The 71,006-nt window shown below is 46.7% G+C and overlaps 3 protein-coding genes across 4 annotated transcripts in view; 1 reads left to right on the top strand and 2 right to left on the bottom strand.

Annotated features, from left to right (window-relative positions):
• Positions 1–313, top strand: part of NOBOX (NOBOX oogenesis homeobox) — a 4,370-nt gene extending 4,057 nt beyond the window's left edge. The window contains exon 8 of the mRNA XM_032866201.1: positions 12–313. Within this exon, the coding sequence (XP_032722092.1) occupies positions 12–313 (302 nt within the window). The remainder of the gene's footprint in view (positions 1–11) is intronic.
• A 12,775-nt stretch (positions 314–13,088) lies between these two features.
• Positions 13,089–36,665, bottom strand: ARHGEF5 (Rho guanine nucleotide exchange factor 5). Of its 2 annotated transcripts, none has more exons than XM_032866833.1 (15): positions 36,537–36,665; positions 26,653–29,812; positions 26,026–26,083; positions 25,302–25,366; positions 24,845–25,098; positions 21,759–21,919; positions 21,087–21,239; positions 20,711–20,840; positions 20,366–20,440; positions 19,833–19,922; positions 18,520–18,677; positions 17,761–17,922; positions 16,227–16,297; positions 14,514–14,618; positions 13,089–13,820 (listed from the first exon to the last, which is right to left on the bottom strand). In XM_032866833.1, exons 2-15 carry the CDS (start codon positions 29,798–29,800, stop codon positions 13,663–13,665), a joined length of 4,788 nt encoding a protein of 1,595 aa, XP_032722724.1. In that variant the 5' UTR covers positions 29,801–29,812; positions 36,537–36,665; the 3' UTR covers positions 13,089–13,662. The 2 variants fall into 2 exon arrangements, with proteins under 2 accessions (XP_032722724.1, XP_032722733.1); XM_032866842.1 differs by having other exon boundaries at positions 36,474–36,538.
• Positions 36,666–54,768: 18,103 nt separating this feature from the next.
• LOC116872734 (olfactory receptor 2A1/2A42) lies at positions 54,769–55,710 on the bottom strand. The gene has a single exon (XM_032866214.1). It carries the CDS (start codon positions 55,708–55,710, stop codon positions 54,769–54,771), a length of 942 nt encoding a protein of 313 aa, XP_032722105.1.
• Positions 55,711–71,006: the final 15,296 nt, after the last annotated feature.

Raw genomic sequence — 71,006 nt, forward strand, 5'->3', positions numbered from 1 at the left:
CGACCCCGCAGGTACAGTCCCTTGGAATGACCCTTGCTTGCCAGACCTGCCTTTCCCTGGTCCCTTCTGTCCGCAAGCCTTGGGGCACCCGCCGGGAGGCGAGGGCTTCCTCCCGGATCTGCCCCCGGCGCCCTGCGCTCCGGCCGGGAGCCGGCGGCCTTCTCCAGGTGGCGCCCCGCTGCCGGAGGCGGCCGGACCAGGACCGGCGTCCTTCCTTGACAAGACCCGAGAGGAGCCGCCTGCCACCTCCGGGGAGGAGCCCCTAGCACTGCAGGAGGTCGGAGATGAAGACAAGGACAGCTGCGGCCCCTAGTCGTGGGGCCAAGGAGGGGGAGTGGGAGGGGGGTAGGGTGCCACGGAGGAGCCGGCCGCGTCGGGAAGGACTGTGGACTCTGTCGACGGTGGAAGTCGGACATCCCCCCTCTCTGGGCCCACCTAGCTGGCCCTGACTTGAGAAGGGTGAAGGCTGGCCCCACCCTCTCTTCCACACCCCTGTGCGGCAGCCTCGAGCCCAAGGAGGGTGCGCGTGACTTCCGAACACTGTGTACGTTGACGTGCCTTTCCTTGCCGGACGAATGAGCCGGTGTCTGTTGTGGCCAGTAAACTGGTTTACTCTTGGGTTCCCCTCAGTGATTATGTGTCTCCCCGCTCACTGATTAAAAGCTGCATTTCTTTCACCGCCTTCCCCTCAGCTGACCGGTTGGTTGCTGGATGCCATCCGAGCTGTCCAGGCCAGGTCTCCTTTGGGCATGATCCCGTGGAACCTGCCATCTTCCCTGGGCCCATCTCTCCTGCTGGAGGAGAAATTGGGCGTCTTGGGCCTTGTTTTCAGTCCTGACATTAAATCATGCTCTAGTCCCAAACTCGGGACTGAACCTGAGCAAATCTGAGCCCGGACTTCTCTCCAAAATTTGGGCTTTACAGGAATAGGATTACAGGAGACAGTCAAGGATATTTTAGGTCAAGTCTCTAGCATTGCGAATCGTAACTTATTTTTCCAAAGCTCTTTTTTAGGGAGAGACCTAGGAATGAGGGGTGGGAGCACCAAGGAGAGGATGTTCCTACCTGTTTGTGTAGCACCCACATCTAATGGCCCTGCAGTGCCCAAATCACTAGGTACTGAGGGCTTTCGATTCAAGCCATATCGCTGTGTTTGGTGAGGGTGAGTATGTGTACCCTTCTGGACCTCCAAACACTATGATTATTGGAAAATACACTTTTTCCCCCCAAAACGTGTATTAAGTACTTAACTTATATTTGTCATACTAGTTCTAGAGTCATGACTCCTAAGAACTAAAATTTTCGGCAAAATATTTGGAAATGGAGAAGAAAGTTCTTGGTTGCACAAAAACACATGTGTGTCTCTGTAGGGTTTCCTGAACCGATGGTACTGCGTAGCTCAGCTCTGCCGTTCTAGCCGATGACTCCCCCTGCCTCTCAAGGGTTGGAACAGCCCGGCTTCAACAACCTTAATTTCGGGATTAGAATGTGTATGTTGAAATCTGAAAGGACTTAGGTTATGATTCATATCTGGGTCCTTTAAAGTATATGTTTCACAAATCTTTTGTTTTTGCGCTCTGTCCCATGAGGCCCACGGCATGAGCAGCCTAAGAGTAGACGTAAGGGGGAGCGATGGAAGGCTCTCCCTGTTCCATCCCATGCTACTGCCCCACTCTTTCCAGCAGCCACCACAATGCTTTCAGAGCCCCGTGAGCCCCCTGGGGAGGCTGGGTATTTTCCCCGCCAGCTCTTAATTGGTTCAGGCTCCTGCCCCTCAGAATCGTAGCAACTGAGTATGGAGCAAATGCAACAGTGTAGCCATCTAAAGCCAGGAACTGGAGGGAAAGGGACTTCAAGGTCTATGCCTGGGGCACCTGCGTGGCTCAGTTGGTTAAGCGACTGCCTTCAGCTCAGGCCATGATTCCAGGACCCTAGGACTGAGCCCTGTGTCAGGCTCTTCTCCCTCTCCCTCTGCCCATCCCCTCCACTAGTTCCCCCCACCTCTCTCAAATAAATAAAATCTTGGGAAAAAAATGCTATGCCTACATGCAACACAGCTAAAAAGCGTTACACGTTCTAATGGTGGACTAAAAAGAAATGAGATAATAACTAAGAAATAATGGTAGACCAAACAGAAAATGGTGAAAAGTTATTAGAAGCATAGAATCCTAGAGGTAGAAGAAAACTGACAAGCTGACAAGTCCAACCTCCTGACAAACCCCGGAGTCTCCTCTATGCCCCCACAGATGGAGGACTGCTGAGTCTTGATTTTCCAGTCACAGGCCACAAAGGTGGCTGACTAAGTCGCCTAGGCAAGGGGCCACGGAAGTTTTGAAAGCTTTAATTATCATTGAGTTCTTTCTTCTGCTAGGGAGAAATCACTATTTTTTTAAAGATTTTATTTATTTGACAGAGATCACAAGTAGGCAGAGAGGCAGGCAGAGAGAGAGGGAAGCAGGCTCCCTGCTGAGGAGAGAGCGCGATGCGATGCGGGGCTCGATCCCAGGACCCCAAGACCATGACCTGAGCTGAAGGCAGAGGCTTTAACCCACTGAGCCACCCAGGTGCCCCAGGAGACATCACTATTGTTTAATTGATCTGAGTGTTGCTTTCCATGTGCTGCAAAAAATAGATCCAGTGTTACAAAATCTGAGGTCCATGGGTCATTCCTCTGTCTTGCCCTCCCGTGGCTTGCTCCCTAGGCTCCTTACCATTCTGCACGCCTCCCTCCAAATGGAGAGGAGTTTATGGTTGCTCCTTTTAGGACGGTGCCAGAACGGGACCTGCCTTTAGTATAGTCTGGCCCATTGCACTGCACAGTGGGACTGTCCCCTCCATCAGAAAGGACACTCTCTTCTATTGTCTGGAGAGGAATTGGATCCCCCCGCCCCAGTCACTTCATATTCTTGGTCCCATACAAACTTGACTGTCAGTTACCCCTAGTCCCTTTTCATAGAAACTGTCTTAAAATCACTCTCTTACTTTGTATTTAGAGAATTGATATTTTTTCATCTAAATAGACAAAAATATACATTGTTTAGTCTCATGTGGTTGACTGTAGCCCATTCCCAAGTTTGTCAGGGTGGTTTGGAGTTCTGCTCTAGCACGACCATTGTTTGGTCTCCGCAAATTGGATCAGTACGCTTTCTACATTTTATGATCATCATTAGTAAGCAAGTAATTACAGAGCATTTTGACATCCCTCCTTGAAAATACTCCCTTAATAAGCACTATTTTTGGGCTGAAAGTTAAACTGGCTAAAAATCTTCAACTATACTATCATCCAAGGACCATCCTTTGTAATCTCCAAGATTTTGAAAATACATTTTGGGAAAAAACTTTGCTGTATGGCTTACTAAAATAAATACATATTCTCTTTATAGCACTCTAATGATTTAATATTCTCATAAACGTAACAACATAGTAAATGAGATCAGTTTGGCATGGCTTATCTTAGGAGACACCGATTCTCTTTCACGATTTTTATCTAACATCTTTCAATCATCTCTTCTAGAAATTTATGACAATTACACATTAAATTTATTCTTCCTTGGCTTCTACAAATCATGCCTTTAAAAATTAGGATAATTGCTTCTATTAAATCTTTGAGATCCTTTCCTGTTCTACTCTGGAAAACAAAACAAAACAAAACAAAAACTAGAATTATTTAAATCAGCCAGAAGATTGTGTTTGGGTTTCAAGATCATCTTATGGTTTTGGTCCAAGCTTTTAAATTTTAGAGTATCATCCTTTCTGGAGAAGAGCGGCTGAAATAAGAACCAAGTGCTTCTGCTTTCTCTGGATATTACATGTTGACATAGTAACATCTGCCTCAAGGCGTATGTTTGTCCTCTCCCCAGTCTTCTCTTCCTGTTCCCAGCTTGGTTTTAGTATCGCCATGGCCCGTATGGTTGTTAGTAGTGGACTTTAGCATGTTTTGCAGCACAGAACTGCTTCTGGGCTTCACACTTAAGAGAGAGGATCCTTGGAATTCCAGAATATACTGCCTTTTAACATTTACATCTGTTCAGTCCTTTTAAAATCTGACCTTGTAGCCCCTCCGTTACCTTTTGCAGGACTTCTTTAGTTCATTATCATTGTGATTACATCTGTAGACATAGATTTTTGATAGTTCCACACCCATCTGAGCCGTCCGCATCTGTGCCTCTTGACAGTTAGCTCCAGCTTTGGTTTGGGTTTTTGCTGGCATGCCAGAGGAAGTGTGCAAGCTGGAGAGCCACGGTCAGGCCACTCCTCTCCTTAGATCGTGGGGGGCCAGCTGCATCTCAGTATTCCTCCTACCTCGACTCCCCCCACGGCATGCTCATCCTCTTGACCTCATCACCCGCACCACCGCAACCTCAAGACTTTGCACTGGGCCAGAGCAGAATCCTTTCTTGCAGACTAGGAAAATGCCAATCCCTCAGAAGTAAGCTGTCACTATCACCAAACTTCCACTAGATGGCAATCTACCACCAGTTTCATTGCGGCCTTAAACTCTTCTGGTAGTTTACAGCCAGAAAGCCAGTGCTAACTTTTTCTCCAAAATACCCTACAGACACTAATATCAGGTTCAAAGATATTCATGTCATTTGAGTTGCAGCTTGGTTTGCCAGATAAAATATTAGATGTCCAATTAATTTAAATTGCGGACAAACAGCAAATGATTGTTTAGTGCCAGTACGCTTCCTGCAATATTTGGGTGTTTTGTGTTTTTATTTGCTAAATCTGGCAGGAGTAGCACTCTGCTAGGAACATCTATGGCCATGAATAGCTTCACAACTGAACGTCTGTCCAGAAGGCTTCCAGGTCTCGACTCCGCTCTCCGGCTCTGCAGGCTCCTTCCAGTTGGGTCTCGAGCTCATTGTAGGAACCCGGTTCATTCAGTGCCCCACGCCTGCCCGCCTTCACATCTCTCCATACAGGCTCCGCCCATGTCTAAAAACACTCTAAAATCTCTTGCGAGTCCCATTCTATGTTCTCTTCCTGTTAGCTAAATTCTTTCTACTGTGTGTATTTCTGAGACAGTCCATTAGAATTTTTGACTGCATATTTTAACATCATTTGCATGAGAATGTGTAAACATTGGCTGCAGAAGACAATCTGGCTTTTGGTGATTCCTCACCAAGTCTTAATGCTCTTGATGAATCAAGAATAAGTCTGATTTCCTGGAAATGAAACACTTCACCCCCCTCAAAGGGGTGTTCTTTTAGAACAGAGGGACGGTCTGGGAGATTTGGGATTCTTACACTTGTGTTTAGTTTATACTGCTCTTTCAAAAATACCCACTTATTTGAGTTTTATAACAAAGTCCTGAGAAATAAAGGCAGAGACATCCATTCGGTCCTTCAGTGGGGTTTTATAAGCACCTACAGTACTGGTAGACAAGAAGACAAATGAAGTGTCTTCCTGGCTTTCAGAAACAGCCGCTCCCACTGGGGAGGACAGGACGATGCTGGAGGGCAGTGCTGTGCCAGCGCCCATGAGGACAAAGAGCCATGTAAGTCCACAAGAGGGAGCGGCCATGCCTCCGGGGGCTGAGAAAGCTTCAGAGTCCTGAAGGAAGAGTGGACTGTGGGTAAGCAGAGAAGGCAGGAAAGCGGATGTCCGGCTTCTAGAAGGTGCAGTGAGTGTAGGGCCCCTGAGCTGGGGAGTCAGAGAGGGTGGTGCCCCTGCTGGAGCGGCCAACAGAGGGGTGGTGGTGGAGGAGGCGGCTGGGGAGGAAGAGTGGGAAAAGCCCTGAGTAAATGCTAAGACCTTCGAACTGTATTTTCCGGTCCGTTAGAGGCGTCCACAGTTGTACCTCCTCGGCATGACTTGCTCAGATTTGTGTTTTAGAAAGACAAATGGAGAACAAGATCGGAGAGCTCAGAGAGGAGATGCGGGGAAACCAGACCAGACTACGGAATTGGTCCAAGTGAGAGACAAGGGCTGAGAGCAGGTGGTCTGAAGGTCGGAGAAGGTTAGCTTTACTGAGAGATATCAAAGGTCGGAGAGATACTTAAGAGCCAGAATCAGTGTGATAGGATAGATGATTCTCTGAATCAAAGTAAAAAGGAAGAGGACAAAGACCTTTTAACTAAGAAATGTTTTCAGGGGAGAGAGGAAATACGGGCATGGAACAACGTTGGGGACAGGGAGACTGTTGTGTTTGGGGATGACAACCTTGAAATGCCCGTGCTTAGCTGGGTGGATGAGTCTGAGGAGAAAAATACGGACCTCGGGTCTGTGACAGAGACAAGAACTCAAGGGCCTGTGGCAACTACAGGGCCTTTTCAGCACAGAAGATGCTAGCTGAGGTCAAGACACCACACGAAAGTGCACAGCACGAAGCATGGAGAAAAGTGGTCTTAGGGTGGCCTCACAGAAACACTAGGGAAGGGAAGGAGAACGGGGCAGAAGAAAAGGTGGCATTGAGGTAGACAAGAAATGGCCCAAGAGTAGGGGTGGGAAGATGGGGAAGAGGTGTTGAATGGGCAAAGATCAAAGGCCCAATTGGGCTCATAGGGCTAGAAAGGAGGTTGGACAAATGACTGAGCACAACATATGTAATTATCCCAACTCACAGAGGAGGACACTGAGGTTTAAATGATTTTCTAATCATACCTTAACCAAATCTAGAGAGAACTCTTAGGCATTTATTTTCCACTTAACTAAATGCAGATAAAAGAATCTTGCTTCCAGAATACAACTATATCATTTTAAAAAAAGGCAAGAGCCTTCATAGGTAAAAGGCTATCAATGGTAGATAACTCACGTGTTTGTACAGTTTACACGATCACATGAGGAACTGAAAAAGCTTACTTACTTTGCCCAGAAATTGGTCCTCAGACAAAATACTAATGATGAAGGTAACCATTTATTGAGCACTTACTGTGTACCTAGCTCTCCAATAGGGAATTTCATTTCACAATGATTCTGGAAGATATTACTCATTCGACAGTTGAAGATCCAAGGCTTAGAGAGGTTTAAATATTTGCCCAAAGTTGTGAAAGAAATACATTTTGGACAGGATGTAAACTTATGCCAGGGGGCGCCAGCTTCAAGAAGCCATGTTTTTGCTCATTTTAGAGGGAGACAATAAAGGAAGTCAGAAGGTGGGGAGAGCACAATCCAACAATGGGCGTACCCTGGATTAGATTTAGAATCAGATCCTTCCATAGATCCTAGCTCTGCATTTAAATGACACAAAGACTCAGGAGTGTCTAGCTTTATTTGAAAGAGAGACCTGCTGGGAGAGGAGGGAACGGAGGCAGCAGTGAAAGCGAACATGGAGCCCGATCTTCCCAAGCTGGAAAGGGCTCTGGAATGGGTGGACAGAGCAGGCGGAGGGTGAAGTGAAGGGGGTTTAAGGGGCAGTGAGAGGAGGTGCCGTGGGAGCTGGATGCCAGGTAAGACCTGGCTCTGACAAGCATAATTATGCGGTAGATACCACCATATCGAAGACTGTTACAGCCCATTCCTCCAGAAAGATCACAGTCAAAAGTTTGGGAGCACAAAGACCAACGGGAACGTCATTCCAGCGTCAGGAATTGGGCGTTGAGAGTAAAAGAGTGGTAGTGGAACAGGAGGGAAACAGTGAGTGTGAGAGAGGCTATGACTCAATTAACGGAATTTGACTGTGTGGGCAGGGAGGAGGGAATGGCAAGCTGACCCCCGGATTTAGCGCCCAGGCATCACAAGATACAGAACTGCAAAGGAGCTGGTTCCTCCCTCTACATTGTAGCCTCTGTGCCTTCATTTGCAGCTTTCACATTTTATTTGTCTCTCAGTCTCATTACTCTGGTCAAGTTGCCTCAAGTACATTCCTCTGCCACAGTTTTATGATCTGAGAATGGAATTCCCACCCACAGAAATCCCATGGTCCTTTCTGGTGCATTTTCGCCCGATTGTAGTTTATGTCATCTCTTTCATTAAATTCTGTCCGATGCATCCTTCTCTCCAGCGTGGCACCCTTGTCCCAATCCATATTCTCATAGCCTGCCAGGGAGCAATCTGTTTTTAGCGACCCACTTAGCACTAATGTATCCAAGCATTCTGATTTGTCCGCCTGTGTATTTCACCTTCTTGCTCATTATTCATTTTTTTAAAGATTTTATTTATTTGATAGAGATCACAAGTAGGCAGAGAGGCAAGCAGAGAGAAGAGAGAGAGAGGGGGAGGAGGAAGCAGGCTCCCTGCCTAGCAGAGAGCCCGATGCAGGACTCGATCCCAGGACCCTGAGATCATGACCTGAGCTGAAGGCAGAGGCTTAACCCACTGAGCCACCCAGGCAGCCCCTCATTATTCATTTTGATGTGACTTTTCTGTCACATCCTTTAACTCCTAATTATCTGAACTGGTGAAATCGGGCACTTTCAAACCCAGTGAATAAAAAATGTCCCCGATTTAAAGGACCAATTTTTTTTTTAATTTAGATATTCATCTTTCTTGATTTTTAACTGGAAAATTCCATCTTTTTCCCCCGTGTTAATGCCAGTTTTATTTTATTTCAAGAAGAAAGCCCAGTCTCTCTGCATAAAACCATTTTCCAGTAAAGACCCTCTTGCGTCCTCTCCTACCCTAAGCAGTCACCTCTTTGCGCGCGCGCACACACACACACACACACACACACACACACACAGGCATGTCCACACCTGAGACCCTCCAGTTCTTCAAGGCCTTGCTATGCTAGGATGATAAAGTTATGAAAACCGCACCTTATCTCTGTTCCAGTCTGTTGCCTGGCCAGGCTCGGTTCTATCACCAAATCTGGCTACCAACAATTCCACAAGTCTGACTACCACCTCCTCCCCCTGTCCCCAAAATAATCTGCCCACACATATTCTGTTTACTCAATCCTTGCATTTTTTATGGCAAGTCACCTTCAACCTTTTGTAACGAGTACAAGCTCAACAGATACTTGCTTAAATCCTAGAGGTGAACACTGGGCTGTGCTAGCCCGTGCTCTGGAACTAACCGGCTGTGTGATGGCGGCAAACCGTCTCCCCCCTGCAGGCTCCCCTGTGACAAGGGCGGGCCTTAGATGCAAAGATCTTTTGGGTTCTTTTGGCTCCAACAGTGGATAATTCTCTTCCTCACCACAAATCGGCTCAATAAGAAAATCTTTTAGAAGATGCTGGAAGAGTCCCATCTCAGGGGCCCTCCTTTCTCTGCATTCTGCATTTTCCTTTTTCTCCCTCGACCGTCTACTTCTCAGATGGCAAAGTCTCTTGCTGAATTTGTGGACTCTACCGCAGTAACTCATGGTCTGTGGCTCACGGCCACCCTTTCCCGAGGAGGATGAACTTTCTCCCAGGGGGTTTGGGAGCCCCCTGGTCCATGATCAGGTTTAGAACCTCCATCTTGCACAGTGCAATAAAGTGACTCGTCTCCCACTCTCCTGAATTTCCATCTGCATTGTGCGGAGATAATTGCCCTCTGAGAGGCCTGGGTCAGCTGCCAGGAAATATTTATCTGCCCATTGGTGCTCCTGGGGAGCTCTGTGGGCCAGACTGGGGCCCCTCCCTGTAGCAGGCTCTGCCCTCAGGCCCATTACTCATCCTCCAAGCAGCAGGGATCGGTAGTCACTCCCTTGGAGCTCCTTTACCAGCTTGGAAAAAGTTTACAGCACACACCGACCAGCCCAGCCCCTTCCCTCTGCACATTCCCTGTTCACAGGCCACCCAGAAAGAATAAACACCCTCATCCACTCACCTGCATTCCCCAGTCTTCTCCGTGCCTGGAGCCTCGTTTCTGCAAAGCTCCCTGGGAATTCAGCAGAAGGAAGGGCTGCTTTGCTTCACCCTCTTCTGGGGAAGAGACTAGAGAAATGCCCAGTCCGTAACTGCCAGGACGGCTGGAGGAAGTGGGTCAGAAACTTTCAAGTACAGAGAACGTTCTCAGTGCCTTTGAATCATGACCGAGTTTGGCATCTGGTCCTCTGTAGCTCATTTGCCTGTAACCTTTGGCCTCTCTGCACACCTGATTTCAGAGCTAGAAGATTATGTTAAAACAACAGCCTTGGAGTTGCCGTAATCACGCAGCTCCTGAGTCATGTTACAGCAAATGCAGCTCTACGGTCACTGAACCTGTTAGTGATAGAAACAAACCACCACCACCACGAGACATTAATACAGAGGTTTGGAAAACCATGTGCAAACATGAACAAGTCCTAACGGCACGCCTTAGGGTGGGTGGGTGAGACACAGTGGTGTCTGGAAAGGGCAACTCCACCGAAATACCGGATTCCTAATTTAACTTCATTAACCAGAAGAGGCTATGATAAGGGGAGTATCACTTAACACTTAAGCATACAGTCTGCTCTGGGTAGAGCAACACGGGAGACAAAAGGAAATCGGGCTCATTTCAAGGGGATAAATATATGTGTGAAAGAAGGGGAGCCAGTGAGTATAATTTTCTTTAGATTTTTCAAAGACTTTTAAACAACTTCTAGCCCAAAGACTAAAAAGAAAAAAAAAATTAAAAAAAAAATCAGTCATCACGGGACCAAAACCTATTTTGCTTTGACTCATGGATATAGAAGTTATTTAAGAGACAGAAGGAAAATAAAATTAGGGGAAATAAATACATCTCAAACTATGAGTCTTCCAAATATTAACATGTAGCCTGATGTTACTGTCATCATTATAAATGACCATGACAGAGCAAATAGTACACAATAAAAATCTTCAGATCATAGTTAAGTGGAAGTGAAAAGTCGATGGTGAAAATAAACTTTAAAGAAGGGCTAAGGTGTGTAACTGGCAAAAGTGACAGATGGAAATTCAATGAGGTCAAGGGCACAAAGAAAATAGAAATCTGCATGATACTAAGCTCCAAGCATGTTCTAATCCAGAAAAGGGCTATAAAGAATTCCTGTTGATGTCTCCTGAAGACACCACCCTCGTGCATGGTTTTGCTTAAAACAAACCAAACCAAACCAAACCAAACCAAAAAAACAAACAAAAAAACCACCCTAGAGGCACGTGGTGGGTCAGTGGCTTGAGTATCTGCCTTCAGCTCGGGTCATGATCCCAGAGTCTCAGAATTGAGCCCCAAGTCCATAGGGCTCCCCACTCAGCGGGGGGCCTGCTTCTCCCTCTCCCCTTGCCGCTCCTCCTGCTTGTGCTCCCTCTCTGTCAGATACATAAACAAAACCTTAAAAGAAAAAAAAAAAAACCCAAAACCAAAACACTGTGTATTTATACATGCTTCAAATGGAATTCTGTCCATAAAGTATTGGTTAACAGTTGTTTTCACAAACTCATTTAAGAAATTGCTGTTTCTAGGGACGCCTGGGTGGCTCAGTTGGTTAAGCAGCTGCCTTCGGCTCAGGTCATGATCCCAGCGTCCGGGGATCGAGTCCCACATCGGGCTCCTTGCTTGGCGGGGAGCCTGCTTCTCCCTCTGCCTCTGCCTGCCATTCTGCCTGCCTGTGCTCGCTCTCTCTCTCTCTCTCTCTCTGACAAATAAATAAATAAAATCTTAAAAAAAAAAAAAAAGAAATTGCTGTTTCTAAGACAAGGATGCCAATCAGAATTAAAGAATAAGTTGAGTTAAATTCTGAAAATCCAAAGATAGAAGAAAGAAGTAGACCCGTACCTAGTTCTCCAAAACCAAAAGTATAGGAACTTTAGTAATTCAACTGAGTAGAGATGACTCATGTCTAAGTTTTTGTTTGTTTCACTTTTGTTTTTAAAACCAAGGATCTAAATACAGGGAGCAGCCAACTGACTTTTAATCTCCCAGATTAGGGTAACCCAATTAAATGAATACATATTAAATATCTAAAGACAGTTTTAGTGTTACAGATGTCAGCTTCAAAGACACACAGAAAGCCTTAGCGACTTCACACAAAGCAGCAGTCATTCAACCAAAAAAAATGATTTGCCTGTGTATCATTCAGAAGTTGACATTTTACCTCTTTGGGAAAATAAAGGAGAATTTGCCTATAAAATATAAGGTTGGATACAGCTCTGTTTGAGCCATATGGCCAGTATTCAAATACTGGTTTGAACAAATAATTTGGATTATATTAATTGTTATTGTTATTAATACAATATGTACGTTATTCTATCAATTATTAATAATAAAAAGCTGGCTTTATGAAAATAGTGAAAACTTCAACTGAACTTCTCTAAAACCATCCCTATTTTAGATTTTTTGGTAGGTCAACCTGTTTAGGATAAATGAATATTAGTCCCATCCCAGTTACATAGTGCTAACTTTCCTAAGAATTAAGCAAGCTAATTTACATTTTAGGATGGATAAAAAACAGAACGTGTTATCAAATGTGATACTATTGTGTGGTATCATCATTAATTGGGTAGAGGACAAAGTTTATCATATTATTTTACCTCTGCACAAAGCTGCAATGCAATTCTACTTCTGAGCTTCCTAAAAATGAGACAGAGCAGTAGAATGTCCAGGGAAGGACTACAATGATCCAGCTTAAAAAGATGACTACACTATGGCTGTATGAGGTCTCTACGTGAGAAATAACTTAGAGTGACATTCTTCAACTGAGAAAGATAATCCAATAGGATATAATAAGATTCTCATCTTATTTGGCAAAGTTGGATAAAATTTGTGGTTACTTGGTCCAACCCTGTCTTCTGCATTTAAGGAAACGGAGACATGGATGGACAGGCTGAGTCATGGCAGTGCAGTAACTGGAGGTGGCCTCCTGACTTGGGTTCTAGGACTTCCATTATACACGCTGCTTTTCACAAAGAGGATGAAACAGCTAGGAAGATACCTTCACCATAATTCAAGCCAAAATATAAAACCGTGAATATCTGAGTAGGATTTCCAAATCCACTCCAACTAAGCTATGCCTTAACTTATGGGTTCAATAAAAAAGGAGGTTTGAATGGGATTTTCATCACTCATCAGTTCCTTCTAAGTCCTTATACAACATCTGAGGCCAAAACAAACAGAAAAGCCGCCCAAACTCTTGGAAGTCATAAAGCAAGAGTCGGCATCTGCTATGACCTAGGTAGGCCCCATCTTGGTCTTTCATGGCACCTAAATCAAGTGGCCTGGAATCCTCACGGGATGCCATGTTCTGTACCTTGTTCAGGGTTCAGGAGTCTGAGAAGAAAACACTCAGAGAAGTGCCAAGTTTATTAGAGTGAGAGAGTACTACCCTCACGTTGCCACCAACAGACACAGATCCCAGAGATGCATGCTCTGACCTCACACCGATAATTATGGAAAATCTCTTGAGTTGGAAGATACCTTAGAGGTGACAAGGATGACCCTCTCATCTGATGTGCGAATCCCCCTTAAACATCTCCGTCCAGTGGACTGAGGTCACATTCTGTTTAACTTGTAGCCACGATGGAAACTTTCGTCAGTCCTGAATCTGCACTCTGGAAACAGAGAATGTTTAAGTACTATATGGTAGTAGAGGTAAAGTTCCTTGGCTTAGGCCCCATTTGTCCCTTTTCTGATGAGAAAAGTTCTCAGAGTCCAGTGCAAAGTCCCTCAAAATCCCTCCACCAAGCACAAAGCACAGAAAGGAGGTTTGGGACTAGTGACTGGTAGCTGCATTTTGTCCTCGAGTTTTCAGAAGGTCTGCTTCTTGGTCCTCAGAAGGCCTCTGTTGCAGGGTTCTAGGGCCAGCCCCTTCCAGGAACATCTTGTCCTTACGTTCAGGGAATTCCTCCCAGAAAATAGCTAGGTCCGCTGTTCTACCAGCTGCAGTTTGGCAGTCTTGACCCGGTGGGCTTCCTTCAGGTTCCGTGCACGGACGTCTGGGTTGGAAATGAACTCCACTTGCTGCACAGGGAACCAGCCTCGCTCTCCATCTGAGAGTCGCATGCCCTCCAGCCAGCCTAGGGGCACAGGGTAGGTGGGAAGAAGAATTACCCAGGACATAATAACTATAATAACCTCCCCCTGATCTCCTTCCCTAAAGCTCTTCTGAATGGTAGAGCTGAAAGGACTGGAAAGCCCCGGGGCATGGGAAATCCAGCCTCACTGTGTGTTAACACTGGCTGTTCTAGGTCTGACAAGGTCTACGGCTGCCTACTCTTAGGCCTTCTCCGCTCTTGTGGGTTGAACTGTGTTCCCACAAAATATGTATTTATGTTTTAACCGCAAGTGCCTCAGAATGTGGCCTGATTTGGGAATAGGGTTGTTGCAGGTATAATTAGTAAAGTTAAGGTGAAGTCACACTTGAGTAAAGTGGGCCTTAATCCCATATAACTGGCATCCTTATAAAAAGAGGGAAATTTGGGAAGAAAGGGAAGAAAGAGGTAGTGACTGGAGTTAGGCTACCACAAGCCAAGAACACCTGGGGCCACCAGAAGCTAGAAGAGACATCTCCTCTCCCGAAGGGATGTCAGACAGAGCATGGCCCTGGCAACAATCTGATTTCAGATTTCTGGCTTCTAGAACCATGAGAAAATATATTCTATTGTTTTAAGGCACCCCATTTGTGGTACTTTGTTATGTAGGAAACAAATAACTCCACCTAGAGTATCCTGCCTCCAACACCCAGCTTACTCACGGATTCTCCCTCTTACCATCGCTGCTCTGCTGAGTCACCATCACCACGTCTGCCTTCTCTAGCGCCAACTCGTCATTTTCTCGGGGTTTGTAGGCTCGAAGGCACTGTACTTGGGGGGAGTCTTTGGACGAGAAGAGTGTGAAGAGAAGTTAGGAAAGGCAAGTGACCGGAGCCCTGAGGGGGATTACAAGGGGTTGGGAGGACTAAGGAGACAGTGTTCAGGCTTTTAGAAAGTTACAGACAAATGAGGCAATTGCAAAAATCTTCATCCTCTACCAGGAAACAAAATAGTCAAAAAGGAAATGGAAACACCGAAACAGAAATGAATCCAAAATTCTATCTCTCTAAGGAAGATGAATTGAGAAATACGCTTGTGACCACCTTCAGTGACTCATTATTCACGCATACTCAAATTCTACAGAAGACCCATCTTCCTTCTGTAACTTTCCCTGACTCTAGTCCTCAATGGATTCTGAATTCCTTTAAAAGTAATTGTCCAGGCCAAACCCATTTGCCACTTATCCAGCTGCTTTGTGTATGTGTTCCGTTTCCCCAAATAGATTGCAAAATCTGATTCTGTGACTCAGTCTTCATTTCCTTCCCAGTACCAGCTGCAGGACTGAAGAGAGGCAACCATGGGCTCCAGGTATGGCCTCCAGATATGACCTTAATCCCCTCTAGCTTCTGTTTCCTCCCTTGTAAGTGACGGGGTTGACCAAGATGATTCCTCAGGAAATTCTGGATTTTCTCTTTCTCAATATTTTTGTGAACCAGAGGAAATTTCCACAGTTTTCAAGCTCAAGATAACACGCCTCAGAGGACTCCTGACCCACAAGCATTCCAGCTTCCATGGGTTTATCACTCTTTCTACATTAACACACTTCGCTGGTTCCCTCAGAAAACAAACAGAGCGCTACATTATTATCTGTACTTCTTTTCCTAAAGCTTATCTGCTGCCATTTACAAGACAACAGCGAAGGAGGAAGCATCATCTTGCCTTCCTTCCAACTGGGGAGCTGAAGGCCCGCAGACAGGTCGCGGAACGCACAAGTTACTAAGACTCGCTTTACAGCCTCGTTCTCCTACTTCCTTTTCCGAGGTTCCTTGTATTTGCTGGTTCTTTTGAGTTACCCGTGTTCCTTTGAGTTCAGTTCCTCTCTGGATAGCAATTAGGAAATTCTTAATGGAGGACAACTGTGGGGCTTAGATGAGAGCCAGAAATCCAGGCTTCACATGAATGTAAGACACATTCATAATATGTGTGTGTGTGTATGGCTACCTGGGGCTACCTGGGAGCCTGGGCTGCAGGCAGTGGTCTCAGATTATTCTGTACAGGAGAGGGCGTGGTTAAGACAAACCTAGGTTAAGACAAACCTTGCTATTCTCCCACAGCTCCCACTCCAGCCCTACTTTCTCCCCGTATTTCCCCAAGACCTTCAAGCAGGTGAAATCTAGGCAGGATAGACATAAGGGGACAAATGTTGAAAAAAGAGCAAATTATTGCCCAAGAGAGGAAGTACATTGAGGAGGAGGCAGTACCATTGTGGTGAGTAGTTTTAAGTGGATCATCTCAGGGGCTTAAGCTCCAGTGGCCAGACTTCCACTCTCAACCTCTGGACAGATGCAGTAAGTGGGAGTCTCAGAGTTAGCATCCGGCCACCTGAACTCCTACATCCGAAGGTGACTTCCAGCCCTGCCTTTTTTCTCTCCCTTTTCTCCCTTCACTCACCATAACACTCCAGAAGGTCCAACTCCTCTCTGGGCATGGCCAAGGCTGAGATCCATCGAAGCTTTTCACTTCTGAGGAAACAAAGCGGGGTCAATGCCTCAACGGCAGCTCTGGGGTGTAGGGTGAGAGCCAGACGGGGAAGGGAAATGACCATGGGAAAGAATGTCTGGTTCAAAACGCCTAGTTCAATGACATCTAGGACAAAAGCCAATGGGACTTTGCCTGCTTGGGAACACGAGATCTTGAATTGTATGTTACTGTGTTTATCACCCTTTGCTTTTCTCCTTCTCTTTCTAAGCTTATCCTCTTAAAGGCGTATCTTTCAAGTGGAAGCATGTCAACTGTCAATTTATGCACATGAGATTTTCCATTTTGTACGAGCAAAATGCTCATCTCAGTTTAGAGTCCCTCTATCCCTTTGCCTAATTCTCGATACTCTATTGCCCACCTCCCTCCATCAAACATCTCAGAGATAAAAATTATTTTGTAATCATAATTAGGTCAGGGAAATATATCTATTTTTTTCATCATGCAATATAACCCAAACTGATTTTGTAATTATCTGAAGGATTTTGTATTATGTGAGGCTCTGCTTCCAAAAACACTGGAATAATTGAGAGCTGACACTATTTCTATTCCAGGAAGATGCTGCCTGAAATACTAAATAAAGAACACAAGTCTGTATCTGATTGCTTGATTTCAGTGACATTTTGTATACAAACCCTTAATGTCAGCCTCTATGTTCCATAAGTGAAGACAGGTATGGTTGATCCTACCCTGAGGGGTCTTCCAAGAGACAAAACTGAAAAGTGTCCACAACACAATGATCCTTGGACCATTTGGTGTCATGTCAAACTTTTAAAGAAGAGGCTTCTTGTTTGTATCTCTTACAACAGCAATAGTAGTTATAGTGCTGTAGTTGTTCATTATTTTAGGTACTGTATACTAGGGTTTATAGGTATTATTCTTTAATACTCTCCAAAATGTATGTATCAGTGTGTGAATATATTTATTATTATTATTATTATTAAAAAGATGAGCATATCAAATTTCTCAACACTACAGATTTCCACTCAACAGGACTGGGTTGGAAGGTAGGAGGAAAGCGAGCTAAAGACATCCCAGTGCTTGTCTTGTTCACATGTACGTCCACCAGCCTTTGGGACTGAAGAGTTTCTGGCTTATACACGTGGCCAATCACTCGGGGACATCAGTAATTCAGTCCTTTAGTCACTCCATACCAGCCCATCTCCTTTCTGTTGTCTTGCAGACTTTGTCTCTCTTGACTGAAGAGCATAAAACAGATATTAAACTTTGGTAGTAACTTTGCACCCTTTCCTACCCCATCTCTTGCAAGTTGTCTCTTAGCTCTAAGAGTTTGGATTTGGGGTGCCCTATGGATGCCCTCCAGTCCAGAATAGGATAAACAGGGCTGTGGCTGTTTTCTGGGCACATTTTCTGCCCCGGCCCCACTTCCTTCCCAGGATATCCTCCCGCCCTCCCTCCCCAGACCCTCTGTCCAGCCCCATCTCACTGGGTCTCAGTGCTGAAGAGGAACTCGGCCTGGGTGCCCTGTGCGTTGTGCAGCAGGAAGAGTCGGAAGAGGTTTTTGTGAGGTCCGTGGAGCTTCATTTCACACTTTTCCCCTCGGATGGAGGAGAAGGGAGCGTGGTCAAACACCAGGAACCGGCCACCCCTGCAAAACACAAGGCTCGTCAACCCAGTTCTGTAACTGTTAAACTTCATCTACCCTCCCGTCTCTGGATTCAAAATCCCCATCCTTTGCAGCTTGCAAATTCTCCCAAACACCGGGAGATGGTGCTACCTCGCTCCCAAGATGGTAGCTCCAGGGTCCCGGGGGATTTGCCACCAATCTAGCAAACCACAGGTCTACTGCAACGACTACTTCACCATTTTTAAGGAGTTGGTGAGACAGAACCAACATACATTTTCCAAGGCCCTTAGAACCAAAGGGTTAGGATCTGGAACTGGCTAAGAACGTGTACGCTAAGGCTGAGTCTAGCCCAAATAAACTGATTTGAGAATGTGGTAAGCTCATTCGCTACATTTGGCTGTGTCCGTAACACAGTTCAAGCCCTGCCATGTGATCTCGGGACAGAATCTGGCGGGATCCCTTTCTTCCTCTTCTCTAGGCCATGACCTGCACTCCACGGGCTGAGCCACTGAGAAGGGCTCCTCTAGGAACACGAGCCTTCTCTGCCCCTGTGAGTCCTGCCCTCCCGCTTCATCCCATTCCCCGCTTGTGCTCTGGCCTCCCGTTCCCGCCACTGACTCTCGGGGCCGAGACAGCAACAGACAGTCGTTGAAGAGATGCAGGTGGACCGGACGTGTGTTCAGCTTCCTTCGCAGCCCTGGGGAGAGGCTGAACTCCAGGGCGGTCAGCTCTCCACTCTTCACCAGCCAGCGTGACTGTGAAATGAGCGGGAATATCTGTAGCGTAGGGAAGACACAAAGGCCGTGTCACGGACAGGGCAAGCCCCAGTGAGCCTTCCTCAGTCCTGCCCTCCCCACCAGGCCTCTTGTTCGTGAGTCCCACCACTGACACCGCTTCCGGGTCCTCCTTCCCGCTCATAACCCAACGCTGTTTCTCTCAGAGCCCTCCGCCTACCACTGTCTACTGCTGTGCAGCTCCCGCAACCGCAGCATAGGCAAATGGCAGGTGCCTGTGGTTCAACCCGAGACAGTGACTTCATGAGAGAGTCAGCCCAGGAGGCCTGAACTGAAGGGGGGCTGGGAGACCCCCATCAGGGCATGTGAGGGTGTAAGGCAGGGAATTGGAGCTGAGTGTCTTAGAAGTTAAAAGACTTGGTCGGTTCTGACATCTGTTCTTTCTCTGATTATGACCGGACACTGGAGGGGAGCAGGTGGAGTCATGTGTGGGATTGAGACTAAGGAGAACTAGGTGGGGTCTGCTGGGCACCGGAAGCTGGTGAAGACAAGGGTCCTGGACGACAAGAACATGCGCATCAGGATCTTCCCTACTCTTCGAGGGAAGCAAGGACAGTTCTCTGCTCTGAGGAGGAATCTGAGTGTGGAATGTTTAGTTACATTTGTATTTTGATGGGAGCTTTTGGCCCTGTATTTGGAATTAATTTCGTATTGCTTTGGTTAGACTAGGCGAAGACTTGGTAAAATACTCAATGGTTTAAGCACTAAATGTATCCTCACAAAGGTTGACACTGGTCAGTTCTCCCTCACCGGCCCACTTCCCAAAGGCACTTTCTTCCCCTCAGGTAACCCCCCCTTCAGGTGACCACTGTCCTTTATTTCCATGTATCCTTCCAGAGTTTCTCTATTAAACACAAGCAAACACAAACACAGATCTGTACCCTCCTACTCTGTCACCAAAGATAATACGCCATAATACACGCAGTTCCTTGTTTATCCTTTTTCACTTAATACTGTACTCTGGAGACTGAAGCAGACACTTGGGTGTCCCAGAGCCAGGATAGAAGAGGAGGGATGCAGGAGTGAGGGCAGACACCGGTCACTGTGAGAACGACGGTTCGGCGTTAGAGGGTGCCCTGTAGGGGATGCTGAAGTGAACCTTTGCAGGAGAGGTTGGGGTGCAAGGGACCCACTCACTTTGCACTCAAACTCAATCTTCTGGCTCAGGTAGATGAGCTCCTCTGTCCGTCGCATCCTCTGAACGTTGTTATTGCAGTCCCGGATCAGCTGAGGGTCGAGCAGGGTGAGGAAAGAGAGAAGAGCACTGTGTTAGAGGCTGTGACCTTGGAGTCCCCTCCAAGAAATCTGGAGGTTGGTTGTGACTGCCTCCGTTTTTCTCCAGCAGGCTGGGACGGCATGAAGGCAGCATCAGACTGAAGTTCTAGGCCTCTAGTCTACCTTGTATGACCTGAGGGGACATTCCTGGGTGGAGTGAATGTAAGATTTAATCTGGGGTTGGTGGTAGTGAGAGCACAGTCCCTTGGTGTGGAGTGTCCTCAGCGTGGGAAGGAGAGGGGGAGGGGGCCGGGGGAGAGGGTGTTTGGAGGTTCCTGAGGTGGCTGAGCAATCCCACTGGCATGGTCCTGTGCTCTCTGGAGTAATGGGACTGCGCAGAAGAAGAAATCTCTGAGGAGGCCAGTCAAGGGGTCTGAGTGGGGGTGGCTGCTTACCTCCTCCAGGGCATGATGTGCCTTGGTGGCCTCTGCTTCCTCGGAAGAGCCCGGCTGTGTTCTCTTCAGAATGTTCTATAGAACAAACAGTAGGCAGGAACCAGAGGGAAAGAAGGGAGGGGAGAACAGGAAGAGAAAATTGAGGGTTGGCTAACGAAGTCTGGGAACAAATTTTTTGCAGCAAATTCACCCCGAGGAAGAAGGGTGTGGGCCGTGGGGAGAGGGCACACATCGTCCACAGGGTGTGGGAGAGGGGCAGAAGAATGGCCAGGGCCATGCCTTGGGACTCCCTGAGATTATCCCTTTCGGGTGGAGGGGAGAGGCCCAGAGGGGGACCCGTTGTACCTGGAGCAGCAGTTTGAGACGTGTGATCCGCTGGAAGGGCAGGATCAGGAAGGACTTGAGGGAAAGGCGTTGGCAGACGGGGTCGCTCTCCAGCTTCTCCAGGACCTCTCGGAAACTGCTGTTGCTGGTCCTGTGTGGGCAGCGAGCCTCGAGTGAGGAGGGACATGGAGAGGACTGGAGGCACAGCGGAGGCACGGGGAACGGACACGCAGGGTTATGTCTGTGGCGGGGGCGTCTTAAAGGGTCGGGGCTGGGATCCCGGAGCAGGCACGAGAACATGTGCTTTGGGGACATGACTCAGGGTTGGGGCTGGGGGGTTTTGCAGCAAGGTCACCGCAGAGCCCACAGCGGGGACCGGACGGGGATGAGATCTTACAGCAGGCCTTGGAAGGTACGTTCCTGGTAGGTCTGGTTGGTGACGTAAGGCAGGTAGACCCGGCGGAAACTGGGAGCGTGGTTCAGGACGACATCACACACTTGGAAGGTGAAGATGTTGTTCTCGAAGTTCTCCTCCAGGTCTGAAAGGAACCTGCGCCGCATTGACACAAGTTGCCTGAGGCTCGTGGGCCTCACGTGAGCAGTCGGCTGAGCCCTGCTACTCCTTGAGTGGGTGAGTCCTTCCTTCTACTTGTCCGTAACTTCTACTGAGTGTTCTTAGCTCTGTGCCCCTGCTGTCCGGGGCAATCCCTAGTTTGCCCCGATATAACCCTCTGATCCTTACAGTCCATTTCCCATTCTTTTTTTGATTTTTCTGGCTTTCTGATCTTTACCTGTTTCCCACAGCCCATCTCCGTGCAGTGCCTGCCCACAGGACACCCCGGCCGCAACCTCAGAAGCACTTCCCGTGTGTCTGCTCATCGATGAATGGATCTGTCCGCCCCACCCCCTCTCCTCGTCCTTGCTCTCCCCACCCCACAGCACTAGCAATCCTGAAGGGAGCTGTGAGAGGGCCGCCGAGAGAGGAGAACCACCACCACCAACGGAGATGGTTTACAGGCTAAAGATACGGAGGCCGAGGGAGCAGCGTCTGGGAGAAGAGGACTCTCACGTGGTGCTGACGTCACGCACGTCCTGTAGCCGAGAGAAGAGCCACTGGTACTCCTGGTTGGAAAGGGTGGCCCGCAGTGGGGCGGACAGCTGGAAATGATCCACGGCCACGTGCAGGCTGCGTAGGTACGAGGCTTCTGACACGATCAGCTCGAATTTGACCTGGGAAGTCGCAGAGGAGATTAATTTAAAATAAGTATCGAGGGGCGCCTGGGTGGCTCAGTGGGCTAAAGCCTCTGCCTTCGGCTCGGGTCATGATCCCAGGGTCCTGGGATCGAGCCCCACATCGGGCTCTCTGCTCAGCGGGGAGCCTGCTTCCTCCTCTCTCTCTGCCTGCCTCTCTGCCTACTTGTGATCTCTGTCTGTCAAATCTGTCAAATAAATAAATAAAATCTTGTAATAAATAAATAAATAAAATAAAATAGGTATCGAGTCCCCGGTGTACGTAGGCCACCGCATAACCTTCTGGGGTCAGAGGAGGGAACACGGCTCCTCCTCCCACCGCTCACGGCCACATCGGAGCCCAACGCGGTATCGGGAGGATAAGGAAAGAGCACTGGAGCCCGAGGGAAGAATGAGTACAAGCCCCTACAGGTGTAAGAGAAAAGGATACTTTCCAGAAGCTCAAATAAATGGAGTGTTTTTGGAACCAAGTATTTATGCTGCAGTAGTTGCAGGAGACGAAGCTGGGAAGGTGAACAGAGGTCTGGAGGACTGCGTAAACAAAGCAAATGGCTTGGACTTGAGGCAATGAGAAGATTAAAAGAAGCTTCGTGTAGGGAAATAACTTGATCAGATCTGGTTTTTATAAAGGTTATTTCTGTGCACTTTGTGGAGAGCAATAGAGGGGGGCAAGGGAGACACGTTAGGAAACTGCCACAATCATTCCAGGTGACGGACGGGGGTCTGAATGGCTATGGGGGTGGGGAGAGGCAGGTCAGCTTCCTAATTACTTAGGAGGCAGATCTGGAAGAACTTGGTTCTTTGCTGGAAATGGGGCCTGAACGAGCTGCCAGAGTCACAATTTAGTGTCTTGGTTTGGAGTTTGGAGTTTGTTAACTCACTGAGCCAAGGAACTTTGAAAGAGAAAGAGAGACAGATTTATGGGGTGAAGGTCATTTGGAGCGTGAGGAGAAACGGGAGGAAGCAGGAGATTTGAGAACGGGATGTGCTGTTGTGGCTTCATGGAGATGGTCCAGCACTTGTGAACTTAGGAGGAGGTTCCAGCAGGCGGCGAAAAGACAGAGACGACACACACACACCTGGCTGATGACCATCACATAAAACACTGAACGGGGACACAAGCTATGTTTGAATACTGGTTCCAACATTCACTGACTGTGGCTCAGTTAACCTCACTGAACCTCAGTTTTTTTATCTTTTTGTGTAGGTACAGTGACCCCCCCCATGTCACAAAGATGTGGTGGCAGTCAAAAGAAATGGAGCTGGTGCAAGCACCTTGTGCTTGTGCACCCACGATGCTGCTTTATGGAAGGACTATGTGCACACTAAAGGCCTCTCTTCTCAGAACAGCGGACCAGGGCTGGCCCGGGAGGCCTGCGGGACTTCCAGGTGTGCTGGAGCTACGGACAGAGAGCGAGGGTTCATATTGTGTCCTGCCATTTGGTCCGTAAGTACTGGGCAGGTCACTGATTTTCTACGTAACCCTCACGTACTTGAAAGCTGAGGTCATTAAAAGGCTCCCAAGTCTGAGCTTCCAAAAAACCTAAACATTTATAGTGGCCTCTGTTTGCTTTGTTCATCCGTAAGTCCTTCTGGCCAACGTCTGACTCCTTCCCACCTCTGAAAGGGGGAGAACACGGCATTAAGACGCACCAAACAAGCACAGCACGCTAAGAGCTAGGGGCGGGTACTTCACCCAAACCACACAGCAATCCTGAAAGACAGACATTATCTTCGAGCTTTAGACCAGAAAACTGAGGTTTGGTGGTTCTATAACTTGCCTGAAGGTACACGGCCTGCAAATGCTGAAGCCAGGATTCAAACCCAGGGGGGCCTGACTTGAAATTACAGTACAGCAGAGAACATTCTCGGAGTGACTGCTACGCACGACGCACTCACCCTTTTTTGTGACCCAGTTTTACAGATGAGAAAGCAGAAGGTTAGAAAGATCAAGTGATGTGGCCAAAGTTAAACAGCCAGCAAACGGCAAAGTGGGCCTCACGACCGGGTCGTTTATTCCAGAGCCCAGTATGTACGCATGATTCCATGATGCCTGTCCGTGGTGCCTTGTCGTCTTCCTGGGAAGAGGGTTCTGACCCACATCAGGTGGATTATTAAGAGAAGCCCTCCAGGGGCACCTGGGTGGCTCAGTGGGTTAAAGCCTCTGCCTTCGGCTCAGGTCATGATCCCAGGGTCCTGGGATCGAGCCCCACATCAGGCTCTCTGCTCAGCGAGGCGCCTGCTTCCTCCTCTCTCTCTGCCTTCCTCCCTGCCTACTTGTGATCTCTGTCTGTCAAATAAATAAAAAAATAAAATCTTAAAAAAAAAAAAAAAAAAGCCCTCCAGGAGAAACCTGGTAATGGTGCCCATGTAACATCCTGTAACATCCGACAAGCAGCCTCTACTACAGTCTTGCCACAGATTGAGCCGAGGCTGATGGTCATCCCAAAGCCTGTATGAGACCAGTGGGCCACAGGCAGCTGCAAGGGACGCAGTGAAAAGCCACTCACAAACACGCCTTGGTGGAAGAGAAAAGCTCCAGTGCAGTGTGGAACCCCGGCTGAGGAGGGAAATCTGAGTCCAGCCTGAAGCGGCCGTGAAGGGATCATTTCCACATTCCTCCCAACAGACTCAAGGCCATGGTCACTTTGTGTGAGCCCCAGTCAGCAACAGTAGGAGGAAGCACCTGTGGACGTGGGGAGGAGGGCCAGTGCTGACACCCCGAAAGCAGTCCAGATGCCCCCCAGGGGAGATGAGCGACAGCCGTGGCGGGCACAGAGCGTGTGATGGGGACAGCCTGCTCCTGCTGGTGGCCGTGGCAGCGAGGAGGAGGGAATCAGGAGGAGACTCTGCTCTCCCTCGATAGCACCCCCCGCCCCTGCCCCGCCCCTGCCCACCGGGTACCTCCTGTAGTTTTTGGTCTTCGTGGGTCATGGAGAGCAGCACGGTGCTGTTGCGCACCACGGGGATTTCCTGCCAGAGGGAGCCGCTGGAGGCCATGGACAGGCGCTGCAGGTAAGACTCTGAGGAGACCAGGGTCCTCCGGGGCTGCCGGGGGGAGGCCGGCCCGGTTGCCTCTCCCAGGCTGTCCAACAGCTGCTGGCTTTGAATCTCCTTGTTCAGAACCACATCGCTGTACTCCTGGTACAGCAGCTGGGCTACAGGCGCACAGAAGGACGGCAGAGGGAGAGAATCAGGGAGGCAGGGAGGTTGAGGCACGAAGACAGAAGCCACCGAGCTGCTTCTGCCTGTCCTAGAGATCATCTCCCCCTGTGGAGATCACAGCCCTGCTGAGGGCAGCCAGGAGCTCCAGTCTGGGGCAAAACGCCCTATGTGTCTACTTCTGTTTCAAGGTACTCACAGGAGTTGATGAGCTTCGAGCGGCGTCTCGAAAAGCCTCCCATGACCTCCTTTGGTTTCTTCTCCCTGTGGAGGCAAGGAGGGCTCTGGGTGCTTGCTGGACACTGAGGCAGAGAAGCCCCAGGTGACCGGAGATGAGACAGTCTCCCGACCCCTGGGACATGTGCTGCGATATGAGAGCCAAATCCCCTCGGGAGGCAAGCTGTGGCCTGACCCACTCTGAGGTAGTTCAAGCTGTTTTGGACGTCATGTTGCACTTTTACTGGGGGTTTAATTCATGGGTAAAGAACCTAGGAGGGGGACGCCTGGGTGGCTCAGTTGGTTAAGCACCTGCCTTTGGCTCAGGTCATGATCCCAGCGTCCTGGGATCGAGTCCCACATCGGGCTCCTTGCTCGGCAGGGAGCCTGCTTCTCCCTCTGCCTCTGCCTGCCTCTCTGTCTGCCTGTGCTCGCTCGCTCTCTCTCCCTCTGTCCCTGACAAATAAATAAATAAAAATATTAAAAAAAAAAAAAAAAAAAAAAGAACCTAGGAGGATGGGAGGGTCAGAGCCCGCTGACAGCCAGGCAGAGAAAGGATGCCCTTACCCTGGAGTCCTGGTGTACGTCGCTTACCCTCCCCACCCCTGGAAGACACAGTGTCCCAAAATACTTGTCAGCTAACGGAAATCTCAGGATCCTAAGAAAAGACAGTCCAGACGTGTCTGTCAGGAGAGAAGGTGACTCACCGAAAAACAATGGTGTCTGAAGGGCCGAGCACTTTTTCTACGGCTGGACCTCTTGCATCTGGAAATGGAGATGGGGAAGTCACTGAGATTTTAGAGGGACATTCAGAGAGCCCAAGAAGGTAAGACCTAGAGCAGGAGATGCAGGCATGTGAGGGAACAGAAGGGCTAACTGGGAGTCTGTGCTGGGGAGCGGTGCCGAAGTAGAACGCACTCGAGGACACTATTTTACCAGGGGCGTCCCCATCCCTGGTATCAGATGTGAACTGGACAAGAAGAGGATGTCCTCTCTACGACAAGGAGGACATCAAGCAGGTGTTGGTAGCTGGAGAGTGTGTGCGTCATGGAAGGGAGAGGGGCACATCCACAACCACCTTGGGAAAAACAGGTACACAGTAAAAGAACACCGCGGCTGGGTGAGAGGACAGAGGGGAAGGGGAAGAAGAGCATTATAGGGAGCTCAGAGGGGTTTTCAAGGGCTTCCCTCTGTGTTGACATTGGGTATGTGCATGAGTGAAGTCACCAGAGGGAACAGTAGAGGCCCTGGGGACAGAAGATGGGTGCGGTGCTGAGAGCTGGAGAAAGCTTGGTCCAACAGGAGTGTCACCATGCTCCGTGCCTGTCGCTTACCTGAACAGCCCTCAGGCAAGATGGAAGGTCGGCGCAGGCCTTGGCGGTTCCAGCCCTTGTGCCTATTGGATCCCTCACCAGGGTCTACAACCTGCCCGCTGCTGCTCTCCGGTGGTCTCCCTGGGTCCCGCCTGTGGGGCCAGCTGGACGCCTTCTCCAGATGGGGATGGCTGAGTTTTGCCGACTGCCTTGCCTGGCCTACATCCAACCTCCTCAGGCCATTGGCTCCTTCCTGAGGGGCTGTTCTTCTCAAAGATCCTCTGGCAGGGGCCCCAGACTCTTCTGAGGGTCCTGGTTCAGAAGTGGGTCCCGGGAGCTCCAGACTCCAGGGTGTGGTTGGGGAAGAGGGACTTAGAAGGGTTGCCACGTTGCTGAAAGCCATGCCAGGGGACCCTTCACTTTTGCTCCTGCTGGTGGGGGCCAAAGAGTCTGTTGATCGGCCCATGGCTGGGGGCCAGGAGGTACGTCCAACAGAATGGGGAGTGGAGACTGTCCGCTCTGGACAAATGGGCCTTGGCTTGCCCTGACCCCCTGCATTCATGAGTTCTCCCTGAGTGCTCCTACTCCTCCCCCTGGACTTCGGGGGTAATGGGGGTGGTTCAGTGGGAGGATCCGTAATAGGGACAGGGGGTAGAGGCCTGTAGGTCCTTGGACTACTAGAAGCAGCAGCAGAATGGTGGGTCTGCGACAAATCAGGGGTTGGGGGTAATGGCTTGTTGTATCTCAGCCTGTGGGAGGAGGAGGTCTGAGCAGGGTGGGGAGGGTCGGGGGTAGAGGGCAGAGGTCGGTGCTGCCTTGCCACAAGGGAGTCAGGAACGGGCGGAAGTGGGCCTTTAGGGGGACCATGTAGCCCCGAACCTGGGGCCAAAGGAAGAGGATGGCCACACCGCTTCAGCATGGGAACTCCTGCGTGGAGATGGCTCTCTCTCTCTACCATGGAGGGGTGGACACGCCTCTTCTCTGGGGGAGGAGGGGGCAGAGGTTCATGGATCCTCGCATCTACATAGACAAGGGGTGGGGAAGAGCCATAGGCAATAGACTCTGGGGCAGAGGCTGAAGTGTGTCGGGAGCCACATGGCTGGGTGCGGCAGGGACTACTGGATCTTTCTGGATTTGAGGTGAATTCTTGAGAGTCCTGCCCCAGAGCAGATAATGAACTAGGGGATTCTGGAATGATCCTACAGTCCCTGCCACTTTTCCTATCCCTTCTTGGGATCACAGAGCCATAGATGGCAGGTTTGGGGGCCCTCTGGGGCAACTCTAAATGGGAGAAGGAAAGTGATAGTCCCAGCAGGTCCGGAGTTGGCTCTGTCCTATGAGAGCCTGGGAAGGAGTTGCTCCTTAGGTGCTGGAAAGCCCCTGTGGAGTGGCCTAGGGGGCTCGGAGGGTTGGCCCGGCTGGAGCTGGTGGATATTTCCATGGTGGCCTCTGCAGTCAGGAAGCCACGGAGGGGAGCTGGGGGAGTCTCAGAAGCCCCACAGTGAGATGTGTTATTGGTCCAAAGAGATGCTCTGGAGGTTTCTGAAGAATGTTCAGCAAGAGAGGACTCCCTCCTGGAAGAGGCGACTGGGGGGCTGGCAGATGATGATGTGGCTGTGCTCGGGGAGACGTCGGCAGGACTGAAAGGAGCTGAACTGGGTGTCCTCGGAGAAGGTGCCAATGTACTGGCAGAGACCAGCTCAGTCCCCTGGCTGAACACTGCCCCCTTCCCCAGCTCAGATCCCTCCTGCTGGCCATCCTGAGCTATTTCTTGATCAGGTGACTCCCCGGCAGGGAAAGAGCCTGGTAAAGAAAAGGGCTGGGAGGACCATCCTCCTGACTCCAGTGTAGGCGCTGGAGCTACAGGCAGTGGTTCCTCAGCCTGAGGCTCCCTCTGAGTCCCAGGAACACTGGTCATGGGATGACAGGTGTCTAGAAACAAGTCACAGGGAGAAGAGACCTCAGAGGCTACCAGAGCCTGTGTGGAAGGGCCATCAAGTGCTTCCCCATCTTCCGTACTCCCCTCTCCGGCCTCTCCCCGCAGCGGGTCCCCATCCTGGCTCCCCAACTCCTCCTCCTGCCGCTGCACGAACATCACTTTCCGCTGGAGACCTTGACCATCTTGCCTTCCACTCACTTTCCCTGATCTCCCCGCCAAGCTTTTCCTCTCCTCATTCTGAGCATCCATGCTGCTCTCCTTTGGCCCCCCGAACTCCCTCTTCCCCTCCTCCCCCTGAGGCAGATCTCCCCGGCCCTGAGTCTTCATCTCCTGCTCACGACAGTGTAGACCTTCCAAGTCCCCACAAAGCCCCGTTCTTTCTCCTTGTTTTGCAGGCATCGTATCACCTTGTATCTGCTCCTGTTTTTGCCTTTGTTCTCCCTCTGCACCATCAACCTGCTCCCCCTTCTGTTCCTGCTCCCCTGAACACCCACCCTCCCCGACAGGTGCTTCCTCCTGGAAGCCGGCATCTGCTCGTCCCTGCTCCCCCAGCCCCTCGGCCCCCAGAAGGCACACGGGTCCCCCGCTCCGGGGACCTTCTCGTGCTGCTGTGGACTGAGGCTCTTCCCCCTGCCTGACAGAGTCCCCTGGCTGGTGGGTCTCTTCAGGGCGCTGTTCACAGGAAGGACCAAATCTGGGCTGAGCAGAGGCATCTGGAAAAGCTTCCTCCTCTTCTGCATGTCCCGTTTCCCCAGTCGAGGACATGAGTTCCGGTCGAAATTCCATCTCCACGCCACCACCCAGCTCACCGGATCCTGGGACCATGTCTAGATGTTCACCTTGAACAACGCAGGCCCCGAGCTCTGAGGGAGCCGGCGTCCTCGCCTCCCCATCGGTCGGGCTCTGAGGCACCAGCTCCTGGCGCTCTGGGGTATCCCCCATCTCGCCCACAGAATCTTCTTGGTTGGTCTCTGCACCTGCAGGCGCTTCCTTGGGGAAAGACGTCACACTCTTGGTTGCACAGCTCTTCACATCCCTTAAGTCTCCCCGCTGGGTCTCTGAGAGCCCTCGTCCCTCTGCCCACGCAGAGGATGGCTCCCAGCCTTCCTGAGCTTCGGGCCCCAAGGCAGCGGTCTGACAGCTTCTCCTGAGAGCTTCCGGGATACCAGTGAGCTCCGCTAAGGCAGGGATGGGGGTCAAGACCCCATGTTGGGGCTCCTCAGCCTCCATCAGGGCTGAGCCCTAGAGGGGAACAGAACACAGTTTGTATCACCCTTTCCACTTGTACCTATCAAAGGGACACACCACAGAGAACAAGAGTGGCACATCCCCTTGCATCCATTTCCAGTCATTCTTTGTCAACAGAGTCAGCAATAGCCTCTATGAAATGTATCGCTGATTTATGCATCTAATAAATATTTACCAGGTGACCTCCTTAAGGGCAGGGCATTTGGTGGTAAATAAAAGACAGGCCAAGACTGTGTCCTCGTGGGGCCTGCTGTCTTGTGGAGGAGACAGATAATAAATGATTAAATGAGAGCATAAGACCGTTGTCAAAGAGCAGGGAGCACTCCCAGTGGTCATTACTCTCTAGATTGTATGATGTCATACTGTCTCTCCCTGTCTCCTCTTGGACACCAAGCGTGACTCAGTCCTGTATAACTGCCAGACACCGTGAGTGACACACCCTACATCCAACAGCCCAGAGAAGCAAGAAGGGGGGGTGGTCTTCCTCAGGCTGCCACGGGCATTAAAATGGGCCTGGCCCCTGTAGCCAGTGTCCGAGGCACGAAAGGGTAGTGTGATCTCCCTAGGCACAGTCTGGACTTGACTCATCTTATTTTCCACAGTATCCAGCACTGCCTCGTAACTAAGGAGCAATTCTGTCTTCCATTACAGAAGCAGCTGTTGTAGGTGCGCCGGGGTGCGTCAGTCGGTAAGGGCACAGGTCATGATCCCAGGGTCCTCAGATGGACCCCCGATCCCTGTTGGGCTTTCTGCTCAGCAGGGAGTCTGCTTCTCCCTCTCACTCTGCCCCTCCCCCCCATAAACAAACAAAATTTTAAAAATAAAAAATAATGTTTACAGAAGCAGCTGTTGTAAAGTAGAACGATAACTAGACTAACCGACTAACCAGACTAGAACTGTAGTAGACACAGAAGTTACCCCCTCAGCCAGGTCCACGACGGTGCTACCCTCACGAGCTTACTCCCCGCCTGTTTCCAACAACCTTGTGAACTCTTCCCATCACTTCTTAAAATTCTGACCTTCCCACCTGCCTTCTCACTTCCAGCAGAAAACATCATCTCCCACCTTGCAAAGAATTTAGAAACCCACGGAGAGGAACTACTTCAGTTCCTGGCAATTCAGAGCAGCCTGAGTTTCACTCTTTCTCTCTTCCTGCTTTGACGGCCCAAAAGGTGTCCCTCCCTCCCCTTACATCCCGTGTTCTTTAGCTTGTCTTCTTGGTCACCTCCTGTGATGGATTTTCTCTTCTTCTTGCACCATCCCCCTCCCTGTCAGAACCATCCCACAACTGCAGCATAGCCATAGCTTTCTCACCTAAACTGTGGAAGGAACTGAGGTCCTCACCTCTGTCCATCTCACCTGCCTCCACTCCTGCTTCACCAGGCACCACGCTGCCCACCTCCCCCACCATCACCCATGCTGACACCAGAGGACACTTAGTGTGGTGGCTCTTATCGGAGTCTGATTGTAACCAAAACCAAACCTGATGTAACCAAACCAAACACCACTGCCTTTAGAGATACTCCTCCTTTCTATCCGTGAGACCACACGCTCCTGGTTTAGCTCCGTAAAGCTTCTCCAGGCCTCTGACCAGGGGACGGCACTCCTCTCTGTAGACTCACCAGTGCTCACGCACATCACTTCTCCTCCTCCACAACATTTATACAATTACAACTACATGTGTATTTCGATTTATCATCTATCCCCAACAACGGTGGTAAGCTTCACCAGATCAACATCCATCATGCTTGACTGTCTGCACCTAGCACCATACCTGGCCCATACTCAGAGCTCACTACATGCTTTTCATTTCTTCTTTTTTTTTTTTTTTTTTTTTTTTTAGGTTTTCTTTCTTCATCTGTCAGAGAGAGAGAGAGCACAAGCCGGGGAAGCAACAGGCGGAGGAGGCAGAAGGAGAAGCAGGCTTTCTGCTGAGCAAGGAGCCTGATGTGGGACTCGATCCCAGGACCCTGGGATCATGACTTGATATGACTGAGCCACCCAGGCGTCCCTCAATACGTGCTTTTCAATGATTGAACTAAAGCCTTGCTTCCCTCCTGGCCCACATTCCCCAGACCGAACTTGCTGTCAAGTCCTGCTGAACGCACCTCCTACGTATCCCTCGAGTCTGTCCCCTTCTCTCCATCCGCACTGCTAACCCCTGGGGTGCGCTCTCCTGCCCTCTCTCACCCAGGCCACTGCAGCTGGGGCCCAGCCTGGCCACCGGCCTCCACGCAGCTCCTCTTGCCCTAAAACCACGGTACTCTCTACCCGGCATGGGAGTGATGCTTCCGTGCCTCACTTCTAGTTTAAATTCTCAGTAGCCTCTGACAATAACTGGGGTGAAACCCAAATATTCAGTCTGGGTTACACGCCCTCCACGCCTGACCTCTGCCTTCCCTGGCAGGGGCCTCCACAGCAGTCAGCACCCCCGCCCCCCGTGCCTACGCCGTGGGCCTCCTCGTGTGCTGCCCCTCAGCCTGGAATCCTTTTCTGGCCCAGCGCACCCTTGGCTTCTCGCATACTCACTGCACTTGTAATTACACATTTAATGTCTGTTTTCCAGGCTGGAGCGTGAGTTTCATGAGAGCACAAAGGCTGCCATGTTAACTGCTCATTCTCCTTGCCTGCAGCTGACTTTGTCCTCCCCAAAGAGTTATCACATGAATGCAGAAGGAAAGAAGAGTTCAAAGCATGTTGCTCAATTTTTACTCCTGCCTTGTATGTATCTTGTGAATTTTGCTCATTGTCATTTTAGACAATTGTGGACATCGTTAATTTACGCGAACATCCATTTTCTTACCTTTGGCAGGGGTTGAAATTTCTCCTTTGCAAGGATTTCTAATGAAGACTAGGTAACATTAAAAAGTACACTGTTAACTTCGAGGGTCACAGAAGCGTTAGGGATTGTAATTATTGTTGAGGAGAGAGAAAGTAGAAAAGAGAAACACAGAATTTACGAGCAGGAAGGTCCTTCAGAGACACACAAGAAGCTCTGCCTCCTTTACAGACGGGGAAACCGGAGGTCCCATAACCTCTTGCTCAAACTTCTTAAGCAAATGGCACAGGTGAGCTCAAATCGAAGTCTCCTGGTGGTCGTCTACTATAGGACACCCGGAGCCCGGCTGCGAGAAGCCAGCAGGTCACTGGCCTAGAGAAGATCTCGGGGGGCCTGTGGAACCCAAGCTGGCCCCCCCCCCGACCCACATATTTCTCTTGTCTTCTCTGGGCTCAACGTGGAAGCCCACTCCCCAAAATGCCCGCCGTCCTTGCAGCACAAGCATACACCTTCACACAAGCATGCTTTCACGTGTACCCAAGCACACGCACACATGCACACATGCGCACACACACACATACACAGTAGGCCACCCTTGCTGCTCCCATGCAACAGAGCCTGATGTAACCAAACAGACAGGTCCCTAGCTACCCTGCAGAGGCAGTGTGTGACAAGTTCCTGGCCACCCCACAGACACAGATACCATCTATATGGGGCAAAGAGCCACGTCTAACGTAAGCGCACTTGTGTGGAAGGACTTTTGTGTCCTTTTCCAGTTACCTGACACAGTGAGTGATTGACTCCCTATTTCTAGACCCAAGTGCAAAACACTATAATCACGAGATGATACTGTGACGTGACCCTGTTCTCTCAACCGCACATTAAATACTACAGTTGCTCACCATAAACACTTTCTGAAACTTGGCGCCTACCTAAGGAGGCTGCGTGACTTCACCTGAAGTCTCGCCTCACCCACATCTGTATTTGCTGGCCCTGCCCCCAAGTACACACTCAAGTCCTCGAATCTAGTGGCCCCTAAACGCGTGAGCCTCTGCTGCTCTCTTCAGGCCGGGTCTCCACGCGCCCTGGGATACGTGGGTATCCTCGGTTCCCTTCAGGTTACGCTACGCACGTCTGTCTCCTACAAGCCCACGGACACTATTTCTAACACTGCCTTTACCCATCTGGAAATAGTGGAGGTCACCAGATCAGCCACCATTTACCACAAAGTAAGAACATACCCTATGGCCCCCGTACCTGATCCTGTCCTGATCTGATGGCAATCAGGCATGACAAAGCTACAAGGTGAGAAAGCTCAAGGAAAACTCCAAACATGGTTCCATGCGCATAAAGGCAGCAGGAGAGTGCCTTTCTGCATTGCCCATGTGGCGGTTACCCTCCTCATCTCCTTCTCCACCAGGGGTGACTCTTCACTATTTATCTGAGCACAGGCAAAGACCGGGCATGGCATTGTGGTGATCCGGCCTTCCTCCGGACCAGAAATATTTTGCATCTGCTGACCCTGTCCACCTGCCGCTACTTTCAAGCCCCAAGTCACTCTACGAATACAGTGTGTGACAGACCTCAGCATCTCCTTGGGAGCCCCCAACACATGAGCTCTTGGCCATTTCTAATCACCAGACAGACAACTGTATTTCAAAGATATCCCCTCCTCCCTGTCACACTGCTTGTTCTTTGAACCTGTGTTGCGTACCACGTGTGTTTTTGGGGAGTGTGCTCCCTGGATTTTCTAGCAGCACCAGGTCCAAATATTCTGACTGACACCAAAAATCACTACGATACTCTAGAACTTACAATGCGACTGAATTTACACTCTTGTTTCTACTGCTGCTCACGTTTGGAAAATATCTCCCAAATCAAAATGTTCTCTTTCTGAGTTAGAGCGTAAGACCACCATATGGATGTATGCCTTTATTCACTGTTTGACATTATATTACAAAGATAGGAAAATGAGAGCAGCTTTCTGGACCAAAAACTGCTAACACCTGCGTTCTACCCGCTTGAGGAAAGCTCCACCAAACCAGTGAAAACTGTAATAAACATCTCTCATCTGTTCCCTAAAGTCTGAAAATACCACATTATCTTGTAGACCCCATCGGCTGACCCAGAACACCAATGCCGATGGATGCCCCACATATCCGTGGCCCTGGTGCCATCCCCAGAGATAATGTGAGTATGAGCAACCGATCTCTTTGTGTCCTTAACAGAGACCCTGAGGTGACTTTGTTCGGGTCCACCTTGCAGACACTATAAATGACCAGCTCCTGGGCACTCCACAGACAGAGTGACTCATCCCTGTCTACACCAGATGCAGTAAGTCACCTGTTTTGAGTTTACACTACTGATACTTGAGCAACTTTGCTCCTGTTCAACCCATGATCCCGTGTGTGACCCCATTCTTGTCCACACCGCATAGTGACTGACCACTCCAGACACCACGAATGACATGTTCCTATCTATCCTCCAGATGCCATGCTTAATGTGGTTATAGTCAACCTCAGACAGACTGCGTTATGGAAAGCCATACACACTAGGGACCCCTAACATAGGACGACTCCTGACTATATTTAGAATTACTGTATTCTTTTTTTTTTTTAAACTTAAATTCAATTAGCCAGCATACAGTACATCATTAGTTTTTGATGAGGGACTCCCCTTCGTATCTCCTGACTTCTCTCTCTTCCCCACTAGGATACTAACAGGCAATCCTGTCAAACAGTCTCTCTTAGAATTGACACCCCCATCCTTTCTCCTCCCCAGTCCCCAAGAACCCCCCCAACAGACATGGCTTCAGTTTCTGTCAATCCAAATTTGTTAACAAATGATCCCCACTTTGCTAGAGCCTAGGCCAGGAGCTTCTTCAAACTCCGGTGTAGATAAAACAGGAAGCCTGAGAAAGAGGCCCCATCTGGAGCTGTCTAATTGGGAGCTGGGGTTTCTGGAGTTGGCCAAGGATGCAAGACCAGGGAATGCAAGCTGGAGAGCAAAGGAGGCAAGAAAGTGGAAAAGAAAGTTCTCTCCCTGGTCTCTCTGACACACCCTTACCCCTCAACCTGATGAGAGTCCTGGCCAGAGTTCACTTCTCCGTAGACAGGAGAACAAATCTGTCTTGGGAATCCGAGATCCAGGAAGGAGATGGGGCCTGAGATCTGAAAATCCACTGGCACCAGGACCAGCCTTCCTGGACAGTCGTGCTGGAAGGCCACCGAAAACGATGCTCAGAACCAGCCCTGTTCTAGCATCGCCACCCCAACTCCCGGCTCCAAGAGTTCCCTTCCCACCTCCCCAACGTCAGAATGCAAAGTCACCATTATCAAGAAGCTTTGGAAGTTCTTCGAATATATGGGGAACCAGGGCGGGGGCAGGGCAGGAGTCACTTTTACGGGTTCAGGCACCTTGGGAGCAGGGAGAGGCGCCTACTTAGGCATACACCGTTCGCAAATCCATCGGAAGGTAAATGAAGGAAGAAGGCCCAGGCCTGGGTAAGAAAAAGGGGACAATAAAACACGTCTAGATAGGCAATACGGCCACAAAGGGAGTCTCAGTTAATTCTCACCACGGGGTTAGGTTTCCCCAGAGGCGGGGACTTAGAAGGAAGAGCCCGGACCATCGGCCCAGGGAACATCTGGGGGCAGGGTGCCCAGTTCCGAGGCGGGGACCAGGCCGGAAGCAAGTTTTTCAGGCAAGAGCCTTTCCTCCAGCCTCCCTCCTCTTCAGACCAGGGCACTCGGCCACACACCCCAACTCTGCCTGACTGCCCTGCCCCCCATTTCCGGAGCCCGTGGCCTGCGACCCCGGCCGGGGCTGGCCGCAGGGCGAAGGCCCGGATTCCCGTCCTTCCCGGCCCTCCCTTACCTCCGCCGGGGCGCTCCAGCCGCCCGCCCGGAGCCACGGGCCGCGGGGGAGGAGAGCACCCACCTGGGCAGTGTCACATGCTGTCTCGGCCCGAGAGTCCCCTCCGGGTCCCCGGCGCCGGCCGGCCGTCCCCAGCGCAGGCCCGGCCGCCCCAGCCGCCCCACCCGCGGCCCGCCCCTCCCCGCCCGGCCGGGAGGGAGGGATCTGACTCTCCTCGGAAGTTTCAGGTGTGGAAACCGGGGACACACCTTCCTGGGGGAGGGGCAGGGCCCGGCGGCGCGCGAGCCCCATTGGTGTGGAGGCGGCTCCCGCGTCAGCGCTGGGAAGTGGCGGGCGGGCCGGGAGCGGAGCCCGGGGCGCGGGGCGCGGGGCGCGGGGCGCAGGCGGCGGCGCGGCGGGGAGAGCGGCGCGGGGCGCGCGGGACAGGGCGCTCCGGGGACGGCGGCGGGGCGCGGGGCCCCGGGGGGACCGAGGGGGCCCCTCGTGAGTCGCGCGTGTCTCCGCCGACGGCCCGGGTGTTTCTTCTCCGGGGATTGCTTCGGGTCGCCGCCGAAGCCTGCCCCTGGGCCCCGCCGATCTGCCCGCGGCGGGCGATCATGCTTCGCGGCTCCGGGTCTCGGGATGTCCGAGGTTGTGTGTTCGTGCGCTTGTCTTCGGGCCCCCGGGTTCGTTCCTCTCCCTCGATGCCCACCTGTCTCCATCCCTTAGGGCCTAGGAACGCGCACCTCTAAACCAGCGTGGCCGTGTCTTTCCTCCGCGGACTGTCTGCTTTTGCATTTTTTAAAGTTCATTTCAGGTCGATGATGCATCTCAGGATGTGCGTTCCTTCTCTGTTCTTCCCGGACGCGTGTCTGTATTCAGGCGTCTAGGTCTCAGGCCTGAGTGTTTCTCATGCTTGCATTCTTTTCTTTTTTCTTTTCCGATTCTTCTAGGGAAGCCTTAGGTTCTGTTGGTCTCTGGCGCTATGCTTGAGGGTAGGTCTAGCTCTGTGCCTCTCCATAGACTCCAGAGAAAGCCACGATGTTCTGTGGCACAGCCCCACACAGTGAGAACCCCTCACCTCCGGGGTCAGAGATTCCTGATCTGCTCATTCTAGTGAGATCACGCCCCCTGCCCCGTTCCTTACTCCAGGGATTTCCAAGTAGAGTCTTAATAGGCTCTCCGGCTGTTTTGTTCTCAGGAATGCCACTATCTATAAGCCCAAATAGCTTGTGCGTTAGACCATTTCCAGATTACTGTGCCCATTGACTGCTCCAGTGACCCTAGTGTGCCCACTAGGATTTTGAAGACTTTAGATTATCATTAAGGTAGAAGGGTGTCTTCTCCGGGAAAGTCCTGAAGCATCTCTGTGTTCAAAGAACGAGCTGCTTTGGTTATTATTACTCTGAAGGTTAAGCCCTAAACAGTTCAGCAACCTCCCACTGCCTCTAAGCTAGTGCGTTAGGGTGTGGGAAGCAGTGAGGAAAGCAGTATCAGGAGTTCCGGTCTGTACCCACAGGCCTTGCAAGTGTCCTAAGCTCAGTGAGAGGTTAAGAATGGGGAGTGCGGTAAATCAAAGAGTTTAAAGTAAAAACTCTCTCTTTCAGGGGCACCTGGGTGACTCAGTGGGTTGGGCCTCTGCCTTCAATTCAGGTCATGATCTGGGAGTCCTGGGATCAGCCCTGCTGCTGGGCTCTCTGCTCAGCGGGGAGCTTGCTTCCCCCTCTCCCTGCCTGCCTACTTGTGATCTCCCTCTGTCAAATAAATAAATAAAATCTTTAAAAACAAAACAAAACAAAAACCAAAAAACCCTCTCTCTTTCTAGGGTAGGAGAGAAAACTCAGTCCAGGGCACAAGGGGGCCCTTGATTTCTAGCAGAAAGCAAAAGTAAGTAAACTCCAAATTCTTGGGCAGAGCTTGCGGATCCCTGCTCTTCTGCACTGCCTGTCGGAAGTGGCCGATGCCGTGGGAGGTGCTGGATCGGCCTCAGAAACCCACCTGGCTATTCTTCTCACTCCCGTCCGTCTTGACTTGGTCCCCCTGCCCCAGTGACAGCTCTGTGTGACTTAGTTTCCGCTGAACGTCAGGTCTTACAAAACAAACTCCTCTTGTTCTGCCAACTCTGACCTATCAGCATTTTTTTCTTTTAGTCAACACCCTTGATTCCATGACCTCTGGGCTGTCATCCAGAGAGTTAGGCATAGCTGCACCTGACTTTTCAGCCAGTGGTGAGATGTAAGAAAGTTAAAATGTATCCCTTAGGGGGCTGGCTTCTCCCCAGGGAGCATCTCTGGCTGCTGGGTGGACACATTTGGGGACCAATCCATGCTTTAGGCTCCTTGTCCCCTCACTTTGCAAAGAACAGTTCTCATTTTATTCTTTTTTTTCTATTTCTTGAGGCATGCTCGTGGTGTCCTGATCAGGCCTTTCATCCTATCCTACGATTTTGAAATTTCCTTTGGGCTTATATTTCTCCTGTAAAGTCCTAGAGAGGAGAGAGAATGATACAATGGAAAGAGGATTGGATTTAGATGCCGGCAGGGGCGGATCTGAATCCTACCTTCACCACCCACTTAATGCAAAAATGTGGCTTCTTAACTTCCTGTGTTCCATCTCCCTCACGTCCTAAATCCAGATTGTTCTGTTTAAAAACACCCGCCTCACTGGGCTGTTGTGGTGCTTCAGTAAGGTATCAGACAGAGGTCACCTCACGACAAGGGTAGGAGGTGATCCACAGGGATTAGTTTCCTTTCCCAGCAGCATTGAATGAATAAACTTAGAATAACAAGGCGATAAGGGCTGGGAAAGGTGAGCGGATTCAACATAAAGTAATTTTTAAAGGAGAGCTGGATTAGCTGGGGGGAGAAAAAGTATGGGTTGGAGACCAGGCCTATGAAATCCAGCCTTGGAAAGGGAAGGACAGAGAAGGGCTCCCGCATAGTTTCGGAATCAGGGCTAAAGGAATGGTAATGACCTTTTTAAAAGCAGGAACTCACTGAGTTCTGCCAGGGGCTCTCACTACTCTGACCAGACATCCTCCCGCGTTCTTGGCTATTTGGTTTCTCACTTGGTTAACTCGGATTCTCCGCTGATCCTGTGCTAGTTCTTTGAATACTTCTCTGGCTTTAATGACTCTGCTTTTTGCCTGATCCCATGACCCACCTTTGAACCTTTTTGAAGTGACTTTGAACTCAATTCTTTTCTTAAGTTGGCTTAAGAGACCACAGTCTCTCCATCCTTCTCCTTTAAATCCCACCTGACCTGGGTGCTGTGGTTCTTAGCTGTTCTGTCCCATTCTGATGAACATATTTTCCCTTTCCCATCCGTGGTCTCCCTTTATTTCTTTTCTCCATCTTTGCACATTGGCACGAGCCTCAATTTAATGGTGTTCAGGGGTTAGCTATGAATTACCTGATTCATTTTTTAAAAATTCATTTACTCAGTATGCATTTTTTGGAAACCAGATACACAAAGACCAAGTCTGTGATCCAAGGAGCTCTCAGTCCAATCAAGGAGAGAAACAAGTAGCAAATAATGATAGCAGAGTGTGATAAGGGTTGAGATACACGCCGAGTGCGATGGTAGGCATAAAGGAGAGAGCACCGCTTGGGGACAAAAAGAATTCTTAACGGATAAGGTGCTGTTTGAGTTGACCTGTCCTAAAAAAGTACTCTGTACCTGGTGGAGAGGGGAATAGAGGAAAGGCATACCAACAGCGGAAATGGGATATGTAAAAATAGAAGCCTGAGAACATTCTGTGCAGGGAAAGGCAAATACTGTGGGCTTAACAAGAGGTATGGGGAAGGAGTGGCAGAGAAGAAAAAGAAGAGAATGTTAACTGTGTAGGGTGGCGGATATGCTTCATAGCTTGATTTTGGTGATCATTGCAAAATGGATATACCTATGACATCATCAAGTTGTACACCTTCAATATAGACAATGTTTATTTGTCCATCATACCCCAGTAAAACTGAATGAAATCCTTTAGAAGAGCCCCATCTCTGAAGGTACGAAGTCTGAACTCAGTAGCATGCTTGGCTTACAAGCCCCTTCATCATCCAGTCGCCTGACTTCATACTCTCCCCTGGTCGCTGGGGGCTCCTACTTTTTGAAATTTCTCCTGAAGGTGTATTCTTAACTTGGGTGCAGGTATCAGAAGAAAATACCTATGCCTCTGCATCTTACTCAGTTGAATCTCTAAGATGTCTGGCAAATCCTGTCTGAGAAAAACCAGGTATTCCCCGGGAATGGTCACAGCTGTGGTAGAGTCCCGGCCATCGTGGAGAGACACCAGGGTCCTATCCTGCATGGCAGTAAGCAATCCCCAGAAGTGACTTCTTTCACATTGTCTTGTTTTTTGGTGTGTATTTAGTTTCAGGATGTTTCAGAAGTTTTCCACCCCAGATTCTTGGAAGATAAGGATGGGGCTGCTCTCTTTTTGCAAGGAGACTAAAATGGATGACATCCATTTAGAGGATTTCTGGCTTTCTCACTGTGGTTCTCAAACCTGGCAAATCAGCACACCCTCCAGGAAAGACTATTAGTTTGCTGTTGTTTGTTTTTAAGTGCGATGAAGACGAGAAGCCAGATTTGGGAACTGTGATGTGAGCAGTGGTCCTTTACACCAGAGGCGAGCTTTATGCATTTGCCCTTGCTCAAAATATGAGTGTCAGTTCTGGAGGTGTGGGGTCAAGCAGAACTATTGAAAAATAGCCCGTTGCTGATTTTTGGATGCCTAATGATAGTGGAGATCTTCTGATCTGTAGCAGTGATTTTAAAACATCTTTTATCCTACCTTCTATTTAAAAAAAAATTCAACAAGCATCCCTAATATTCAACTGTTTTATTTATTTGTAATCTATATAGACATGTATTTCTTTTTTTTTTTTAAGATTTTATTTATTTATTTGACAGACAGAGATCACAAGTAGGCAGAGAAGCAGGCAGAGAGAGAGAGGAAGGGAAACAGGCTCCCCGCTGAGCAGAGAGCCCGACGTGGGGCTTGATCCCAGGACCCCGAGACCATGACCTGAGCCAAAGGCAAAGGCTTAAACCACTGAGCCACCCAGGCGCCCCATCTTTTTTTTTTTTAAATTTAAGATTTTATTTATTTGAGAGAAAGGCTGTGTGAGAGAGAGCATGAGCAGAGGGAAGGGGTAGAGGGAGAGGGAGAAGCTGACTCCTCACTGAGCAGGGAGCCTGATGTGGAACTTGATCCCAGGAGCCCGGGATCATGACCTGAGCTGAAGGCAGACACTTAACTAAATGAGCCACCCAGGCATCCCTAGACATGCATTTCTTTATTAGAGTTGGCCCAAGGTATCCTCTTGCCACTCTGCCCCTAGGCTCCCACTTACCTGCCCTTTCCTCCCTGAGGGAGTAGAGGGGTTGTGGGAACAAAAAAAGAGAACCATGTATCACCGTGTCGTGGTTTTGTCTTTTTGTCTGTGAGGCACAGAGACACAGAATGGAAGACATAAAAATGGAGAGGAGAATAAAAACAGAGAGATGCCGTTCATGTGAGCAGAAACATTCTACTTAGGATACAAATATTTTTGCCTCTGTGGCTCCCTCAAGGCAGGGATGCTGAAGGCAGTAAAGTCATAGAGGCAAAACATTAAAAAGAAAAACAGAGTTAGGACAACAGTTTAATCCTATCCCTTTAGAGATGACCAAACAGCAGCGGAGAGGCTAGGACTTAGGAGAACACACTCCTAGCTCCTATGTGGGGGCCCCTGGGGGCTAGCCTCCCCCCAACTACTCAGGCTGCCGACCAAGGTTATTGAACACTTTAGATTGTCTGTGTTCACAATCTCATCACTATGCATACATTCAAGGTAGAATGCGTGTCCTTGTACAGGAAATATGCAAAGGGGATTATGACACGGACTCTGTCTCAAAAGAACTTGGGGAATTTACATGGAAATGGTAAAATAATATTCCAAATGCCAGGGAAATTCAAAGGAAAGTATGATCAAACGGGGCCAGTGACAGGCCGAGTTCTGAAGAGCCGAGTCTCGAGCTGCCCCTGGGTGCATGGTGTGGGTGGGCGTGGGAGATACATTTCCATGACTGGGGACCTGCATGCCACTCCTTAATAGCCAGGTTCCCTTCCTGACACACATACACGCCTGACAGCGGGAAGAGGAGCGCTTTGGGCAAGGAGGGGCTGAAGGTGAGCACGAAGCCTTGAGACATCAGCTCCGGCATGTGTGGGGGTGGTGGACGGCATCCCTACCTAAACAGCCTTCATTCACCCATGGAGCCAAGCCAACCCCACCAGAATCTTTCTGCACAACGTGCTTCTCCGACAGAGTGACCAAAGCACACAGAGATCTGGTTCCCCTCAGGAGTGGGTCTTGGATTTCTAGCTCCTGAAGAAGTGTTGTGTCCTCTTTGGCAGAAGCTATGGCGCCATCTTGTGGAAAGAAATGCTTCAAATCATACGCCTTTCCGTTTTAAAAAATCAATCGGGCAACTCATTCTTGGCCCCAGATCCTTCTTGGACTACACAGTTTCTGAGTAACAAAAGGCATCTCCTATATTCTCAGTCTTTGAAGGCTCCCTTAGCAGTTCTCCATCAGTGACAGCTTTCTTTTCTTTCTTTTTTTTTTTTTTAAGATTTTATTTATTTATTTGACTGACAGAGATCACAAGTAGGCAGAGAGGCAGGCTGAGAGACAGGAAGGGAAGCAGGCTCCCCGTGGAGCAGAGAGCCGGATGTGGGGCTCCATCCCAGGACCCTGGGATCATGACCTGAGCCAAAGCAGAGGCTTAACCCACTGAGCCACCCAGGCGCCCCAGTAACAGCTTTCTTATTTTCAGAAGAATTACATATACTTAGGATCCAATATTCTCCCTGGCTCAGACTTGTTTCTTTTAGGCTGTGTCCTGGGGTTTGGCTTTTAACCATGTCCCAAGGGATCTTGTGTTCTTTGAGTTCAGCAAAGCAACTCTAAGTCTGCAATGAGAATAAAGGAAAATACAAGAAGAAACACTGCTCCCGTGGCCCTTTTCTGTCTCCTCCAGGAGTTAGGCAGAGGAGGTCCCTTCATCTTTAAAGAGCTAATGCACTATAACGGGGAGCTCAGAGAAGGATTCGTAGCTATCACGAACTTACAGAAGAATCATTTCCTAGAAATTTAATTGGGTTCATCCTCAAGAGTAGGTTTCATTTTGGATAATAAGTTCATTGGCTCATTGACTAACTAATGAGACTTCTAAATGTGAGTGCTCTACCCTCCAGTGGCAGGAAACAATGCCCAGTCTCCTGGAATCTTCCCTTGCCCCAGGCTGGTCTGCATCCAAAGTGGAACTTCCCCAGGGTCTGTGACTTTAACAGGCTGTCCTTGACCTGCAGTGATGCAGTGAAGCATCCGGCTTCACTGGAGTTTAAGGGGGATTTTGCAGAATTTAAAAACTCTGTCCTAACGTTTTCAAAAATCTTATTTCAAAAAAGTCACACACTGACATGTTCCAAAATTTAAAAGTTACAAAAGTTTTCCTTCCACCCATGTCCCCCCTCCCCCCCACCCCCAGCTATCCATGTCCCCTCTGGTCACTCCAGTCTTGCAGGTGGTTTGTGAAATGCTTGCAAAAACATTCTGCGCTTACAGGCAACACATTACATCCATGATAGCCCACAATGTATTCTGAAACCTGCGGGGTTTTTTGTTTTTTGTTTGTCTTTTGTTTGTTTGTTTCAGGGGTTAAATATATACAGATTGTTCTGTTATATCTGGTTTATTTTTCAGCTGTGCCACATTCTGAATGGAGGTAGTAGCATAGTTGATCTAGCCAGTCTCCTATGGAGGTAGCCCGATGAGGTTGGCAGAACAAGCAATGCTGCTGTGAATGACCTTGGCATCTGTCGCTTTGCACACGTGCCAGTCCACCTGTAGGATATATTCCTGGAAGCTGACTTGCTGGGTCAAATGGTATGTGGATCTGTAATCATGGGAGGCATTGGCAAATCATTCCCTGTGGAGGTCACTCAGACCAAATTAAGGCAATGAATGACAAGCCATGCCCACACTACCTGTTTTTTTTAAACGTTTTGATCTTTGCCAACCCGATAGATGAAACACGGTATTTCAGATAGTTACCACGATGGTTTTCATAATTTCCTCGTTATGAATCGGATTATATGAACTCAAGTTTTTCACATGGCTCAGTCACCTAATCAATTCTCTTTCTCCAAAGCCATGTTGGTAAAACACTGATTTCTTAAAAATTTCATTTCTTGACTAGGTAAAAATGGCTCAAATGTCTAGCAGCTTTCATAGTATTCTTTGATGTTCTCTCCCACCTGCTTGTCCCCAGTGCTGGATTTACCATGTGTGAGAGAAAATTAAGCTTCAGAGCCCTACCAAGAGCCCCTTCTGAGGCTCTCGACTAATTTTGTAGTCCTAAATTAACGTTCTTTTTCTTAAAGAAGCTGCCTCAAATTTTATAAGCTTTAGCATGGATATGTTTCTGCTTGTCACCATCATCTTTGTTTCTAGCCTGCTGGTTTTCTTGAGTAATCCTCCAGAATTGTTTTATGCACATATAACCGCATATAAATATAGGGTGTTTATCCCTCTTCCAATGACCTTGACTTTACTCAATGTATCTTGGGGATTTTCGCCCAAGATATGAAGAACACCCATCTAAGATATGAGGAGCATCCCTAATACTTCTTGTTTGTTAAAAATTGCATGGTATGCCACCGCGGGGAGGTACGAGTCTTTACTTAATCAGCCTCCCTACTGGTGGAACTTAGTGTTTATTTGTTTTGTTTTGATCGTTTTCTAAATCTCCTGGCTGTTTCCAGAGACTTCAATGGCGGCTGAAAAATTTGGTGTGGCCACAGTTTTCAGAAGAAGTAACAATTACAATAGGTGAAATTGCAGTGGGAGTCCCAGCCTCCCTCCCTCCCCACGCTCTCCCGGTATTTAGGACTCTTGTAACCAGACAGATCCCCAAGCACTGGGGATTCACAGTGGAGCCAGTATAAGTACATCTGCATATGAAGTTTATCTATGATTGTGAAACCCAAGATTGTCTTGATAAAGAAATTCTGAGTATCTAAAGACAGTAGAGAGAGGTGATCGTAAGCCCAGGCTGCTGCTAAAATTATACGGAATAGGCGTTGGCTTCGCAAAAGGGCAAATAGCCCGTGAGGTCGTCACTCTCTCAGCAGAGCTGCCGCAGCCCACAGAAAGAAACCCGCTGCACACACACTAACCATCTGTTCTGCTGGACCTCACGGAGAAGGATCCAACTGCCCAGGCATGGAGTGCTGGATGTCTTCTGCACTCCAGAAGATTCGATCCCTTAGAACTTTCACTTGTGACCAACTTCAGTCATTACTTCCTCCTGTTCTTCCAGTTGGGTGCAAACACCACGGGGATATAATTTTGGATAGCTGGAAATTCAGCCTTTCCATTCCCCCTACCCTCTTAAAGTATCAGCTGTCCAGTCTCCCATCACAGCCTACTTTCTGGGTAGAAAAGATCATAAAACTGTCTAATTTGGGTCCCCCCATTTTTTTTAAAGATTTTATTTATTTATTTGATAGACAGAGATCACAAGTAGGCAGAGAGGCAGGAGGGCGGGGCGGCGGGGGGGAGCCGGCTCACTACTGAGCAGAGAGCCTGACGGGGCTCGATCCCAGGACCCTGGGATCATGACCTGAGCCAAAGGCAGAGGCTTTAACCCATTGAGCCACCCAGGCACCCCTGGGTGCCCCAAATTTAACCCTTTTGCCCAATTATATCTTTTTTTCAGACACTGTCCTTTGGCTCTTCTCTGGTATCTTCCTTAGAACTGAACTGTTCTCGATCTCTTTTACAAGGGGGTTGGGTAAAAAAGTACAGAGAGAAAGTAGGGAAGGGGAAAATAAAGATAAGAGAAGATAATTAATGAATCTCTCTACTATAGGACTAAGAGCAATGTTTAGAACTTCTCAGTTTAAAAAGTACTGACAAGGGGCGCCTGGGTAGCTCGGTGGGTTGGGACCTCTGCCTTCGTCTCAGTCATGATCCCAGAGTCCTGGGATCGAGTCCTACATCGGGCTCTCTGCTCAGCAGGGAACCTGCTTCCCTCTCTCTCTCTCTGCCTGTCTCTCTGCCTACTTGTGATCTGTCTCTCTGTCAAATAAATAAATAAAATCTTAAAAAAAATAAAAAATAAAAAGTACTGACAAGTATATTACCTTTTCTGAAACTCACAATGTCCCCTTGGAACAGACAGGATGTGCGGTGTCTTATCACCATGCCTAGACGGGGAAGCAAAACAAGGATACAGCTGAGTGTGGCATATCTCAACCTGGGTTTCCAGGATTACCCACTATATTGCAGCGTGATGGCTCAGGTTTGATACTGATACAGTCCCTCAGGAAGTGCCCTGGGGAGCAGTACTGAAGAAGGGTCTTGGGGATTTGCCTGGAAGCTTTGAGTTGTATTTCACATAAAAATTGAAGATAAAAAATAGATTGTATATATCAGTGGGGGTGTTGCTTTTGAAGATCTGTGGAGGAGGCTCACGTCTCGATTTCTTCTCTCAGTACTCTCTAGAGTTTTGCTGTTGTCCTGAAGAACCGCAGAGCTAGAAACATGGGTTCTCTGAGAACTTATGGCAGAGACTGGTAGATGTTTATCGAACCGGTTTCCTCTTATTCCTGGGTACCTGTAGAGACCATATCTCCGAGAATGCCTTGCATTTTTGTGTGACTATACTGATGTGAGAACCAAAGGCAGAAGGAAAGGGAGATAAAATTACATGTGCTTATAACCTGCAGCCCATTGACAAATACTCGAGATAGGCAGATAATAGCATTCCTCCAGGATCCTGAGTCTTCTTTGACACAGGAAAGTCCTTTTGGAACCTCCCTTATCTTTACTTCTCCCAAAGCCAAGGTATATTATCTGTTGCTCCTCACAAAATTGGAGCAGCAGGCCGCGGCGGCGGCAGCCCTTTCTTCCCACGGGGCCTGCCCCCGTGCTTTAACATAGCCACCTTTTTGCACCAAAGACGTTTCAAGAGTTCTTTCTTGGCCGTGGACTCTGGCCCTCACCAAACACACCAACATTCCAACAACTACATCTGATATGACCAAGTTTTAGACATTGGGATGCGGGCAAAAATGCCCAGTCCACTTTTAGGTCAGGCCCCCTGAAAGCCACCATGCTTTTTCTCCTTCCAACATCCAGGACAAGCTTGAGAGCCACATGGAAAGGAGGAGGGCTGCCTTCCACAAGGTGTAAGGACCTGGGTTGCTTTTCTTTTTCTTTTTTATAAAAATTGCAACACTAACACTTGATTACTTTAAAATTTTCTAATAATGTATTATTTCCATAGTACGCTTTCCATTTTGAGAGTCAACCCCTTTAACCTTTTAATGGTTATCATTTTGAACATTTTCCTGTGCCTTAATATGTCTGTACACACGCATGCACACACACAAATAACTTTTTTCCTAGATGAATGAGAAAATACTACATCACTATGACTTCTTTTACTCACTTATTTTTAAGAGAACCTTCCCTGGACATTAGAGAGAGAAAACTTCTTTTAATAGTTGCATAATACTTCATGGTATAGATTTATAATGTTTTATTCAATGGACCCACCATTGAAGAATATTAGCTTATTTGCAACATTTTGCCATTGTAAGTAATTCTTTGATTTAAAATAAATATACATGTATATATTTTGCACACATATATGAATATTTCTGCAGGATATGTTCCTAGAATTGGAGTTGTTGCATAAAAAGGGTACAAACTTCGGGGTGCTTGGGTGGCTCAGTTGGTTAAGCGACTGCCTTCGTCTCAGGTCATGATTCTGGAGTCCCGGGATCGAGTCCTGCATCGGGCTCCCTGCTTGGCAGGGAATCTGCTTCTCCCTCTGACCCTCCCCCCTTCTTATGCTCTTTTTCTCTCTCTCTCTCATTCTCTCTCTCTCTCAAATAAATAAAATTAAAAAAAAAAATTTTAAAAAGGGTACAAACTTCAATTTTTGAAGCTATCTTCCCAAATTAGCACCAAATCAATTTACACTGCTACCCAGACTATTACCCACACACTCAGCAGTGCTAGGAAATATCAATCCTTTTATTTTTTGTCCCATTTGATGGACAGGAAATGGTATCTCATGCTTTAAAATTTGTTTCTGTAATTACTAGAGAGCCTGTACATCTCTCATCGTAATCATGAGTGGTTTTTACTGTTCTGCTGTGCATGGCTCATTTGTCTCTGCTTATATTTACTTAATTTTTGCCCAGTTAAAAAACTGATGTGTCTATTACTATTTTGCTCATTCTATATGTATTGAAAACTCTGTCAGCTCTATTTTTATCTTTAAAAAAAAATGTGTTTTCAGAACGTTGAGGCTGATTTTCTTGAATGTCACTTAATGATAGACAGAAAAAGAGTATACGCATCCAGGCTACAGAGTGGCGGTGTGCTTACTGGTTATGGGTGTGGTCTTTGGAGTCAGGCTGACCTGGATTAGAGCCCAGGCTGTCACATACTTGTAATCACAGCAAAGTTGTTACTGTCTGTTTTGTCCCTTCCTTCCTTTCTCGCTCTCTCCTGCCTTTCCTCCCCTCCCTCTCTCTCTCTTTCTCTTCCTTTCTCTCCTCCTTCCTTTCTTTCCTCCCTTCCCTTCCCTTCTTCCCCTTTTCATGAGTGCAATAAAAGTATTAAACTCATTAAATTCATGGAATTATCATGGAATTTAGACAAAATAATAATGCATATATTTCAGCACAATGCTTGGTGCTTGGTAAGTGGTCAGTACATACTGGATATGAAATTTATTATTATTATTTACAATGTGGGCAACAGAGATACCAAAGTAGATATAAAGTTTGATTTCTGATCCCAGAACCTTTCCCAATGAAAGTTATATTTAATAAGACCCTAGGAGGCTAATAAAACTGACTTTTCTAAGAGTAGTCATTTCACTTCCTGTTTCAGCCAGCCTTAAACAATTTCAATAAAACACTAAAATAGTCAGCTCGCTCATTGACTCAGCGGTTACCCCAGAGTTCCTACTATGTTGAAGGCCCAGGATATTCAATTATCTTTGAGTCCACTTCATTTTCTCTGCATGGAACTTAATTTACATTCCTTTGAAAAAGTGAAAATCCACATTTCGATGAAATGTGAGAAAATCAACAGAGAGAGAACAAGAAAATAAGAAGAATATTAGAAAGTGTCTAAATCAAATTTCATTTTATCGGTGAAGAAACTGAAGTCCAGAGGAGCTACGCAGCTTTTCTAAGGTCACACAGTGAGTGAGTGGGGAAGCTGGGATGGGAACCCAGATATCCCAACTCCGAGCCGGCACTCTTGTCTAAATCCAAGGGTGTTCAAGGATCCACATCTTCTTTGGTCCAAACATGATTTCAAAAATTAAAATAGAAAAAAAAACAGAAACACAGGTTAAGAAAAAACAAAGTCATATATCAAAATGAGCCCAGAAAGTTTGTCAAGAAAGCAAGGAGAGTAAGATACTTCCTTGCTAGTTGGAGAAACACAGTCACGCTTTCATCCAGTGGGACTACATTCCAACCCTCCTTTCATTTTTGTCTGCCCTCAACAACCCATATTTAACGATGCTGCTTTACATTCACAGCAAACAGTAAACAACCATCCTGTAGGTCGGTGGTTGGCAATCCCTGGCCCACATGCCAAAGATGCTGCAGGTGCTAATTTCAGGAGGCAAGTGAAGCAGCTACCACACACGGATTCCCACCCCTGTCATTTCCAGTAGTTACCGCCCATAAGTGTCTCCACCCTCTTGCCAGCTTTCAAGGGCAACACCCTAACATGGCTTCCCATCTGGCACCAGCAGCCTCCTAGCCTTCCAGAATCACAGGCTCAGCAATCTGGCACACTCCTTTGAGAATCCAGTGACCACTGCTTCCTAGGACAGAAATAATGAATAAACATCCCCAGGATTTTTTATAGTTAGTGCTAAATTTCCACCCTAGTTTTTTCCCTTCTTCTCTATGATTTTAGAGCAATAACATATTCTTATTTATTAATATCCATCATGTAAGAATATAGTAAAGGCAAGAATTGGATAAATCTAATGGACAATAAGATGCCCCAATTTAAAGAAATGAAGGGTAGCACATGCCTAGGCTGATAAGTTATGGGTGGAAATTTAAATATAATGAATATTTATTTGTTCGTTCAGTCGAGGTTGACTAAGTACATACTATGAACAGTCCTTATGTCAGTCATTTGGGTTAGGAATAGCAGTAGATTGTGGCAAAAGAGCATTTCAGAGTTAATTTAAAGCCAGACTGCCTAGTCTTGAATTACGTTTCCACCAGTGGATAATTCTGTGACTTTGGGTAGATAATTAATTTCTCTCAACTTTATTTCCTCATCATTGTCTAATGACAGCAATAGTGTCCACTCTACAGATTCAATGCGAAGATGATATTAAAGCATTTCATGTCGTATAGTAAGTGCTCAATAATTTTCAGCTACAATTATGTTTCTACTATACTATAATCTGCTATTTGAGGACTGTAAAAAAGGTTAGAAATCAGAAGATAGTTCAACACTGAAAATTTGGAAATGAGGCTAATGGATAAAGGGTCCTTTACTTACCAAAAGTTAGTGAGTATGTTAAGATATCGGGGATGAAGAGATGATCAGATTTTTGTCCTTCTCCTTGCAGAGAGATGATACGTAATTGTACCATCAATCCCAGGTTAAAGATGGTACATTTTGGAAATAAACAGAATCTGAAAACAAAGAACAAGAAACAGAAAACAAACCCTGAAATCTGAATTCCCTTGCTTTGAGAAAGGTCCCCCATGCTTTCTTAGTGGAGAGGCTATGAACAGGTTCAAAGAGAGAGAGGTTCCCCCTGGAGCCTTTGCCAACTGACTCACAGACAGGTCACTGAGTCTGGTCTGCAGCCTGGACTCTGGGAAAGGCTATTCCCTCCAAGGCTGAAGGGGGGATGCAGAAGGCATGCAGGCAAAAGTCTGGGTGACTTATCAGCCCCAGTGCTCCCCTGGCTAAAGAACAGCTTTGATACCAGACTCAAAGTTTGCAAGCCTCACAATATTAAAATAATTTCTGACCTAATGGTAACTATAATAATAGCAATATCTTATGTTTGCACAGCACTTTAAGTCTTCAAAACATGTCCATTTGCACCCCTCTTGTTTGAGGCCTTTAGCAGTCCTGTGGGGCCACCTAAGCAGCTCTCATTCTGCATGACTGGTGGATGGGGAACAGAGACTCAGGCAATCTTAGGGGATTTTCCTGGAAAGAGCACAGCTAGCAAATGGTAGAGGTGGGACTAGAACCCAGGTCTCTAGCTTCAGATCCTGCATGTTTAAGATGCAGATGACTAGGCCGACCTTAGGAGAGCACTGCACAGAGTTAGGAAGCCACACCAGTGGCTCCTGGGGCATGCTTTCTGCGTCCCACACTTTTCTGCTACCGAACCTTGTACCAGGAGAGCTTTTTTTCCTTTGAGAGCCGTCAGTAACATCACAGCTCTGTTCTGCTGTGGTCCTGCATCCCACCAAACCTTGCCATACAGCACCCGGCACTGGTCATGAAACATCGGATTAAAGACTGTGTTAGGCAATATCCAAAGTACAAAGTATATCCAGTTTAGGTAAATTACAAGATCACTATCTAAGGCTCTTCCATTTGATGAACCATCCATCTAAAACTGCATTGTTAACTTCTTCCTACCACTGTTTTGTTTTATGGTCCAGACTCCCAGGGGGCCCTGTTTCCATCCCTGGCTCCTTTAACTATCTTACCCTTATTTGCATTCCAGTATAAAGTCAACTTGTGGGTGTGTGTGTTTTAACCTTAAGTCCCGTGACACTTGTTGATTATAAAGGTGACCCCTGATCCTCATGCTGGGTTTATTGGCAGGATTTCTGGTTGTGAGCATGGGCAGCAGGGCCGCCAAACTTTTCAGATTCCGTGCTGGGGATCCGCTTCCAGCAGAGTCAGGTTGTGCTGGATGAGAATGTCTTGGATCGCCTTCTTGGAAGCCTCATCCCCTGTATCAGGCCACCAGGGTTTTGGAGGCTGACCAGCAGATTGTGCCAATCTGGACCACGTGACCACCCGCCCTCGGACTCAGATGTCCCGCCCGGCAAATCGCTCCTGGCGCAGAGCAGGTTCCTGTAGCTTGTCCTGCAGTGGGTGCCCCTTGATCACCTCCAGGCGCTGCCCATTAGCGTGGATGTGGCCGCTGCCACGTTTGCAGTGCAACTGGCTGTGGCTGCCTCCTTGAGTCTGAAGACCTGTCCGGACCACCGGAACGCTCGTACTGCAGACAAGAGCTGCTTCCCCTGTGGCACTGCCCCAGGAAGAGGGCTTTAGATGTGTTCTTTCCCAAACATAAGTACCTTTTCTATCTGGAGCCCAATGCCTCTCTCTGGCTGGAGGCTGAAAGTTTCCTACTCTCTTCCTCCATTTCCATTTCCTGCTTCTGAAATTTCAGTTTCTTTGACTTTAATTTAGTGGTTATGCCTACGGGTTTAGCAGTTAGATCACCTAAGTTTGATCTGGACTAGACACCTACCAGTTGCAAGGCTTTGGTTAAGTTACTCAATCTCCTTGTGCCTCTGTTTTCTCCCCCAAAAGAGTGGTTAATACTTCCTATCTTACAGGGTTGTTATGAGGATTAAAAAAGATAATACATGTAAGGTACTTAGAATGGAGTATGTCACCGCTGTAAGGACTCTGTAAGTGTGTGCTTGCACTCACCCACACAGATGTGCGTGAACTTGTGCGTGCTGTGTGTGAAACTGGAGATGCCTTGCTTCTGCTTCTTGCTACCAGCTGAGTTCTAAACCAAACCCCTCACCTCAATGAGAACAGCCTCCATTCCTTCCCTTCTGTGAGCAGAAGGTCCTAATGTTCTCCGTGACCATGACTGTAGAACTCTCCAACTGGAGCAAGACTTCCACAAATAATCTCTGGCTCTCCCAGCCTCATTGTGGCATGTATTAGACTGAAAAGAAACTCACATTCACTTAGCGTATCCTAGGTTTGATAATATTGATAATGGTGTACCACATTGCATAGAGAAGGTTTGGGAGTCAGATCATTGGGGCAAGGGTCTAGCATTTGCCATTTGCTTAGTGTTGGCATCTGTAAAATGGGATGGTAATGAGAAATAGATTTTTATAATAAAAATGAAGTGATCTCTGTAAATTAGCTATCTATGCGCACTGGATGGCATGGAGTAAGTACATAATAATAATAATGTTAACTACTATTATTATTGCTAAAACTTTTTCCCATTCGGCTGCCTCTGCTTGGGGTTTTCCACCCCTACCTGGTCATTCTGAGTTGGGTGGTAGCGCTTGCCAACTCCTTCTAGTGAAGAGTGCTTGTCTGTCTAGAGAGAATCACAGATACTCTTCTCAACCAGGCGAGAAGAGTTTAGAAACCAGTGGCCATCAAAAGCCCAGGGCAGGGGCACCTGGGTGGCTCAGTGGGTTAAGCCTCTGCCTTCAGCTCAGGTCATGATCCCAGGTTCCTGGGATCGAGCCCCACATCGGGCTCTCTGCTCGCCGGGGAGCCTGCTTCCCCCTTCCTCTCTCTGCCTGCCTCTCTGCCTACTTGTGATGTCTGTGTCGAATAAATAAATAAAATATTAAAAAAAAAAAAAAAAAAAAGCCCAGGGCAGGCTGGAAAGCGGATTTCACTGGGTAATTCCCTGGGATGTCAGCTGCTGAATGTGTGCAGACTTACTTTCTGACCACGGAAATTTATAAGACAGATTATAAGGTTTAATCAACAAAATCAGTGCCCCCCCCTAAGTCTATGTAGGCATTTAGGTACATTTACTATTTATAGGAGGAAGTACAATTAAGGGGAAACATCCTAATATGGGGTAAAAAAAAAAAAAAAAAACCAAAGGAGGAAAAAGGTATCAACAGGTCTTAAGTCTCTGTGGCTACAAGGTTTTTAAAAATGGTCACTGACGTGGCTATGTCCAGGAAAGCCTGCATTCTGCGATTAATGAGTGCACATGATGAGGCCACAGGTAGAGTGTCTATTTTAACCTTTCAGGACCCACAGCAGTGGATGAAATCAATTTATTCTGCTAGGAGTTCCCAACTGACTATGAAGTTAGATGAAAGGATGTATTTGATAGAATTACATATAATGAGTTCAATAAAACCTAAATACTTTCTGGAAAAACGGAGTGCTTTACAGAGTCTCTTGGATTTTTCAGCCTCAGATATAAAGAGTGAGAAGCTTAGGTGATACACAGTACCCAAGGCTCCAGGGAACTACTGAGGTTATGGAATCCAATGTTATCCCAGTGGGGAATGACTTTCCTTGCACATTGCTCTTCTCAGGGCACCCTTGACCTCTGCGTTCCTCAGGCTGTAGATCAGTGGGTTCAGCATAGGGTTGAAAAAACTGTAAAACAGGAAAAGGATCTTCTGCTGCTCCTCAGGGTGGCGGGATTTGGGGGCCATGTACATGACAATGGCGCTGCCAAAGAAGAGCCCCACCACACAGAGGTGGGAGGAACAGGTGGAGAAGGTCTTCCTGCGACCCTCCCCGGACTGGATCCTCAGGATGGCCAACAGGATGCGTGAGTAGGACACCAGCACCAAGCAGAGGGGCCCAACTAAGATAAACATACAGGCAACAAAGATGACCACTTGGTTGAGCTGTGTGTCAGCACAGGCCAACTTGAGGACAGACAGGATTTCACAGAAGAAGTGGTTGATTTCATGAGGCCCACAGAAGGGCAGCCTCAGGATGAGGCTCACATGGACCAGGGCCAGCAGGGAGGCACATGCCCAGGTGGTCGTCACTAGGGTGAAGCAGCCCCTCCAACTCATGATGGCAGAATACCGGAGGGGGTGGCAGATGGCCACATACCGATCATAGGACATCACCACCAGGAGAAGACATTCAGTATGAGCGAAAGTCAAGAAAAGAAAGGTCTGTGTCAAGCAGCCAGCAAAGGAGATGGGCTTGTCTGGCTTCAGGAGGTTCACCAGCATCTGGGGCACGGTGTTGCAGGCATAGGCTATGTCGACGATGGCCAGGTGGGAGAGGAAGAAGTACATGGGGGTGTGCAGTCCGGAGTCCAGTGAGATGAGCCCCAGGATGAGCCCATTCCCCAGCAGGGTGAAGACAAAGAAGAGGGAGAAGAGCCCAAAGAGAACCATCTGAATTCTTGAGCCAAGACAAAAACCTAGTAGAATGAACTCTGTCACCGCTGTCTGATTTTCCCCCATTTCACTATGAAAAAGGTAAAATGGAAAGCTTGGGAAAGAATTGCCCCCCCCCACCAAAAAAAAATCTAGACATTATATTACACATTTTGTCATTTTTAGAAGATAAACTTTTAAAATTAACAATCTAGTGACACATTAAGTTAATCACTTAATCTGACAACCAGTTTTAAGAAAGGGGATTATGTCTCCAAGGACAGATTACCTAGAGCCAGTGACACTGTAATGGGGCGGAAGAATGTCAAACCAAAGAGGAAATAAAGTAACCTTAAATACGGATTATCTTGGAGCTGCACATGACAGAATTATTAAGAGCATTGCTGGAGTGTAGAGGTCATCCGTCATGGAAGGACTCTAGATATGAGAATTAGTGTAGCCTAGGAAAGAGATGTGAAAATCCAGTTTCTCGTTAGAAATATCAGCCATGCTGCTTTCAGCATCAGAAACCCACCTGTGCACTCTAGAGGAGCTTATGTGATGAAAGCAGGAGAATCTTCAGCGACTGTTTAAGTCGCTAAGAAGGAATCAATGGGTGTGTACATACGGGCTCTATTGACTATATTTTACAGTGGGTGATGATACCAACCGACAATTGGCCATTTAGCAGTCTACTGATTGATTCCTAGTTACTGATTTACCAAAAAATGGTTCCAAATACAAGCTATATACTTTGTAGGAATTGGTTTTTTGGCAGGCTGCCCAGTGTTCATGTATCATGAGTCTTGACTTTGTGTGCAGGCATGTAAACAAGTAGGAGGTTAGGCATTCACGCCTGATTTGAAGGCTGTGGTGTGAATGGATCTGTGTAAAGACATTTTAAGATGCAGTTCCTATGCCCTATTTGTATTTCATCTCATCTCTCCTTCTATTAAAAGAGCAAATCCAGAACTAACATAACTAAGAAACGCCATACCTGCAAGGACGTTGTACGGCTTAGCATCTGCATCATGTACCCTTGTGAAATTCAAAACTGTAAGAAACGGGCTCCTGGGTGGCTCTGTCACTAGGCGTCTGTCTTCAGCTCAGGGTCCTGGGATCAAGCCCCATGTTGGGCTCTCTGCTCAGAGAAGAGCCTATTTCTCTTTGCTTACTGCTCACCCTGCTTGTGCGTTCTCTCTCACTCGCTGTCAAATAAATAAATAAAATCTTTAAAAAAATCCCAAAATTACAAGAAGCAACCATTTATTAAAAAAATGAAGCCTCCTGGGTGCCTGGGTGGCTCAGTTGGTTGAGCGACTGCCTTCAGCTCGGGTCATGGTCCCGGGGTCCTGGGATCGAGTCCCGCATCAGGCTCCCAGCTTTATGGGGAGTCTGCTTCTCCCTCTGACCTCCCCTCTCACGCTCTCTCTCACTCGTCTCTCTCTCTCAAAATAAATAAATAAAAATATTTTTTTAAAAAAATGAAGTCTGGGGGCGCCTGGGTGGCTCAGTGGGTTGAGGCTCTGCCTTTGGCTCAGGTCATGGTCTCAGGGTCCTGAGATTGAACCCCGCATCAGGCTCTCTGCTCAGCGGGGAGCCTGCTTCTCCCTCTCTCTGCCTGCCTCTCTGCCTACTTGTGATCTCTGTCAAGTAAATAAATAAAATATTTAAAAAAAAGAAGTCTGCCTTACTTCGGTAATATAAGAATTGCTAAATAATTTATAGATAGCTTATTTTAAAATGTTTGGCAAAGAGATAATTTAGTGAATTTGTCATTTCTGGATTGCTATAGCAACACACTGAGGGTCAGGTGTTTGAAGTTTCTGTGAATTGGTGATAGGCCAAAGAGTGATCGTCTTGTCCTTAAGTCCTTAGTAACAGCTTCCTCAATACACCGCGTAGAAATCAGCATCTTTCTAGCACACATTTGTGCCTTTACTAGGCAAAAATAACCTGAGGCTGAACTGTTGTGGACTTGTGCCTTCTTGCCTCTGAAGAAAAGTCTCTCCAGGATTCATGTAAGGAAAGATGTTGTTGTTTTAAGACACTGGTCCAGCTGTCATTAATTCCAATGGAGATGCTAATGAGAGGCTCCCTGAGGAACTTGAGAATAAGAGAAATAACACTGCTTCTTGAAAAATAAAACTTGCAAAATCCACTCATCGTGGTTGAGAAGAACTGGAGGAGGAAACATGACAACCCATGTGAACATGTAGGTGGGGGGTATGAGTCTGTCCCAAACTTCACTCAAAGTGCTTTGCTACCATCTCAAGGAACTACAATGTGGGAGGGTCTGTCTGTAAGTAGGGGACCCAAATGTCACAATTGTGTAGGGTGCATGTCAACATAAAGGCTGAGGTATAGAGAAGGGGGTCATCCATGAGGGCTGGTGTTGGCCAGCACCTCTTCAGTACCATCCAGGAGTGAGAGAGCTGTCCTCCTGGTGGGTCTGTATCCTCAGTCCAGGTGGTCTGAGTGAGCAGCAGTCAGTAACCCCAGCTCCCAGATCTCCAGTGAATCCCCTCCACTCGGAGTCCCTGCTCCCCAATTAACCATGAGGTATTAATTTGCCGTCTCGTGCAGATATTTTGACAAAGAGGGAATGTGCTACTAAGCAAAGTTCTTGCCAATATTTTTTTTTAAAGATCTTTTTAATTTATTTGACAGACAGGTCACAAGTAGGCAGAGAGACAGGCAGAGAGAGGAGGAAGCAGGCTCCCTGCTGAGCAGAGAGCCCGATGAGGGGCTTGATCCCAGGACCCTGAGATCATGACCTGAGCCGAAAGCAGAGGCTTAACCCACTGAGCCACCCAGGTGCCTCCTTGCCAATATTTTTATAATAAATAATTCCATTCAGGTTTATGCATGGTTCTTCTTTTTTTCCCGTTTAGTCTGGATAGTATGATACAGATGGAAATGTACATACCTAACCAAATTTCCAAAGCTGGATTTATAGGTGAGGACCAGGCCCAGGACAGAGATCACCTCATTAAAATACACCCCCAAAAAAGTTTGTCTGAGCGGCTAACTGGGACCTGAAGAACATCGCCGTTAGATCCCTCTCTAGAATCAACAAATGACTTTTTTAGAATAACCATTATCAGTAAATGATATCATCAAGTCACAAATGGACTAACTAAAGGGTGCATCAAGTCATTCACGGATACCATGAACTCCTAACACATGACCAGGGCTTTTTTTTTTTTTTTTTAGAATTATATAAAAAATCGCTGTGCCAGGACAGCCCTTTGAACTGATTTAGAAAACATACAAAGCATATGAAAATACTTAGTTGTGAAAATGCATCTGAAGCCACATCTTATAAAAAGCACAATCTCTCTATTCAGTTCTTCCTTAATTCATTTTGCCACTTCCGAATGGTTAGTTACATAAAGAAAAAAAATTACTTGCAAAGTCTGAATCTCTTTGAAACTTAAAGAGACAGACGAGAGACAGGAGGGCTTGATGAATACATTAAAGTTAAGAACAGATGCCATGGGGCGCCTGGGTGGCTCCAGTCCTTTAGGCACCTGCATCCGACTCTTGATTTTGGCTTCAGGTCATGAGCTTAGGGTCATGAGATAGAGTCTTGGCTCTGGCTCCCTGCTCAGCAGGGAGTCTGCTGGAAATTCTTTCTCTGCCCCTCCCCCTGCTCATGCTCATGTGCTCTCTCTCTCTTGAAAATAAATAAATCTTAAAAAAAAAAAAAAAAGGAACAGTAGCCATATGGGCTGAAAGTCTGGTTTCTTTCACAGAAGTGGGTCATACTACAAACTTTGAACAGGAATAAATGTATTCATTTTTGTAATTCTGGCACAAAATATTTATTGAGTGAACAAATAAATGAATGAACATACAAAATAAGTGAATGCCTAAATATTGAATTTTTGGACTATCCTTGCACTGGGTCTGGAATTTCTGCCTTGTTTAAATCTTGCTTGTCCAATAAAGGACATTTTTCCCAATGGAAAAAAATAACACTAAACTAGAATCTCCAAAATATTTAAGCATCAGGCAGTTGAAAGACACTTCTGTTTTCTTTTTTCCCCACATTTTATTTTATGCTGCAGGATACCAAAAGCCTCTTACCTGAATCAATGGATTAACTTCGCTAAAAGACTGGCAGAAGCGAGAAGAAGAACTAAAAAAGAAATTAAATACATCTCAGTTCTAAATGCAACATTCAGACATTGTTTTATGCTATAAATGGTGTATCGTATATGTATACACCATTTAGCAATTTAAAAATTGGCAAACTGTTTGATGACTAATAAACTATCCAGTGTCTTTGTGGTTTCAAAGTAAATATCTAAGATTGAAATCATATCTTTTCACAGGAACAAACCTGCCAGTACTCGATGGGGCCTAGGTTTCAAATGTAAAATTTAAGATCTGAAGAGCTGACAAACTCTTTTCTAATGCTGTAGGCATGAGTCACACAGCATTCCTGAAATAAAAACTATTTTTTAAATCCTTAGTTCAACCGAAGTATTGGATGGTTTACTTATAAGTAATAGAAAAAATAATTGTTGCTACTCCTGTACTCAATAGAACCCTTCTCTCTTAATTCAAAATATTTTACAATTTCTGAGATCTTCCTCCCTGACCCATGTGTTCTTTAGAAGAATGTTGTTTAATCTCCAAGTATTTGGGGATTTTCCAGCTCACTCTCTGCTTCTGATTTCCACTTCAACTCTATTGTAGTCCGAAAGCACACATTGTGTGACTTCTGTTCCTTTTAATTTGTTCAGGTGTGTTTTATATCCCAGAATGTGATCGACCAGGGTGAATGGATGTCCTGTGTGAGCTTGAGAAGAACGTGTATTTTCTCCTTATTGTCGGATAAAGTAGTTTCTAGATGTTCGTTGTATCCATTTGATTGATGGTGGTGTTGAGTTCAGCTATATCCTTATTGATTTTCTGTCTGCTGGGTCTGTTTCTGATGAAGGAATATTGAAGTCTCCAACTCTAATAGTAGGCTCATCTATTTCTCCTTTCAATTCTACTGGTTTTGGCTCATGTATTTTGATGCTCTGTTGTTAGGTGCATACATATTAAGGATTATGTCCTCTTGGAGAATTCATCCTTATCTTTATTCCTGGTAATTTCCTTGCTCTGAATCTTCTCTTTTCTTAATAAAGAGAGATTTGACAGAGAGATTGAGAGAGAGCACAAGTAGGCAGAGAGGCAGGCAAAGAGAGGAGGAGAAGTAGGGTCTCCGCTGAGCAGGGAGCCCGCTGTGAGGCTCGATCCCAGAACCCTGGGATCATGACCTGAGCAGAAGGCAGCTGCTTAACTGACTGAGCCACGCAGGCATCCCTCCTCTTTCTTGATGGTTATGTCTATCTGTCTCTGTTCCTCTGCCTCATTATATCATTGCCTCCATTCTGATCTCCTTCTCTCCTGGTCCCCTTTATGACATTCTCTTTCTGTTTCCAGTTTTCCTTATCTCTCGTCTACATTTCCCATTCTCAAAATCTTTCTTATTTCCTCCTCCACGGTATTTCTAGAGATGTATCAATAGTTCCATATTTGAGTGGTTTCTATAAGATTTTGATTACATAGAAAGTCTACGTTCAGGTTAATTGGCTTTATCCAGGTTAATTGTTTTATAAGACATAGGTATATTTTTAAATATATATATGTATATACATATACATATATATATTTATAACCTTGGGAAATACTATCTTATTCACAGTAGCAATAGTATCTGTCAACACATTTATCTGGGATATGGAAATATTGTCTCTGGATACCATAATGGCCAATAAGGCCTTTCTACTTGTACTTCAGAATTAATGTAACAAGAACTTGCATTTAAAATATACGCTTAGATTGAAGAAATCTTTTTAATCTGGTCAATAATAAAAAGATCATATACTGGACCAAGCATTATGCCCAGAACACTGTGGGTATGCATGAATATTTATTGACTAACTGGATACGAATTTGATTAAATGCAAGAAAACAAAACGTTAATGAGCTCTCCACATTCTGCCATAAGCCAGATTCTCAAGCAAAAAAGAAAAAAAAAAAAAAAGATCCAAAAAACCCACACAAAAATCCCCAAATATTGAAAGGCACCATAGAATAGCAGTGAAAGAGCCTGGGGTCACACACACATTTGCTACTTTTATAACCCTGAATATATTTCTTAACCCCATTTTATCACTTTTTTGAATGATGTGATAGTATTTTATAAGGTTATTGTGAAGATTGAGATAATACATATTAATGAAGATAATATGTTAATTCAATTAATTAATTGAGATAATATGTTGAACATATTCTTGATGCACAGTGAATGCTCAATAACTTGGACCAATTACCATCAATTTTTAACAGGTTCTTGACTAGCCTGTGACTGTAGGGATCTGACAAGCATCGCTTCTTCCTGGTGCCAGTAGTCCCTGGGATCACTCCCCTTGTTGGACATTACCCTTTTTTTTTTTAAGATTTTGTTTATTTATTTATTTGTTAGAGAGAGAGAGAGAGAGAGCGCGCAAGGGCACAAGCAGGCACAGCGGCAGGCAGAGGCCGAGAGAGAGAAGCAGGCTCCCTGCTGAGCAAGGAGCCCTATGCGGGACTCCATCCCAGGACCCTGGGATCATGACCTGAGCCAAAGGCAGTGGCTTAAAAGATTGAGCCACCCAGGCATCCCTAGACATTACCCTTTTCATGTTAGTTTTGCAAAGTCTGCATAACAATGTAAGCCTACAATGTGAGTTTGTGGCTAATATGTTATGGAAAGACTAGTAAAGCAGATTTTGCCTCTTGACCTTTTGATGTCCTTCTTGGGAAAGAGCGCAATCAGTTGAAGAGTTATCAGGGATTAAAAAGGACACAAAACTGTGATAAACTATTTAAAACGGAATAGATTATCATCTACAAAACAACTCCTTTCCTTTCCTGCACTCATCTAACCACGTCACCACACACACACACACACACACACACACACACACACACACACATATTCACTCACATATATTCCAGGTTTGGGAAAGTCTAACATTTAAGTCTGTGTGCCTGACACTGTTCTTCAAGTTACAAGCGAAGGTAATGCTGTGTATTGGCAGCATAGATTATGTATTGTGGTTTTATTGACATAAAACCCAGGACTAAACTAATTTCAGTACTTCTCAAATGTAAAACCACTTGTAATATATCTCAGTGTAAAGTTCTTTGGCTTAGGAAAATTATTTTCCATACTTAACCTAAATCCATCACACAAAAATTTCTTATTCTTTACCTAGCATCACCGTCCATAGGTTATTGCTTTCATGCAGCTACTTTCCATTGTATAAAATGATACGAACCAAATTCTACACATATTTACATCATTTGTGAGCAATTTGTTCAACTAACTTAGCACCGATTTTTTTCCTCAAACTAGCCTCGTAGCAGAATAATAATCAGCCCATATTTAGACAGGACTGAATTTCCTTACCTGTTTTTAAAAAGAATAGTAGGTAACAGAGTGATAGTCCACAAAAGGGTAGCTCCTACCCCATCTAACAAACATTAATGATAAATACAGTGTAACCCGGTTCGCTCCCACATTTGGACTCAAGGACCTCGGAGAGGAAAAGCACCTAAAGGTTGGGCAGGATCCTGCTTTCTGGGAGCTTCTGTGGGAACTGCAGAACCCTCACTCTCTGCTTGATCAAAAATGTGGCAGAATCCTCAGAAAAGGAGCTTTTATTCTCGGATGGCCTCAGCCTGGTCGGTAGCTCCTGAGGGCTCACCGGAGGGGTGAGCTGTGAGACGCGTGCAAGCCCACCTCCACTGGGACCTCCACGGGGAAGGCGGGACAAAGCCGTTCTCTATCTCTGCTCTCATCCCCAGCAGGACCCGTGAGTAGACAACACAGCCAGCCACAGAGCACACCTCTGAGACAACATCAGTCATTACAGTCCCCGAGTACTTGGCATTATTGGAGTTCACGAACCCCAGCCCTGTCCCAGTTCCCAAACGGGCAGATGGTTCAGGTGAACCTGTAAGGAAGCAGAGCCAGTGTGATGGTGAAGCAGCTCCCGGCCTTCCCCTCGGTCCTTCTGCTTCTCCCCACTGCCATCTGGGCCCCTTGTGGAGCAGCAGAAGCCAGAAGAAAGGACCCTGAAAAATCAGCTGATTGCCAGCAACAAGTCAAGGTGCGGAGATGCTGGAGAGAACAGGTTACAGAGTCCAAGGAGAGCCAAGGTATCCCAGTGGGGCTTATTAGAACATGCCTGAGGAAGAGTTTTGTAGGGCACAAACCACCCAGGTAGGTCAACCTCCGAAGTATTCTCTAATCTCTGCTCTGAAGCTAGGAGATTCCGGGGCCCTTCCAGGGACCTTCCAGAAAAGGGGAGGAGAGAACCGTCTCCAAGGCAGCTTCCCCTACAGGCCACTGTATCTCCCAGGAGTGGGGAGATCCTTGCTGTGGAAGGTGTTCTCACGTTCTCTTTCTCTCCTATAGCAGGCATAGGAGGGCTAGGAATTTCATATCAAGCAACTGTGCAATTTACGAGTGAACGAGTTTGCTATAGTGTGATCCTCAGCCTGCTGGGGTTATGGCAGAAACGTGAGGAAAGTCCTGCACAGGTTAGCATGTTTTGAGAACATGCTAACCTGTGCTCCAATTGTACATGTCCATTGTGAGAGGAACCACATATCCATCCAGGGACACGGCAATTTTGCTCCCGATTATATAAAAAAGCTGGTGTGTAGTAGGCAATCCTTGAACACTAGAATCCTTTCTTCTTCCTCTTTGCACACTCAGGTGAACACAGAAAATGTGAGCCATTTTGTTTGTTTTTTTACTCATGTGAACACAAAACTCCTGTGAAAAAAATAGGACATGTTTTCCTATATTCAGCACTATGAAAACATCAGTTAAAAAAGTCATTTTAGGGGGACCTGGGTGGCTCAATCCGTTAAGCGTCTGCCTTTTGCTCAGGTCAGGATCCCAGGACTCCTGGGATCGAGCCCCACATTGGGCATCTTGCTCAGCCGGGAGCCTGTTTCTTCCTTTCCCTCTACCCTTCCCTGCTGCTCGCAAGTGCTCTCTCTCAAATAAAGTCTTTTTTTTTTTTAAAGTTATTTTAGAACCATGAGAGACTGTGCACCCTGAGAAACAAACTGAGGGTTTTGGAGGGTAGGGTTTTGCGGGGTTGGGTGAGCCTGGTGGTGGGTATTATGGAGGGCATGTATTGCATGGAGCACTGGGTGTGGTGCATAAACAATGAATCTTGGAACACTGAAAAAATTAAATTAAATTAAAAAAAGTTTGAACCTATGAGAAAAAAAAATTAAAAAGTCATTTTAGGGTACAAAAATAGAAAATTTTAACTAAAACAATCATAAGAAGTTAAATAAAAAATTTTATGATACCAAACAAACTAAAATGTAGGAAATACATCACCTCAAAATAAGATGTTTTCCGTTATGTATCAAATTGTCGCAACTTTTAACTCGTGCACAGCTTCTAAAAGTGGCTGAGTGAGACAGGACCATATTCAAAATATAAATTTATACAAAGGAAAATAACACAGAGAACGGACAGATCCTATTTGATATGGATAGTCTCTCAAGTGTTTACCTTATGTGCCAGCGTGCAGAAATCAGGAAACTGACTTTCATAAGCAAGCACTGACGTGAAGAGAATGGTTTCAGAGACTATATTTCTGTTATCAACACATTAGGAATATTGGTTATAATACACATTTTGATAAAAATGAAAAATTAAAAGTTAGCCAGTAATTCAGTATAACATTGGGGTTATCACATAAACAAACATTTAGGAAAATCCTTCAAGAACCTAAATGTCAACATCTCAAAACTCAAAATTGTCAATATTCTGTAAAATTAATCTGAAATGACTTTTGTCTCGATAATGCTTGCTATTTAAAGAGAGGAACAATGGGGGGCGCCTGGGTGGCACAGTTGGTTGAGCGACTGCCTTCAGCTCAGGTCATGATCCTGGAGTCGTGGGATCGAGTCCCACATCGGGCTCCCAGCTCCATGGGGAGTCTGCTTCTCCCTCTGACCTCCCCTCTCATGCTCTCTCACTCTGTCTCTCTCTCTCTCAAATAAATAAAAAATCTTAAAAAAAAATTAAAAAAAAAAGAGAGTAACAATGACATAAATACACAAAGGAACTAACATACAGAAAAACACAGTGAGGATTAACTGAGATGAAAACATCTACTAGCATCAGGCATTTGAGTTCACTGTACCTTTACCTTTGTACCTTTTATGCATAAAGTCAAGTCCTGCTCAAATTTGACAAAAGAGTTCATTTGACTGTAACACAGAAAGAAATCAGCATAAAATGGGTGGATTTAACTGTCTGTCATAGTCAATGACCATAATAGATATTTTGCACAAAAAGCAGAAAATAAGGTTGTGAGAAATGCACGAGACATGAGTGAATGCATTTTCAGGATGGCCTGACAAAGATATATTGGTAGAGAATGCAAATGGTAATGTTCTCAATTGTATTTGTTTTTCTTTTTAATTCTTAAATTTTTTTTAAGATTTATTTTTCTATTTGAGAGAGAGAGAGAGAGAGGGAGAGAATGAGCAGGGAGGAGGGCAGAAAGAGAGGAAGAGTGAGTATTCAGCAGACTCTGCTGAGCACGGAGCCAGAGGCAGGGTTCAATCCCAGGACCCTGAGATCATGACCTGAGCCGAAACCAAGAGTTGGATACTTAACCGACTGAGCCACTAGGCGCCCCTCAGTTGCATTTCTTAACAAATTATGAGTTAAAAGGTCAGAATTTTGTTTGGAATCCTTAACAACACAAGAAGGAGGCAGAATTTACAAGGGCAATTTTTAGAGATTGTTTATGTCATTTGCTAGTGTTATCTTAAGGAACACATAGCTCCTCAAAAGGTGTGGTCTTGTGTTCCTGATACACAGTTGTCTTGGGGTTGTGCCTGTCGGCACAGGGCTGCACTTCCCGGCTCTCACGTGGGTGGGGGCGAGAGGTGGAGTCACATTCTTGCAAAAGGAGCACACGCAGAAAAGATGTGTTCCCCGTGGAGGGCTGCAGTGGGTATGAAGCGGGCTATGCGTCCTGCACAACTGCTCTCCCCATCCCTGGCTGGAAGTGAAGGTCTCCAAGGCCAGGAGGATAGTGGGGTGATGACAGAAGGTCTCTGCGTCACTGCATGGCAGACTCTGCCGTTTACCTGCATAGGAATTAACATGAGTGAGAAGTACACTTTCGATCTGTAAAATCACTTTCATGTGGGGCCTTATTTATGACCCATAAATACATTGTGGGGATAAAAAGAATGAGGAAAAGCCTCGTAACTCCAAAACTAAAGTATTAGTAGCTTCCAAGATCAGTTCACATGGTGAAGAGCATCTCCTTATGGCATGATAAATTGGGTTTTTATTTATGTCAGACAGTTTTGTCTTAGAGTCTGATGAGTCACAGTTTACTTTGCGTGTTATTTTGGTTGTTCATTCAAATGATTTCAGTTAATAACATAGGTTACCTTACCCAAACGTTACAGCATGATATTGAACAATGAAGTAAACAGATAAAAAAAAAAAGGATATTTTCAGAGATGCCTTGGTACAATTTAACATTCCAACAAGATTCTAAACTCCTTTTAATTGCTTCATTTTTGATTTCACTAAGATATGTGAAAGATGTGTACTGATAAATATTTGAGAACTTAAGGGACCAGAGGTGTCTTGAGATAAGTTTTTTAAAAAAAATTCTATCAATACATGTGCACTGTAAAATTGACAAAAAAAAAATACAGAAGTATGTATTTCTCAAGCTTATTTCTATTTCTAAAAGAAATTTCTATTGACTACTTAGTGTACATCATCCTTACATTTCACATTTATAAACACACACATGTGGGACAGCCGGCTCAGGTGATTAAGCGCCTGCCCTCGGCTCAGGTCATGATCCAGCGTCCTGGAATCAAGTCCCACATCCGGCTCCTTGCGCTGCGGAGAGCCTGCTTCTCCCTCTGCCTCTGCCTGCCACTCTGCCTGCCTGTGCTCTTTCTCTCTCACAAATAAATAAAATCTTAAAAAACAAAACAAAAAACAAAACACACACACATGTACCCATTGTACCTATGTGTACGCATACAGATGTATGAGTTCAGGAAGAGCTAGAAGTTTCTCCTACAAAATGAAAAAGAATATTTTTTTATTTTATTATTCTTATTTTTTAAAAATTTATTTGACAGACAGAGATCACAAGTAGGCAGAGAGGCAGGCAGAGAGAGAGGAAGGAAAGCAGGCTCCCGGCTGAGCAGAGAGCCCGATTCCAGGACCCTGGGATCATGACCTGAGCCGAAAGCAGAGGCTTTAACCCACTGAGCCACCCAGGCGCCCAAGAATATTTTTTAATTTAATTGTTTTTACTTGTATTTTTTTTTTTTACACTACATCATTAGTTTTTGATGTAGTGTTCAATGATTCATTAGTTGCGTGTAACACCCAGGGCTCGTCACATCATATGCCCTCCTTAAAAAATGACTTGATTTCTTCATTCAACTATATTTGATAAACAATTTCTATTGTAGTCCATTATAGATAATACTTGCTCTTTTTAATATATTACGTATATACTTGTCCAAACTTAATAAATTGTAGATTATGTGGAATTTTTTAGAATAAATTTCAATTCAAAATCCTTGAACATGTTTCTTTGTGCAATTACATTAAGTATTTCACAAAATAAACATGTCAATAATAAATAATAAATATTCTACATGTTTTTGTTCACTTTTTTCATGGATCTGTATATTACCCCCTTATGTATATTTAAAATATATTAGGTATACTATTATCCCCTTTCTTAGGATGAATTCTCAGGCCAGTGAAAAACTCAGTCTTACTTTTCTTGAGCTGTAGTTTATTGTAGCTAGACAGGGCTCCATAGTTCAGGCTGTATGCGGGGGACAGTCTCACGTAGTAGTTACAGGCATGGTTTTTGGCCTTTGGAACCCTTAGGTGAGAGTCTTGCTCTGCCACACTAGCTCTGTGACCCCTGAGGTGTTAACATCTGTGCCTGGATTTTTTTCATTATGAATGAGATCTAATGGTAAAGCTTATCTCTGGGAATTCTTATAAAGATAGGATTGATATTAATCAATGTGTCCTCATAGAAGAGTAATTGATGTGAAATAAGCAATCAATAAATGCAAATTCTTAATATTATTATGCCAGTTATTCAACACCAGACAGAGATCTGGGGACCCTTTACAAATGAACAGTATTCTTAATCCTTTCCAACCAGAATAACAAACCTTTTTTTTTTTTAAGGGATGACAGTTTATATGGAATGTGTCTTATTCTCTATATTTTATACCATCCATAGTTCCAAGATCATTAATATATACAAACTCTTCATTTATTTGGTGTTTACTTTTGAATTCCTACTATGTGCAAGGTTCAGGAATTAATTGTATTCAGTTATTCTCAAAATAATCCATTTAACTGTGTCTTCTAGTAAAGAAAAAAAAAATCAAAATGTCAGGTTAGAAAAGAGGCAGAGAATTAGAGGTACTTATAGATCATCTAGTCGGACTTCTTGTTTTACTGGTGGGAAAACCAATGCACAGAGGAATTAAGTGATTTTTCTAGGGTCACACAGTGACCTGGGAGAATTGGCAGAATTAAGATAGGAACCCAGATGTCCTGTGTCTGAGCCAGGCTTCTGAGGGTGAAGCCAGACTGTGCCGACAAATGCACCTCTTCTCTTGGCCCAATGGTGTTACACAAATTAAAAGCAAACAAAAAGCAAGCAGAACAAAACAAAAAACCAAATGAAATTGAAGCAGTGGTCTTGTCAAAGTTCATTAAGAAGGAAGGGAAGCAGACCCTTCCTTGTGGTCTAGGAAAAGACTTCAGAACTCTGACATCCCGTGCAACCCCGTTCTAACTCTCCTTCCCTTTTCCTCGATAAAAACCATAGAGTTAACAATGCTTCTCTTTCACATTAACATGCAAAATGTGGTCTACGGCAGCATCAGCAAGATAGAGGAGATTGTTAGAAATGCAAATCTGGGGGTGGGTATTAAGGAGGGCAGGTATTGCATGGAGCACTGGGTGTGGTGCATAAACAATGAATCGTGGAACACCGTAAAAATAAAAAAAAAATTAAAAAAAATTAAAAAAAAGGAAATGCAAATCTCTGCCCATCCCAATCATAGCCTGCATTTCTGCAAGATCTTCCTTGATTTGTATGCACGCCAACCCTTAACAAAGAATAAACAATCATCCTACAGGTCAGTGCTTCTCAGCGCCCACTCCACATGCCAAAGACACTGAGGAATCCAATTCTAAATGGCTTGTGAACTAGCTCTCACCTACGGCATCCCATCCTATCATTTTCAGTAGGTACAACCCCTAATTCTCCACCAACTTGCGAGACATGGGAGTATTCACACCCTCTGCATGGCTGCTCAGCTAGCACAAGCACCTCCTGGCATATTATAACCAGAGGCTTTCACAACTTGGCATGCTCTTTTTTTTTTTTTTTTAAAGATTTTATTTATTTGACAGAGAGAGATCACAAGTAGGCAGAAGGGCAAGCAGAGAGAGAGAGAGAGAGAGAAAGAGAGAGGGGGCGGGGGGAGGAGGAAGCAGGTTCCCTGCCTAGCAGAGAGCCAGATGCGGGGCTCCATCCCAGGACCCTGAGATCATGACCTGAGCTGAAGGTAGAGGCTTAACCCACTGAGTCACCCAGGCAGCCCCGGCATGCTCTTTTTTAAAAGGCTCATAACCTCTGTTCTACATGATAGAAATGAATGTACACACTCTTTTTTTTTTATATATATTAAGGAGGAAATACTTCTAATCTGTTTGTAATTCCCCTGCAATCACTGGCCAATGAGACATAATTAATCACTAATATTCATCCAACAAGGAGAGACTTTTGCAAGAACTGAGTGCATTCAAAACTTAAAGGGACTAATGGACAAGAAGATGTCTAACTTTGAAAGGGTAATGGCTGCTGTATTTAAGTTACATATTTTATGATGCTACCTTTTTTTTTTTTTTTGGATAGTAGTCTAGACTAAATGATCACATATAAGCCAGCATTTATTGACTACTATGACATGAGCCTCGTCTAGCCTTTGAAGACCTAAGCATCAGAAGGTCCTTTATAGGGAGCCTGGGTGGCTCAGTGGGTTAAGCCTCTGCCTTCGGCTCAGGTCATGGTCCCAGGGTCCTGGGATCGAGCCCCGCATCGGGCTCTCTGCTCAGCAGGGAGCCTGCTTCCCACCCCCCTTGCCTGCCTCTCTGCCCTACTTGTGCTCTCTCTCTCTCTGTCAAATAAATAAATAAAATCTTACAAAAAGATCACTCACAGTTAATCTAGATTGGATTGACTGGATCTAAGTTTTGATTT

The sequence above is a fragment of the Lontra canadensis genome, unplaced genomic scaffold, assembly GCF_010015895.1.
Source record: "Lontra canadensis isolate GAN:19392208 unplaced genomic scaffold, GSC_riverotter_1.0 scaffold2, whole genome shotgun sequence".
Lineage (NCBI taxonomy): Eukaryota > Metazoa > Chordata > Mammalia > Carnivora > Mustelidae > Lontra > Lontra canadensis.

What these genes read in the sequence shown, in the direction of transcription:
- ARHGEF5 (XM_032866833.1), bottom strand. Translation starts at nt 29,800, where the DNA reads ATGGAGGCTGAGGAGCCCCAACATGGGGTCTTGACCCCCATCCCTGCC. An exon ending in AAGACCAAAAACTACAGGAG is followed by an intron (nt 21,920 to 24,844) that starts GTACCCGGTGGG and finishes GCGACTTCCCAG; the next exon opens with GTCAAATTCGAGCTGATCGT. An exon ending in GGACCTTCTGGAGTGTTATG is followed by an intron (nt 14,619 to 16,226) that starts GTGAGTGAAGGG and finishes TCTCGTCCAAAG; the next exon opens with ACTCCCCCCAAGTACAGTGC.
- LOC116872734 (XM_032866214.1), bottom strand. Translation starts at nt 55,710, where the DNA reads ATGGGGGAAAATCAGACAGCGGTGACAGAGTTCATTCTACTAGGTTTT.